Source organism: Trichosurus vulpecula, chromosome 4, assembly GCF_011100635.1.
Source record: "Trichosurus vulpecula isolate mTriVul1 chromosome 4, mTriVul1.pri, whole genome shotgun sequence".
NCBI lineage: Eukaryota > Metazoa > Chordata > Mammalia > Diprotodontia > Phalangeridae > Trichosurus > Trichosurus vulpecula.
The window spans coordinates 158,744,915-158,807,984 of NC_050576.1; the positions used below are offsets into that span (position 1 = coordinate 158,744,915).

The window sequence follows — 63,070 nt, forward strand, 5'->3', positions numbered from 1 at the left end:
TTCCAATTCAGGCCTTTAGACACCAAGTTCAATGGTCTTTCCACTGATTTTCATTGTCACTAAGAATAGTAACAAAGCATCTCAGAAGAGAGTCTATCTAAATTTTTCACATGCAGCACTTCAAATTATAGACCCTAAGAACAATTTCAACAAGTTGTGGGATTTTGTTGTTGTTGTTGTGGTTGTGGTTGTGGTTGTTGTTCTTTTGTTATGGGGAGGGGTTGAAGTTGAGCTGTGTCCAGCACTTTGTGATAACTCTGGAAGATACAAGTGGTTCTTGCTTTCAGGTCCCTTAGATGGTGTTTGATGATGCAAGCTAAAACACAAGAAACATAACGTCAAATGCAAGGGCTATATAATGTAGTGGATAGTAAAAGGCTGGATCATCCCAGAGAAATGAGACAGAAAATGATACAGTAGTCAGAAATAATTTCATAGAAGAGGAGAAATGACAGGGCGGGATGGAGTTGCATATGTCTGAAAAAAAAGGAGGGTTATCCATACAAAGTTGGTAATAGCAAAAATATAGAGGAAGAAAGGAAAATTGCACATTCATGAAACCAAAAAGACTAGCTGGACAAGAGGAAAGATGTAAGGGAATAGATAATGGTTTGAAATTCTAGCTGGCTCACGTAAAAGATGCTAAAGTGAAAAATCCAGTGCAACTTAGACTGCCAACAAAAAATATTGATACTATGAATGTCCTCTAAAACTACATAAGGAAAGGAAAATGGTCCAAAAAAAAAACAAAGAGGAAATGAACAAAATGCATAAACTGACAGAAATCTATAGCTTGGTCATATTCAATTTAAAAAAAACAACAAAAAGGCTAAAAATCAAAATATCACTTCACAAGGTAGTCTGGGGACTATGCCCTGGGCCCATTCATAAGAAGCAATTGTGATGCCACTAAAATAACAGTGAGCCTTTGGATGAAGTGTCATTTCAACAGTAACTTCGAGAATTCCAGAACTAAATGGTATTAAAAAGAGGACTCTACTAAGAGATAAAAGTATTTCCAGTAATTAATAGTTGTGAAAATGTGCCTACTCTCTCCACAGACTATAGGTGCATTTCTGAGTGAGTTGACTCCAGACATTTGATGAGATTTCTTTTAGCACTGCTATTTTTGCTAGACCATTGCCTTTAGAACTTTGATAGGAAGGTGATTATCTGATTGATTTTTAGTAGGAAGCACACCACAGTACCAGAAACCCTAGGAAACTGAGAGTAGTAATAGCGCATGCCCTGTGGAAAACCAGCATGACAATGTAAGTAGGTACTGGGGAAGTAATTTTAGAGAGAGAGATTACAATTTAATATAATATAAAGAAAAAATCTAACAATTATAATTATGACTCTGAATGGAATGAACAAGAGGATGGCAAAATTGATGAGAAAAGAAAAAATCGTTCTTTTCAAAAATGCCCATAAGCATTTTAAAGCCATTCATAAATTAGCCCTCTCCTGGCCTTCACATATTGTTACACATTTCTCTCTGCCTCATACTTTTTTACTCTCCTTTGGTCTACTTTGATCCTTTGGCCTCCTTGCTATTTCATAAACAAGACCATCCATCTTTCAGCTTCCAGTAGTTTTTCTGTCTGTGGCTCCACATCTTTCCCTAACAGCTTCTCTGGCTTGCTTTAAGTCCCAATAAACATCTCATCTTCTATAGAAAGCCTTTCCCAGCCTTTCCTAATTCTTCTGCCTTCTTCTTTCAAATTATTCCTATTTATCCCATAAATATTTGCAAACATTTGTTTTCTTATTATCTCTTCCATTAGATTGTTTGCTTCTTGAGGGCAGGGGCTATCTTTTACCTTTATTTGTATTCCTAGGATTTAGCACAGTGCCTGGAACATAGTAAATACATAATATATACTTATTAGCTTTGAATGACATGAAACTTATTTTAAAATTAAATTAATGAGTTAAAATAGATTTTTCTGATGTTTCAATAGAATTTTAAAAAGCAAGAGTACAATCATTATCTGAGATAAAGTAACAGTAAATCTGGGGGACAGGGGGAGTCAGGGACCTGGAAGCTTCACACCTCTATATATTGAACATATTTTTTAAGAAAAAAAAATTGGGACTTATATCACATAAAAGGAAAATGATAAATGTTGGAGAAAATGTCAGAAAATAAGAACACTAATGCATTGTTGGTGGAGTTGTGAACTGATCCAAATATTCTGGAAAGCAATTTGGAACTATGTCCAAAGGGCAACCAAACTGTGCATATCCTTTGATCCAGTGATGCCATTACTAGGTCTGTATACCAAAGAGATAATACAAGAGGCGAAATGACTCAAATATACAAAAATATTTGTAGCAGCTCTTTTTGTGGAAAAGAATTGGAAATTGAGGGGATACCCACCAGCTCGGGAATGACTGAACAATTTGTGGTATATGAATGTAATGGAATACTATTGTGCTATAAGAAATGATAAGCAGGCAAATCTCAGAAAAACCTGGAAAGACTTACATGAACTGATGCTGAGTGAACTGAGCAGATCCAAAAGAACACTGTATGAAGCAACAGCAAGATTGTGTGATGATTAATTATGATAGACTTAGCTCTTCTCAGCAATACAATGACCCAACACAATTACAAAAGACTTGTGATGGAAAATTCTTAGCACATGAAGAGAAATAATTGTGGAATCTGAATGCAGATTGAAGCATACTATTTTCATTTTTTTCTTTTTCATTTTTTTTCTTTCTTGTGGTTTTCCCCTTTTGTTCAGATTCTTCTTTCACAACATGACTAATGTGGAAACATATTTAACATGATTTTACATGTATAACCTGTATCAGATTGGTTATTGTCTTGGGGAATGGAGAGGAAAGGGAGGAGGGAGAAAAATTTGAAAATTAAAATTTTACAAAAATGAATTTTGAAAACTATCTTTACATGTAATTGGAAAAAAATTAAATACTATTAAGGGGAAAAAAGAACTACCATCTAAACTGGGTTTTGCCTCATCACATTTTCATCCAGACGCATGTTATATAAAAGATCCAAATTTTATCTTCACAAGGAGGAGTTCAATTGTCACCACTTGGAATCTTCAAAATCTAATAAGAAGAATATCTTACCCTCTGTTTGGGAGCAACAGAAAATCATAGAAAAATATTGGGAATTACTGAACAATATATATTACACACAATCACAGGAAAATTTGATCATATTTTGATTGACATAAGATAATTCATTACTGATGTGGAAATCTTACCTGCATATATGCATAACATATATAAAACAAAATAGAATAGAATGAGGACCTGTACCAGGATGGAAGCTCTATGAGTTAATAAAGGGGAATTTGGGGGGCAGAGGTAAGATGGCACTGGGAAGGGAAGGAACTACTGGAGCTCTCTCACAAATTCTGCCAGATACGTCTAAAAAGAGACTCTGAGCAGATTTGAGAGAGTTAGAAGCCACTAGCAGACCGAGGGGGTAGGAGCACCAGGCACATGGAATGACCTGAGACCAAACCAACAGGGAACAGCAGAGGAATCCAGCCAGTGCTGGTCTGGGAGAGTGCTGGGCGAGTAAAATGCTGGAGCAGGAACAGGCCCAGGGCAGAAGTATCGGCTATGGCCACGATAAAGCCCCAGGCTTCTCAGCCCAGAAACAGAGGGTAAAATACTCATCGAAAGAATCCACCCAGGGAGGGTTCTGGGAGAAGAGGTAAGGAGGTAGTAGAAAAGGGTAAATTACATCAAATGAAGAGGCACAAAATATATTATAGTACAGGGAAAGAAGGGAGAGAGAAGAGCAGTATTTGAGCTTTACTCTCATCAGATTTGGTTCAAGAAGGGAATAACATACACGGAGAAGTATAGAAATCTAACTTGTCCTACAGGCAGTAGGCCATTAGTTTAAGTGCCGTAAATGCTGCAAAATGGACCAAGGAAGGTTATGTCATCAGGAGGTAGCCAGGGGTCACTGAATGCAAGCAGAATAGAAGGGAAAGGGTTTAGGATGAAATCTATTTCAAAGTAAATGAACAAAGAGTTATTAAAAGAATTTGCTATTTGCAACTATATAAAATGCTCCAAATCACCAATAATAAAATAAATCAAATCAAAACAATTCTGCAGTTGCACCACATACCCTGCAAAATAGCAAATATAACAAAAGATTAGAATATCTTATATTGGAAGGGTTGTGAGAAAATAGTGAAAGATAATAAACATTCCACCTTCCACAACATAAAGAAGTGAGGTGAGGTTGAGGGGCTGAGCCATTAGAAAGGGAGAAACAAAAGCATAATGGGGGGAAATAGGATGATGAAAAAGACACAAATAGCAATCATAACTTTGAATGTGAATGGGATGAACTCTCCCATAAAATGGAAGTGGATAGCAGAATGGATTAAAAATCATAGTGCTACAATACACTGTTTACAAGAAATACATTTGAAACAGGGGTATATACACAGGGTAAAGGCAAAAGGCTGGGATAGAATATATTGTGCTTCAGCTAAAGTAAAAAAAAAAAGCAGGGGTAGCAATCCTAATCTCAGGCAAAGCAAAAGCAAATATAGATCTAATTAAAAGAGATAAGGAAGGACACTACATACTGCTAAAAGTCGCCATAAACAATGAAGTGATATCATTATTTCACATATATTCACCAAGTGGTATAGCAGGCAAATTCCTAGAGGAGAAGTTAAGGGAGATACAGGAAGAAATAGACAGCAAAACCATACTAGTGGGGGACCTCAACCTCCCCCTCTCTGAACTTGATAAATTCAACCTCAAAATAAATAACAAAGAAGTTAAGGAGGTGAATAGAACTTTAAAGGCAGATATGATAGACCTCTGGAGAAAACTGAATGGGGACAAAAAGGAACATACTTTTTTTCTCAGCGGTACATGGCACATACTCAAAAATTGTCCATGTACTAAGGCATAAAAACCTCACAATCCAGTGCAGAAAGGCAGAAGTAGTCGAAGCATACTTTTCAGATCATGATGCAATAAAAATTATTTGTAACACAGAACCATGGAAAAATAAGCTAAAAATTAATTGGAAACTAAATAATCTAATTCTAAAGAATGAGTGGGCCAAAGAACAAATCAGAGAAACAATTAATAACTTCATTCAAGAGAATGACAATAATGAGACAGCATGCCAAAACTTATGGGATGCAGCAAAAGCAGTTCTTAGGGGAAGTTTTATATCTCTAAATGCTTACATGAATAAAATAGAGAAAAAGGAGATCAACAAATTGGGTATGCAACTGAAAAACCTAGAGAAAAGAACAAATTGAAAATCCCCAATTAAATACCAAATTAGAAATACTGACAACCAAGGAGAGATTAATAAAATTGAAATCAAGAAAACTATTAAACTAATAAATAAAACCTAGAGCTTGTTTAATGAAAAAAAACAATAAAATTGATAAACCTTTGGTCAGTTTGATTTAAAAAAAGAAAGAAGAAAACCGAATTACTAGTACCAAAAATGAAAAGAATGAATTCACCTCCAATGAAGAGGAAATCAAAACAATAATTGGGAATTGTTTTGCCCAATTGTACACCCATAAATTTGAGAACCTTAGGGATATGGATGAATATCTACAAAAATATAAATTGCCCAGGTTAACAGAAGTGGAAATAAAATACCATAATAAGCCCATCTCAGAAAAAGAAATTGAGCAAGCCATCAATGAACTCCCTAGGAAAAAATCTCCAGGGCCACATGGTTTTACGTGTGAATTTTATCAAGTATTCAAAGAACAATTAATTCCTATACTTTATAGACTATTTAGGAAAATAGATAAAGAAGGAGTCCTACCAAATTTTTATTATGACACAAATATGGTATTAATGCCTAAACCAGGAAGAGTCAAAACAGAGAAAGAAAATTATAGAACAATTTCCCTAATGAATATTGATGCAAAAAATTTTAAATAAAATATTAGCAAAGACATTGCAGCAACTTATCATGAGAATAATACACTATGACCAGGTAAGATTTATTCCAGGAATGCAAGACTGGTTCAATATTAGGAAAACGATCAGCATAATCGATCATATCAACAACAAAGCTAGCAGAAACCATATGATCATCTCAATAGATGCAGAAAAAGCCTTTGACAAAATGTAACACCCATTCCTATTAGAAACACTAGAAAGCATAGGAATAAATGGAGCCTCCCTTAAAATTATAAATACGATCTACCTAAAACCTTCAACAAGCATTATTTGTAACGGGGATAAGCTAGATGCATTCCCAATAAGATCAGGGGTGAAACAAGGATGTCCATTATCACCCCTATTATTCAATTTGGTACTAGAAATGTTAGCTGTAGCTATAAGAGAAGAAAAAGAAATTGAAGGAATTAGAATAGGCAAAGAAGAAACTAAATTATCACTTTTTGCAGATGATATGATGATTTGCTTAGAGAATCCTAGAGAATCAAGTAAAAACTACTTGAAATAATGAACAACTTTAGCAAATTTACACGATACAAAATAAACCTACATAAATCCTTGGCATTCCTATACATTACTAACAAAGCCCAATAGCAAGATATAGAAAGAGAGATTCCATTCAAAGTTACTGTAGACTCTATAAAATATTTGGGAGTCTGTCTGCCAAGACAAACCCAGGGCCTATATGAACATAATTATGAAACACTTTTCACACAAATAAAGTCAGATCTAAATAAATGGAAAAATATCAGTTGCTCATGGTTAGGCTGAGCTAATATAATAAAAATGACAGTTTTACCTAAATTAATTTATTTATTCAGCACCATACCCATCAAACTATCAAAAAAAATTATTTTACAGAGCTGGATAAAATAATAACAAAATTCATATGAAAGAAAAAGAGGTCTAGAATATCTAGGGAATTAATGAAAAGAAATGCTAGGGAAGGTGGCCTAGACATACCAGATATTAAACTGTACTATATAAAGCAGCAGTCATCAAAACTACCTGGTACTGGCTAAGAAACAGAGTCATGGATCAGTGGAATAGGTTAGGTATACAACATACAGTAGTCAATGCCTATACCAATCTACTCTTAGATGAATCCAAAGAATCCAGCTTCAGGGCTTAGAATTCACTATTTCACAAAAACTGCTGGGAAAATTAGAAAATGGTAGGGCAGAAACTGGGCATAGGCGAATATCTTACAACATACACCAAAATAAAGTCAAAATGGATTCATGATTTAGGAATAAAGGCTGACACTATATGTGATTTGGGAGAATAAGGAATAGTTTACCTATCAGATTTATGGAAAAGCAAAGAATTCATGACACAACAAGAGGTAGAGAGAATTATGAAATGCAAAATGGATAATTTTGATTAAGTTAAATTGAAAAGTTTTGTATAAAATAGCCAATGCAACAAAGAGTAGGAGGGAAGCAGAAAATTGGGAGAAAATCTTTATAACTAGTGTCTCTGATATTGGCCTCATCTCTAAAATATGAGCTGAACTGGGCCAAATTTATAGGAATAAAAGCCATTCCCCAACTGAGAAGTGGTCAAAGGATATGAACAGGCAGTTTTCAGAGGAAGAAATTAAAGATATCTCTAGGCATATGAAAAAATGCTTGAAATCACTACTGATTAGAGAAATGCAAGTCAAAACAACCCTTAAGTACCACATATCTCCTGCCAGATTGGCTAAAATGACAAAACAGGAAAGTGATAAATGCTGGAGAGGATGTGGGAAAATTGGAAGACTGCTACAATGCTGGTGGAGTTGTGAATGGATCCAGTCATTCTGGAGAGCAAATTGGAACTATGCCCAAAGGGCTGTAAAAATGTTCATACCCTTTGACCCAGCAATACCATTTCTAGGGGTGTATCCCAAAGAGATCACGCAAGTGGGAAAAGGACCTGTATGTACAAAAATATTTATAATGGCTCTTTTTGTAGTAGCAAAGAATTGGAAATCAAGGGGATGCCCATCAATTGGGGAATGATTGAACAAGTTGTGGTATATGAATGTAATGGAATACTATTGTGCTATAAGAAATGGGGAAGATACGGATTTATTAATAACCTGGAAAAGCCTACACGATATAATGCTGAGTGAACAGAGCAGAACTAGGAGAACATTATACACAACCACAGATATATGGATTCTGTGATGACTAACCTTGATAGACTTAGCTCTTCTCAGCAAGACAAGGTTCAAAGACAACTCCAAAGAACCTATGAAGGAGAGAGATATCTACATCCAGAGAAAGAACCATGGAGACTGAATGCAGATTGAGGCAAACTGTTTGCTCTTCTTTTTTGTTCTTTTGGGTTTTTTTCTCTCTTTTGTTTTGGTTTTTGGTTTTTGTTTTTTTTTTTGGTTCTGTTCCTTCTATCTCATGATTCATTCCATTTTAAATAATTCTTTACAACTTGACTATTGTGTAAATAAGTTCAATGTGAAGTTATATGTAGAAGATATATCAGATTCTATGCCATCTTGGGGAAGGAGAGCGTGGGGGGAAAGAATATCTGGAACTCAAGATCATGTGGAACTGAGTGTTGTAATCTAAAAATAAAAAAATCTTAATAAAAAAAAAGAAAACTGGGGAAGGAAAAGGTTAAGTGACTTGCCCCAAGGTTATTTAGCTAATAAATACCTGAGGTAAGATTTGAATTCAGATCTGATCTTCCTGGCTCTAGGCCCAGCACCTAGCTGGCCCAGAAGTATGCTACTACCATCTGTGGGTCCAGCCTTCAGCAAATCTAACATAGTAAAAACCCTTGTTTCAGTCATTGAATTTTCCTGGGGATTGATGGTTAATATCGGGAAGCACCAAAACTATTTTTATTTTATCCACAGAATCACAGTTTCTCAGAGGTGAGTAGGCCTTCAAAAGACTTCCCATCCAACCTTTCCCCCTAGGCTAAGAAGCAGTGTGGTGTAGTAAGAAGAGCCCTGGATTTGGAGACCAGAAGCTCTGATCTACTCTACTGCTCTCTTGCTTACAACTTGTATGACCTTGGGTAAATCCTTTCCCTTTGCTGAATCTAAAATAGAGGGGTGACATTTATGGTCCAAATAGCTCTAAATACTATGGCTTTGAAGAACTGTCTTCTAGAAGGAACATTAAATATGTATGTATGTATATATGTATGTAAATATATATACATGTATACACACAGAAAAACTATATATGCTAGACTAAATAGCAAGGCTTATTCCACTTGTCCCCTGAGGGCAGCAACTAGGACCAAAGAGAAAGAATCACAAGGAGACAGATTTCAGCTTTATATAAGGAAGGCCACCTAATAATCAGAGTGATTCCATAATTAAATGGGTTGCCTTGGGAGGAAGTGAACTCCCTCTCACTATTCGATGGGGAGAAGGAATGAATGCCTGTTGGTGATGTTCAAGGTTTTAACAACCAGCCCTGTGGGGAAAATATGCACATGATCTACTTTTAATTTTAATATGGATTATTAACATTTTGTCCTGTACTTTCTTAAGTCTAGGCAATCAATAAAATAACTTGAGCCCTGAAAAGGGGGGAATTTATGGGAGTTGTTGTGAAGGTAATAACAGTAAGACAAGGCAACAGATTGGATGTATATGATAAACATGACTAGTTGAGGATGACACATAGGTTTTGAGGCTGATTGACTGGGAATGGTGGTTCCCATGATATTTATAGAGAAGTTTGGGAGAGGGAGAGTATGGGGAGGAAAGATGATGAGCTATGTTTCAGGACATGATAGGTTTGAGATGTCTATGGGGCATCCAGTTTTAAATGTTCAAGAAGCAGTTGGTAATACAAGAGTGGAGGTCAAGATATAGATATATATGTATATATATATATATATATATATATATATATATATATATATATATATATGTGTGTGTGTGTGTGTGTGTGTGTGTGTGTGTGTGTGTGTGTGCATGAATTATCTTAAAGGATGATCATTGAACTTAAGGAAATGATGAAATCACTAAGTAAAATAGTAAAGACAGAGAAGAAAAAAAGGTCCAGGACAGAGCCTCAAGAGGCACCCATGGTTAGTGGGCATGACCTAGATGAAGATCTGAAGATTGAATAAAGGAGACTGAGAACAAGAGACCTGGCAGAGAGGGGAGAACCAGAAGATAATAGTGTCATGAAAACCTAAAGAAGAGAGATTAACTAAGAAGAGGGTAAGAGTAACTAAGAGAAGAGGGTAAGTGACTATGTCAGTGGCTACAGGGAGATCAAGAAGGATCAAGATTAACAAAAGACCATTTGTCAATTAAGAAAATATCAGTAACTTTAACAATAGTGGTTTCTTTTGAATGATGAGATAGGAAACCAGATTGCAAAAAGTTTGGAAGACAGTGAGAGGAGAGGAAGTGTAAGCAATGAATGGAGAATAAGTAGCTTTCTCAACAAGTTTCAAAGAGAAGAGGAAATACATGTGGATAATTATCAAGTAAGCAGAGTTTGAGTGGGTTTTTTTGTTTATGGTTCATTTTATGCTTTGTTTTGGAAGGTTTTTTTTAGAATTAGGGCAAGATTGCATGTCTGTAGATATCAGGAAAGGAGCTAATAAGGACAGATTAAGGATAAGAAAGTGGGGCTGATAGAGATGTCAGGTAGTCACTCACCAGGTTACTCTGTTGCCCTGGCATAGAATGGGACTGTGGCAGTCAGCATGTGGGTGGGAGAGCAGATTGAAGAAAGAATTATAAAGAAAAAAACAGCCTGAGCTCATCTCTCTTTAGAATTGTGATTATCATATCACCTGTCAGAGAAGTGACATTGTCTGCAATGGGATTTTGTGATATCTCTGAGGATGGAACAAACTTGTTCCAGGTGCAGATCATTAGCAGTATTAATCATTAAATAATTAGAACATCCAAAAAGATAAGAATAACAAGATGGAAAATAAAACTTTCCATATGTGCTCTGAAAAAGATTCTAAGCCACCTTCGATATTAATCCCCAGATCAGCTAAAATATTGTGGTACTCTTTGTTTGCTGGGACTCAGAGATCAGTTGTTGAGTGCCTTTGTCTCATATGGGTAGTATACTACATGTGCCTCAAGTGTGGACTATTTGAGATGAAGACCCTGGTCAAGTATGTATGATCAACCCAGGTCTCAGGAACCTAATTACTATCTCATTCTTCTTCAACATCTCAGGTCTTTGATCTATGAGGTTCTATCTCTGAGAGTAAGTCAGTCACCAAAGAACCACAAAACAGTAAGGGCTAATGTCTTCCATTACTTGCTCGTATTTCATCCTCTGATGAGCAAATTCTCAGTCTATTCTCCCTAATACCTGTATGTTAGAAGACCATCAACTTCTAGGCAGAAATATTCTTCCTATGTCTCCCTATGTCTCTCTCTTTTGTTTAATTTTAAAAATATTTATTAATTCATTTAAAATAAAAGTAATAAACCCATTATGTGTTAACATTGATAAATATTTGTGAAAATATAACTGTATTTTCCACAATTAGTGAGAAGTGTCATTGTTTTACAAATTTTTGCAAAATTCTTTAATGTCTGGCTTAATAGAAGACAGTTGGATCCTCATAACTGCTTCTGAATTCAATCTGTTGTGATGTGTTGTTTTGGTTGAAGCATATGAAGAAAATGAAACATCATAGAATTGAAAATAATTGGAAAAGGGAGTATTTCATTAGGCAAATAACATTTTAGGATTATTATTATGAAAATAGTTTTAACCTCACAAAGCTCCCGTGAAAGGGTCTGGAAGTCCTCGAATAATACTTTGTGAGCCATTTGTCTAGGACAGGTTGATGTCTAAGGTTCTTTGATCTTCTGACCTTACTAAAATCTTATGGCTGCTAGAGTCTCCAACCCATGGAGGCTTTAGTCTTTATTTCATTTAGAGCATCACCAGAATCTCTACTTGTGTCCACACCAAATACAACAGGGTCCTCAGAAACTTGATGTTGGGGTCATTGTAGTTCTTTTTATCAGTTCTTTCAATACAGATAGAGTCTTCCTTCATAAGTCCCTTGTGGTTTACTTAGGGATTTATAATAGTCAAAATTTCTTAGTGGCTCAAAGTTGTTCTTAAAACAATATTGCTCTTATATACAACATTTCTTTTGTTTCTGCTCATTTTGTTCTTCATTATTTCGTGCAATTTTATCCATTTTTTTTTCTAAAATTATCTAGCTCACCATTTTTTATGGCACAGTAGTATTCCATCAAAATCATATGCCACAACTTTTTCACTGTATTCCTTCTTATGTCTCTCAATATTCTCATTGTTATACCCTTAAGCTTAATACCTCCATAATCCACATAATCCTTGGCTGTTCCACCCTACTGCCTCATCTATAATTTTTCATCTCTTCTATACCCTCTCTTCTTCATCCTAGCTCCCTTCACAATCTTCCATTTTATTGTACTATCAGAAATCTAGGTCTACATAGAAGACAATCCATCCCTCATCACCTTCCAGTTGTGGGTGTTCTCTCATACCATTTAAGAAGAGTAGGCACAGTCCCAGTCCTTTATATTCATTATCATCTTTGCCACCATTACTTAGAAACCTCCCCTCCTTTGAGATTCTCTCTATCCTTCCCTATTATATAGTCCAATTCTTTTTATTACAGTCAACTATTAAACACAATTTGGGGTTCTTTTGGCAAAGATACTGGAGTGGTTTGCTATTTCCCTCTGTAGCTTGTTTTAGAAATGAGGAAACCAAGGCAAACAGGGTTAAGTGACTTGCCCAGGGTCACAAAGCTAGGAAGTGATTTCAGATTTGAACTCAGATCTTCCTCACTAATGGACCAGCACTCTATCCATAGCTCCATCTAGCTGTCATCATTAAGTGATAATATTACATCATTCCCTTGTCTTCCATCTACTATCTCATCCTTCACCCAATCTCACACAAAGAAGTGGCCTTTCTTCTTGTCAGAGCCAACCTCTCTACATGCCTTCATGATCTTATTCCATACTGTTTTCTCCAGAAGATTGGCTCCTCCATGATCTAGCACTTAACAGAGTACTTGGCACATAGTAGCATTTAATAAGTGCTTATTGACTGACTGACTACTTCCATTAATCTTCAATCTCTCCCTGTCTACTAGCTGCCTCCCTACTGCCTAAAAAAAGAAAATAAATATACCTTTATCTCCCTATACTTAAAAAGGTTTACTTGATCACAAAAGCCCCTCTACCTACCATACTATATCTCTCCTCCATTTTTTCATTAAAGTCATAAAGAAAGCCATCTATAATCAAGACTTCTACTTCCTTCCTACTCTCTTCTTAACTCTTTATAATCTGGCTTCTAACATGATGATTCAACTAAAAAAATTTTCCTCCAAAGTTACCAGTGATCTATTAATTGCCAAATGTAATGTCCTTTTCTCAATAGTCATTCTTCTAGAGCTCTTTACAGCCTTTCCTGTTGTTGATCACCCTCTTCTCCTTGATACTCCCTTTACTCTAGATTTTCATGATAATGTTCTCTCTTGGTTATACTTCGATCTATCTGACCACTCTTTCTCAGTCTTCTTTGCTATATCTTCATCAAGGTCATGACTACTAACCATGTTTGTCTCCAAAAGCTCTGTTGTAGGTCCTCTTTTCTCCTTTCTCTATATTATTCATTTGATGATCTCATCAGTTCCCTTGTATTCGGTTATCATCTCTATTCAGATGATTCTCGGATCAATTTATCCAGTGCTAACTTTTCTGTTTCTTCAGTCTCAAATTATCAACTCCCTTTTGGACATCTTGAACTGGGTGTCCCATACATATCTTAAATTAAAAATGTTCCAAACTTAACTATATTTTCACCAAAACTCTCCTCTCTAACTTTCCTGACTCTGTTGAGGGGAGAACCATCTTCCCAGTGATTCAGACTCACAAAAGAAGTATCATCCTTGATTTCTCATTCTCTCTCACCTCCCACATATCTGATCTGTTGCCAAATCCAATAAATTTTACATTGAAAATCTCTCTCCTCTACACCACCTATGCCCCATGTCTAGAATAATCTTCTTCCTAATTTCTGCCTCCAACCTACCTTGCTTCCTTTTAGAGGCAACTAAAATCACACCTTCTATAATTAGTCTTTCCTAGTACCCTCAATCAATTTGTTTTTTCTGTGTTAAGTCTTTACCTCAAACAATGCCTGGCACATAACAAGTTCCTAATAAATATCTATTGATTGATGACCGGATCTTTCAATCCCTATGTTCTACCATTTCTATCCATCCTCTATTTCATTCTTGGAATATTTCTCATTATGAATATACATAGTCATGCCACACTCATGTCCCAAAATCTTTAGTCTTTTATTATCACCTACAAATTATAATTCAGGCTCCTCTGCATGCATTCAAAGTCCTCCAGGTCCTGGCAACACTTTACCATTTCAGCCTTATTTCCTATTACTCCTCTTCATGAATTCCATGCTCCAGCCACATTGGACTATTGTAAATATATATTGTGCTCTCTGTCTTCTGTAGCTTTGCTCACACTTTTCCCTGTGCCTAGAATGACCTGCCTTCTCCTCTTCTCCTATTTAATTAGTTCAAATGCCAAATGTACACTTGCCAAAAAGTCTACTTTGTGGAGAAATCACATAGGGAAGCTGCTCACAGAAAAAGAATACAAGGACACTCTCAAGTTCTTTCTTAAGAACTTTGGAATTTATTGTGTGACATGGGGGACACTGACACAGGACTGACTGCCCAGCTGCCATCATCAGAGAAGGTGTGGTGCTCTATGAACAAAGCAGAATTGAAGTATTTCAAAAGAAAGGTGAGATGCACAAATTTAGAGAATTCACCCCAAATGTTCACATGAACTATTTTTGCCTGATCTGTAGCAGAGCATTCTGAGCTCATATTAGTCTGATCAGTCACAGTCAGACTCACTGTGACTTGACTTTAACATAGTGATGTCATTTTGGTCCTCTTTGGGAGTAAAGGACAACAACCTACCAAATAACTTAATCAGTATCCATACTTTCATAATTATGCCCTCCATCAAGCCTCTTCTGATCTTCCCATTCCCTGATGCATTTATGTAACTGTGTATTTTATTATTACCTATATGTTTCTCTTATCCCCAACCAAACTGTGAGAATCATCAGGATAGGGGTGATGTCTTACCTAAAAAGAATGGAGGTGTGAGAAGACTGCTTCTATCAACTATATTACATCTTATAAAGAGTAGCCATGAAGAAGGAAGAAGGATAACTACGTAAACATTTAGAAACTCACAGAAGGCAAAATATAAGAAATGAGCCAGTAAGAAAACCCCAAGCCTCAGGAGTATCTAAACAAATGCCCAAACTTTAGACAGCAATCTGAGAAGACAGTGGAGTAGGTCAGAAAATTCCAAGATCTCAAAACTTTCTTCTCATAAAAGAGATGAAATAGTACCTCATGGTGAATATTGAATGGCAAAAATAAATGAGTAGGGGCAGAATAGGGATCCTCTTGGAACAACTGGAGAAGATCTGAGGAAAGTCCCAGAATAAGGTTTGGTCTCTTTGAAGAGTAAACACCTCCAGGTTTTGTCCTAGATCAGCTTAAACAAGCAGCAAGCTGGGGTTAGCTGTGTTAAGAGGCTGCCCTGGCACCAGACACAGGACCTTTTACACCTAGGACAGTGAGGGATGTTGGGCATCTGAGAGGGGGAAGATTGAGGGAACCTCTGCTGACAAGGAATGCCAGACCCAGCTGTGCTGCAGAGACTTGGTGGACGTGGGTGCAGAAGCAGTGGGACGTGGATGCCACTGGCTGTGGGCACTTACAGAAGGCTAGAAGCATTGGTTTCTCTTCCAGGCCAGAGGGGAGAAGTGAAGGAAAATCTGAGGCCAAAGGCACCATCCCCTATATCTCAGGACTAGAGGGGATTATAAAAACTGAGCTACTACAATTTTAAAAAAAAATGCACAGGCAAAGGAGACAGAATCCAACCATAGAGAATTACTATGGAAATAAAGAATACTAGGGTTTATCTTCAGGGGTGGATACTGAAGCAAAGAAACCCTCTTCTGTCCCAAAGAGTAATGTCAAATGGTCACTTGCTCAAAAAGAACTCATAGAAAAACTTTAAAAAGACTTTAAAAATCAAATGAGAGAGACTGAGAAAAAAACTAAAAAAAATAAGAATGATCTAAGAAAAACAAGAAGATTATGAAAAGAAAGTCAACCAATTAGAAAAGGAAATCCAGAATCTTAAGGAAGAAAATGTTTTCTTGAAAACCAGAATTTGGCAAGGAGAAGCCAGCAAAGTTATAAGAGATCAAAAAATAATAAAATATAAAGAATGAAAAAAAGAAGAGAATGCGAAATCTCATAAGAAAAACAACTGATCTGGAGAACACATCAAGAAGAGAAAACATAAGAATAATTGGACTACCTGAAAGCTATGATAAAAAAAAGAATCTTGATACAGTAATACAAGAATTAATTAGGTTGTCCTGAAGCATTAGAATAAGAGAGGAGAGTAGAAATAGAAAAAAATCTACCAATCACCACATGAAAGAGATCCTATGTGGAAAACCCATAGGAATATTATAGTCAAATTCTAAAACCCCAAGCTCATGGATAAAATATTATGAGCAACAAGAAAAAAAAACAAGTTAAATTTGGAGCTGCCACAATTAGAATTACACAAGACCTAGCAGCACTGACAATGAAAGACCACAGGTCTTATAACACTATATATTGAAAAGTAAAAGAACTGAGTTCTGGCCAAAAATATCATATCCAACAAAGCTAAGCATAATCCTGAATGGAAAAAATGGACATTTAATGTCAGCCTTTCAGGGCTTTGTTTAAAAAAAACTACTTAATAGGAGATTTTACATAAAAGATCCAAGGGAAATATAAGGTACATACCAAAGACTATTTATAAGGCATTCAATAAGGACAGACTGTTTACCTTTTATATGTGTAAATGTAAAACGTATGTCTAAGATTGTTATTAGTAATTGGGTAGCTTATAAGAAAGACTGCGGTAGACTTGAGTATGGTATAACTTTAAAAAGTAAAATGGTGGGGCAGAGCCAAGATGGGGGCTGGAAAGCAGGGACTTGCTTAAGCTATCCCCCAGGTCCCTCCAAACACCTATAAGAAAAGGCTCTGAACAAATTCTAGAACTGTAGAACCCACAAAAAGCAGAAGGAAGCAGGGCTCCAGCCCAGGACATCCTGGATAGTCATTGGGTAAGGTCTATCGCACCGTGCTGGGAGCAGAGCAGAGCCCAGGGTGGGCTGGTCTGGACCAACCAGACCGGGAGCCAGGCAGAACAGGCCTTGGTGCCCTGAATCAGTGAGCTGTGGCAGTTACCAGACTTCTCAAGCCACAAACACCAAAGACAACAGAGAAGGTTAGTGGTAAAAACTGCGGGGACAGAGTGAAAGGAGTTGGCGGTCAGCCACCGCTCCGGGGACTGCAGAGATGGTGCAGCTCTTAGGCTGCTTCCAAAGTTACAGCTGCAGTTACTTCTGGCCCAGGCCCACCTGGTGGGAGGAATTAAGAAGCAGACTAGAGTGGGAGTGCAAAGCCTTCTATACCCTGCCTGGACCTGGGCTGCAATCCTGGTTGGAGGTTCTTGGGAGAGAAAAGGACCACTGGTGTGGCAGAGTTTGCTGGGTAGAAGTAGCTCTGAAAACAGCAGCACAGCCCCTCAAGCATGGGACAAAGTACTCTCTACTCTACAAGCAGTCATATCCTGAAAAAAAAAAAAAGCTCAAGGGTCAAGTAGTTGGCTGGGAACATGGCCAGACAGCGAAAATGGACTCAGATTCAGACTCAGACTTTGGAATCTTTTTTTGGTGACAAAGGAGACCAAAACATACAGAAAGAAGAAGTCAACAAAGTCAAAGAGCCTACATCAAAAGCCTCCAAGAAAAATATGAATTGGGCTCAGGCCATGGAAGAGCTAAAAAAGGATTTGGAAAAGCAAGCTAGAGAAGTAGAGGAAAAATTGGGAAGAGAAATGAGAATGATGCAAGAAAGCCATGAAAAACAATCAATGACTTGCTCAAGCAGACCAAAAAAATACTGAAGAAAATAACACCTTAAAAAATACACTAATTCAAATGGCAAAAGAGCTCCAAAAAGCCAATGAGGAGAAGAATGCCTTGAAAGGCAGAATGAGCCAAATGGAAAAGGATGTCCAAAAGACCACTGAAGAAAATACTACCTCAAAAACTAGATTGGAGCAAGTGGAAGCTACTGACTTTATGAAAAATCAAGATATTATAAAACAGAACCAAAGGAATGAAAAAGTGGAAGACAATGTGAACTATCTCATTGGAAAAACTACTGACCTGGAAAATAGATCCAGGTGGGATAATTTAAAAATTATTGGCCTACCTGAAAGCCATGATCAAAAAAAGAGCCAAGATATCATCTTTCAAGAAATTATCAAGGAGAACTGCCCTGATATTCTAGAGCCAGAGGGTAAAAGAGAAATTGAAAGAATCAACCAATCACCTCCTGAAAAAAGATCCCTAAAAGAAAACTCCTAGGAATATTGTTGCCAAATTCCAGAGCTCCCAGATCAAGGAGAACATACTGCAAGCAGCCAGAAAGAAACAATTTGAGTATTGTGGAAACATAATCAGGATAACACAAGATCTAGCAGCTTCTACATTAAGGGATCAATGGAGCTAGGATTAAGAAGAAGAATCACCTACCCAGCAAAACTGAGTATAATGCTCCAAGGCAAAATATGGATTTTCAATAAAATTGAGGACTTTCAAGCTTTCTCAGTGAAAAGACCAGAGCTGAATAGAAAATTTGACTTTCAAACACAAGAATCAAGAGAAGCATGAAAAGGTAAACAAGAAAGAGAAATCACAAGAGACTTACTAAAGTTGAACTGTTTTGTTTACATTCCTACATGGAAAGATGATGTGTGTAATTCATGAGACCTCAGTATTAGGGTAGATATATATATACATATATATATGTGTGTGTGTGTGTGTGTGTGTGTATACATGGAAGGCACAGGGTGAGTTGAATATGAAGGGATGATATGTAAAAAAGTAGAATCAAATTAAGGGACGAGAGAGGAGTGTTTTGAGAAAGGGAGAGATAGAATGGAGTAAAGTATCTCACATAAAAGTGGCAAGAAAAAGCAGTTCTTTGGAAGGGAAGAGGGGTGGGTGAGGGGGAAAGAGTGAATCTTGCTCTCATCAGATTTGACTTGAGAAGAGAATAACATACACACTCAATTGGGTATCTTACCCCACAGGAAAGAAGAGGGAGGGGATAAAAAATGGGAGACTATAGAAGTGAGGGCAGATGGGGGAGGAGGTAATCAAAAGCAAACAGGGACAGGGTCAAGGGAAAAAATAGAATTAAGGGGGACAGGATAGAAGGGAACAAAATATAGTTAGTCTTTCACAACATGAGTATTATGGAAGGGTTTTGCATAATGATACATGTGTGGCCTATGTTGAATTGCTTGCCTTCTTAGGGAGGGTGGGAGGGAAGGGAAGAGGGGAGAGAATTTGGAACTCAAAGTTATAAAAGCAGATGTTAAAAAAAAGTTTTTGCATGCAAGTGGGAAATAAGATATACAGGCAATGGGGCATAGAAATCTATCTTGCCCTACAAGAAAATAAGGAAAAAGGGGATGGGGGGGAGGGACTGGGGTGACAGAAGGGAGGGCTGACTGGGGAACGGGGCAATCAGAATATATGCCATCTTGGAGTGGGCAGAGGGTAGAAATGGGGAGAAAATTTGCAACTCAGAATCTTGCGGAAATCAATGCTGAAAACTAAAAATATTAAATTAAAACAAAAAAAGGAAAACAATTGGCAGAGCTGCAGCCTGATGGTGGCCAGAGGCAGCAATCCTTGTATAGGCAATGTGGAGGAAGATGCCTCGCAGCTCATCTTCCTCAAAGAGTTTGAAACAGCAGAAACTCTTCTAAGAAAATTCTCAAGTCCACATGCTTCTAGAGCTTCGAAAACAACAGAATGAAAGTGCAGAGGATGAAGAAGAACGTTCAGAGGTTTTCATGAAAACTCTAAATTGCACTGCACAGTTTAGTCATTTTAAAAACAGGAAAACCATTAGTAGTGTTGGGAGTTTGTTACTCCAGAAAAAACTCCATAAGTTTGAGTTGGCCTGTTTAGCAAACCTTTGCTCTGAGAGAGCAGAAGAGGCTAAGGCTCTGATTCCAAGTCTGGAGGGTCAATTTGAAGATGAGGAATTGCAACATATTCTTGATGATATCCAGACCAAGAGGAGATTGCAGCCTTTCAGTGAAGACAGAAGAAAAATTTCCCAAAATGCCTCTGCAGCTGAGAAGAACTCATACTCCCTTCAGAGACCATACAGAAATTTAATCACAAAAGTTGGTCAAGCTTCCCATGGACAAGGCAATGCAAAGTCTTGCATCAACAAGTAATTCGAACTTGTGAACAGTTGTGATTCTGATTGGCTCTTTGAATATTTGAGATGTGGCTAAGGCCAGGAATGCCATCTTAAAGGGCCTTTGGGGTGATTTTCTTTAATGAAGCATTTTTAAATGAGGTACTGGACAAGTACCTACATCCTTGCATCGTCTTCTCCATCCCTTCTCTTAAAGGGAAATGTTTAAGGAGAAAGAGTGAAGTGGGAGAATTTAGCCAGTAAATACATATGGCATGTTATTGAGTACCTCATGTCACTGAATTTAGCACTACATTTATATTCACATTTCTGGTTTGAATTTCATGCTATTGCAAAATATTATTGACCCAGATTCAAATGTGTAAAAGTTGCTTGACTAAAAAAAGAGTTGTGCCTCATATAAATGATAGAAGGAATGAACCTATACCTGAATGTTTGAAATTCTTAAAAAACAGAAAAACTGAAACCTCACAATCTTGAAGTAACATACAGTCAATTTGGCCAAAGCTCAGAGGGAAAAAGATAGAGAAATTACTGGCAGTCTTAGGGTATCACTGTCTATAAGTTCAAAAGAACCTTGATTGAGGAGTCTCAGTTTGGCCTCTCACATATCCTCAAGGCTTCAAGGTTTTGGAGCAGGAAGGAATTTGTAGGATTTACACTTATGTGACAGTTGCTCTGGGAAACAGTACTTTCTGAATTTAAGCTAGTCCTTGATCCTGATTTTAAATGCCATTCAATTCAATATAGGATTGGTATATCACTGGAAAGTATTGGGGAGGAATGGAGAGAAAGAGATTTGATTCTCGTTGGGTCATCACAATGAACTAACTTTGGGACAGTTTTCTAGCTCTAAATTTCAACATTGATTTCTGAAAGGTCATACAATTTTGTTTTGTAATTGCTTTTCTCCCACCCTGAAATCTGTTAGTGTAATTTGATCTAATAATAAAAAGTGGGATTCCCTATCAGATATCCAGTTAATTGTTAAGTTCCTAAGAAGTAAATTTGCTCTAGGAAATAAAATTACTTTTCAATAAAAAAAAGTAAAACCATTTAGGAATAGCTAAAATGAGTATTTTATACAAATGAGGTGCGCAAGGAAGAACCAACACAGAGTAATTAGATGGGGGAAGAGCTTTTATCATATAAATGTGTGTGTGTATACATATACATGTATATATACATATATGTACATATATGTATACATATATATATACATATGTGTATATATATGAGTATAAAAGTCTTCTAAATTCAGAAAGAAATAAAATGCTAAAGGCATAGGTATTTATTGTATAGGCCTTCTTGAAATAGAAATCTATTTCTATATATTTTGAATTCTCACTCATGTTCTGCTGTGCACGTGACATGCTTTTTTAATTTTGTATTTGTTTCAGTATTTAAGCTTATAATATGTTTCTTTTTCTTACTGTGTATTAAATTTCAGTAATTAAAAAAGCAAAAAAATTAGACAGCAACAAGAGAAACTAGAAATTCTAATTCAGGGGAGCAAATATGATGACATGTCTATCACTGAGATTTGGTGTAATAAAGGCTGTGATTGAACTTTACTGGGTGGTTATATGTCATTCAAAAAAAGGATAGGTAAAAGGAAGTGAAGGGATAAGATTGAATATTAAGAAGATATGTTCCTATCTAAGAAAACCTATGAAACAAAGGGTGAATCATGAGAAAGAACACGGGGGTGAAGATCAAAGAAGGTAGAAACAGAAGCAATTTTTATTGGAGTATACTTCTGGCATGCCAGACAGAAAGAGAAAAGAGATAGGGAGTTTGGGAAATAGATCACAAACCTCAAAGGCATGGAATTGTAACAATGGGTGACTACAATTAACTCTCTCTCTCTCTCTCTCTCTCTCTCTCTGTGTGTGTGTGTGTCTCCCCCTCCCTCCCTCTCTCTCTTTCCTCTTCCTCTGCTCTTTGCATTTTTTTACAAGACAGCAAATAACTTCTTGACTTGTATTATTAACAATTTTATACTTCTAAGTGCAGAAGTAACAACATGGTCTTATTCTATTCTAGAGCTGGTTCTTACTAGCAAGGAGGAGTAGGTTGCTTGGGGGGGAAGCGGTGGAGAGGGGAAATGATGGGAGCATCAGGTAGAAGCAGTCACTTTTATTCTAGAATTTGTGATAAAGTAGAAGAGGCAATCTGGACACAGTTTTATATGCACTCTAAATTTTGGAAAAATGAATGTTCAGAGGAAAGATAAATAGGATTGCATGGTCTAAAATTACTTTCAGAGAAGTCAATCCAAGAAATATGATAGACACTCAAGAATGACATTATGTAGACACAGACAAAAAAAAATACCTCCAAGGAAAAAGAAATATAGAATTTGTCTGAAGTAGATGCATAGGGAATTCACTCAACAAATTAGATTTTTAAAATAAATATGCTGGGTTAGCCAGGTGGCTCAGTGGATAGAGCACCAGCCCTGGGGTAGGAGGACCTGAGTTCAAATCAGGCCTCAGACACTTGACATTTACTAGCTCTGTGACTTTGGTAAGTCACTTACTCCTGATTGCCTCAAAATTAATTAATTAATTGATTGATTTATGTGCTTCAGATGGAAATAAGGTGAAGAAACAGACACACCTACATACCAAGGTTGTTGTGAGGATATAGTAGGATATACAGAGATTGTATAGATGTATAAAATAAGATATATAAAATAAGCATTTTGCATACTTTAAAGTGCTAAAGAGATGTTTATTATAACTGTTACTATTATTATCATAATGAAAATTAATATGAGAACATGGCAAAGTTCTATTAAATCAGGAATACCAAAGCTTGAAATAAGGTTAGACCAGAGAGACAAAACCAGGACAAAAAAATATGTATATGTTTTCGGGAGGTAAAATGGAGGCATGGAAAAGGAATATGACCTTTGCTTCGAAAGGGAAATGGTTCAAAAACAACTGACATAAGTAAGAGGGCAGAGATATTCAATTCTTTTTGCTCTGTTTTTTTTCTCAAAGGAGAATGGTTATTATATAGGAAGTGACAGAAAACACATTAACAACGGGGAGTTGATATACAAAATAAGTAAAGCGATAGTGAGCATGTAAGTAGCACTGATGAATTCAAGTCACCTGACCAAGATGAACTACATGCTTGGGACCTAAAAGACCTGGAAGGTATGACTGCTAAGCTACCATCACTGATAACTGAAAGTTCATGGAAAAGTGCAAAAGCATCACCATGTGTAATAAGGACAAACGTTGCTCTGATTTTCAACAAAGGAAAGAGAATAGTGTCTGTAAACAGTGGACCATGGAGCATGAATCTGATTCCTGGGGAAATTCTTGAGGGGATCCTTTAAGAGATCATTGAAGACTATCCAAAATGTGAAGTTGTGGTCACAAAGAGCTAACATGGTTTCTTCAAGAAAGATTGTGTCAGACTAAACTGATGTCCATTTTAGAGCCGATTATTATACTAGTAACTGATGGGAATGCTATGGATATAGTTTCTCTATATTTTGGAAAAGCTTTTAATAAAGTATTTCATACTCTTCTTCTGGAGAAGATGGAGAAAAATAAATTAGATGATAATTCAATCAGGATTCAGAATGATTAGATAGTCAGACTCAAAGAGTAAGTGTTAATGGCTCAATGTCAATGTGGCAGAAGGTATCCAATAAGGAGATCTGAACTTGGCCTTGTGCTATTTAACATTTTCATCAATGTCTTAGATACAGGCATAAATAGCATACTCATCAAAGTTTCAGATGACATAATAATGAGAGGATCACCAACAAAATGGATGGCAGAGTCTAGATAAAAATATATCTTGTCAGACTTGAGAACTGAGCTGAATCCAGCAAGGGGAAAATCAATAGAGGTAAGTGTAAAAGTCTTATACTTGAAGATAAACGATCAATTCCATAAACGTAAGTTGGAGATAACATTGATCTTAGTTGTTTTCGGAAAATGATCTGTGTATTTAACTGGGTTGTGAGCTGAAAATGCTACAGCTGGGTAATGTGGTGGCTAAAAAATGGTGACTGTAAACTTGTTGCGCATTAAGAGGAGCATATTGTCCAGGAATCGTGTCACATGTGAGGTAAGCTAAGGCAAGTTTCTCTAAGCAAGATAATATTTTATTTAAATGTAATGAATCCTTGGAATAAGATAGTCAATGGCTGCCTCAATTACAGTCAAAGATCCTGAGCAATAGGACAGCTTCCCTTTTACAGGTTTTTGAAGAGTGCAGAACAAAGGACAGGACATGATAGCTGACATCATAGGGTTGGGGGAAACATGATTGGTTACATAGCTGAAGCATGGGGAACAATATGGCTGGTCAGAAGTCAGAAATGAGGGCTAGCAATAACATCCCTCCTTTCCTCCTGTGATTAAAAACTGTTCATTTTTGGAGTCCATCTGCAAGATAATGACCCAGACTTCTTTGGATAACACACCAGACTTCTTTGAAGTATAGCTTGTTGGTATAACGATATTAGGCCCAACTCCCTTATGGCATGCCACATCCCCCAATGTTAGCAGAATTCCTTGAGATAAGAATAGCACAGTGATTAGTCAAAGAACTGGATGTCTAAACATAACCCATTACAGGCCAGCTGAATTTTGAACTAAGTCACATACAGAAAACCATGATGTAAGCAGTTATAAGACACAATCAATTAACTGTGACTAGGATCAATAAGAAAATTATACAAGATCAGTTTTAATCTTCTCAATTCCTTCCTTTGATCACTTATCTATTATCCTATTCTATAATATCTCTAACATATCACTACTCACTGGGTGCAATCTTGAGGACAGGTCAGAATAGGCTTTAACACAACAACTAATGCCAAGGCTAAAAAAGATAGAAAGATAGAGGGCAACAAGGGCCCATACACCAAGGGTAGAAAACAGGTTGTTTCCCTGCTAAGTGAACCAAGAGGGACTCCACCAGGGATTACCCAAGGGAGGTAGTTGTGTACAATTTTCCTGACCAGTTAATAAAAATTAAAAGATAGAAATGTAAGAACAACAAGATAGATTAAATATAGCACAAGTCATAGTAAGAATATCTAAAAGCATGGACTAAATTTAGAAGGGAGCTTTACATGTTTCAAGGTAACTAAGAAAACTCAGCAAACATAAATACACTGTAATAAAAGTCAAAGTAATACAATAATTATCATCAACAACAACTAACATCAAGTATCCTAGTAACCCATTCCCAACGTCCATTTAATCATCTCATTTCATCATCTCATTTCATCTTAGAGGTTCCATGTAATTGTCTGGTCTTCCATTCCATCTTTACTTGGACATTCTAGAATAGGTTTCTTTCTCAAGACAGTTCTGAAGGGGGCTTCTCTTCAGTAGATTTGCTTCTCTTGTTCCATTTCACTTGTACATTTTTAGACATTCCCACTAAAATCTTTTACAAAACAGATCTCAATACAATTGAGCACCTCTTCATAAACATATCCGTTTTCTAATAACTAAGTTCATGTGATGAAAACCAGATAATTTTAGTTCTGATCTTGTTAACCACCACGCTATAGGAAGAGCATCAAACTAGGAACCCATAGCTCACTTGGAACCTTAGAAAATTTAAGTTCTTACATTCCCCTTTCTGTTTCTATGCTTATCCAAGCCCTGTACCTGATATAAATACCACAAACAAAAGGCTGAAATATCTATAAAAATCTCTGAGGATCTGACTTGTAAAAAAACTGCTGTGTAAAATGAGCCTTTCTGGTTAAAGATCTAATATTTAATAAAATAGATATGCAAGCTAGGGTTAAGAGTGCCTATCTAAATTGGCATTGACTCCATTACCATTTACCTTTCTGCAGTATAAGTTGGAAAAATTGTTGTGTTGATATATTTAGGAAATTCAAATACCAACAGAAAAATAAAAAATAAAATTTGAAAATGCCATAGAAGGCAAAACCTTTCAAATTACATATATAATCATTTGATCTTGTTGTTTTCTTCAAAAATTATCTCAATTTTCCACTCTAATTTTTAGCACTGCAACTAATTCTGAATCCTCCCTTGGTAGTAAAGACTGATGAGGATCTAATGCATATATAAAAACATAGATAATAATGATCTTTGTGAGTAGATGACCTCTAGTACACAAATGGATTTACTTAAAAATTTAAAAATGTCACTCCAATTATAGCAAAATGTCTGGGGATAGGGTGTGTAAATATATTAAGTAATGAATTTCAAATAGTATACCAAGAACAGTGCATATTAAATGAGCTGTCATAGTAAAATATGTTTGCAATCGGGACACACTCTACAAAATGGTGTTCATGTCACCTTAAATAATAAATATTTTTAAAAATATCTTGAACTGACCTAACAATCTCAGTTGTGAATTTACACTGTTAGACCCTTCTGTGTATTTCCTCATAATCTTAATATAGGATTCATTTTTCTTATGTCAATTCATTAACAGCTTAATATATTTTCCAGTTGGTGTAATTAGTCAGAACTTATTTTCAATTCCTGTTACCTCTGTTTCTCTGTCTAAAGGGATATGTAGTAACATCCAAACCCCAGGTGTGTCCCATATATTATGTTTTGCTTCTTTACTGGTTGGGTCTTTGACGAAATGTGTTTCGTATTAATGCCTTTCAAACTATGAAGACTATGTTTCTAAAAGAAAGCTACTTGTGATGGAACATACTCTTTTCTATGTAAAACAATTTGGAAATGCATTTGACTAAATTAATATCATCTTATTAGTCATTTAAATTCATGATATTTTGAATGTTATTCTTATGTTTCTAAATTTTCTTGTATTATAACTTCTGAGAAATCATTGTTAGAGACATGCTGTTTAAGAGGATGTTAAATTAAGTCATTGTTTGAACAATCCGGCTGGCAGCTTCTGTGGGGGTATAAGATTCACCCACAGCCAGCACCCAGAAAGCTGCCAAAAGCACAGGTTCTTCTGATCTGCTTAATTAAGGAAAGCAAGGTGAAGGGGTTGACAAGCTTACTTTTAATTCAGCATTCAAATATCATTCAGTTAATTCAGGGGAAAAAACCAGCACCCTGAACTTCAAAACAAAATGCAAACAAATTACAAACACCAACAGACTTTGTCTGACTAAATCCCAACACATAGTTACCAGAGTTCAACAAGGTCTCAGCATCCAGGTTTACAAGCTGGAGGCCTCCTTAGCTACAGCTGCCTGGAGCCTGCTCATCAATACCATCTCCAGAGCCCCACACAAATGGCTCTGTCCTCCCTTCTTATAGGGCTTCAGACATCAAACATCATCTGAATCACCAGAGCTCAGGCTCTGGTGATTGGTTCTTGAGTTGGCCCCTCCCCTTGGGACCCTGGGAGGTTCACATCCACATGGATTACATTAACACCTAATGGGGTTTGGGCCTGGGGCTTAGCACCTAGTAAAGCTCACTGAGATAAATTGAGTCACTCAAAGAAAACAAAGGCCATTCTGGTTACAGTCATTAAGAAATTTAACTCTTTTTAATGGGCTACTGTGAAATTGTTGATTGAATTATTAGAGATTTTTGTTATACTGTTAAAATTACTGAGCATTTAACTGGCAAAAGGGAAGAATAACACTTGTTTTATGGAAGAAAAAAGTAAAGAAAGAGACCTTGTAAAAAATTTTCGTATATACAATTTGCCAAGTTTCTTAAGAAAGGTCATGAGACACTATCAGTCCTGTGAAAGGATTTGTGCATTGGCTTATTTAGGGAATAGGATCCCCTCCTTTATTACAAACACTTCACGACAAAAAGGGGAAGAACCTAAGAGCCCTTTTATAGTATAGAAGTTATTTATGTGATGAACTCAAAAAATTATGAGTTATGCTTAAAATAGAATAGTCATCCCTCAACATTTTTGATTTTCCCATTCACAGTTTTGCTTACTTATGGAGTGCCCATTGATAATTAAATAGGAAACTTTGGAAATTTGCAGAGTACTGTAGAAAATCACAGTTGATGTGCATATGTAATGAAAACTAAAAATATCAGTACAAAAATATTGTATATTATTAATCTATTTAATAATTTTACTACCATAAGCATACATAGATAAAGTTACTATAAACAGTGAATTTTGTTAAAAGTTTAAGTGTGCTAAAGAAAGAACTATAGGCTTCAAACTTTCTTTGGGAATGCCTCTTCTTTGCTTCCCAACCATGCAGAATCAGTCATATAATTTTCTCCCACAATAATCTTTGTATCTTGCAATTTTCATAGAAGAAAATTTGTGAAGCAGTTGCTGCAAGTACTCCAGTGGCTATGAAGACTCTGCATAATGTGTGAGATATTAATCAATCTCTCTCATGGAGAAATGCAACTTTCTAATGGGTGCAGTATGTTGTTTTACTTGTTTTTTGTGTTAAATAAATATGATCGAAAGTGTATTAAAATGAAGCATTAATGTGGGGCGTAGAGTTACTTAGTCTTTTTTTTTTTGCTTTCATGGTGATCCTGCACCCCTAACTGCCATGAATGTTGTGGGATGGTTGCATTTCAAAGTTACATCTTGAAACAGCTTAGTATTAACAGGCTTCAGTCTTAAGGGTTTAATTTTGTTCAAAGGGTTAATATGCAATACCTTAAGAAATGAATATCTGTCGGCCTGTTAACTACTGTCATGTTTCCAAGGGATTCTATTTGAGTAAAAACTATCCTATATTTACTATCTGTGCAAGATTAAAGGATATGATTATTTTATTGCTTGATTTTATACCAGGATGAATTTAAACTGGAGAAGTGGAATGAGTAAAAGAAAATAATGTTGAGTGATTTTTGGAAGTTCTGCAACATTTTTAGTGCTAGGTAATTTATTGCAACAACATGAGAGTAATAACCACTGTATCCAGTCCTAAGTGTGATTAGTCAAACTTGCTACTTGAGTAGCAAGTCTTGTGGGACTGTAATCTGATATTATTCTAAACTTTTATTTCAATTAGGATTATCTGATTCATCATTTTATTGAGTCAGTATTCTGCCATTGGAAGGAAACGCCGTGACCTGCTCAAAGGGAGTATAATCTAAGACTTTGAGGGGAGAAGTAGATCTTCCAGAATTAGCAAGTGTCACATAAAAGAACAATCAACTAGCAGGTACAGCACACTCCTGGAAAAGATGACATCCATCCATTCATTCATTCACTCACAGTATCACAGAACAAAACATCTAAAAGGGACTTCATTAATATAATATGTGCATATACAAGTATATCTTATATATAACATCTTCAGCAAATGGTCATCTAGCTTCTGCCTGAATATCCCTAGCAAGAGGAAAACTCATCACTTGCCAAAGAAGTTCTACCATTTTTGTATATGGAACCCAACAAGAAAAAAAAGGTTTTCATGTATATAGGCAATTCTGCTCAGCAACTTCCAACCATACTCCTATTTCACCTTTTGGGAGCAAAAAGAAAAAGTCTAATCACTTCCAAGTTTCAGTCCTTCAAATAGTTGAAGACAGCTATCCCAGCTTCTCTGTGCCCTTCCTTAATTACTCGAACAATCCCAAAGTCTGACAATGAACCTTGTAATGACATGTTTTTTGATATTTTCATGGTCCTGATCACCCAGTGCTAAATGTGTTAGAGACTGTAAATTTCAACCTGGAGTAGTGGAAAATGCATAGAAAGTATATAGGATCACAGTGTTTCTACTGTTTATGCACACTGTCTTTACTTCTGTGAACTCAGCATTCAATTTGAAACACAAATTTTTGTGAGATTGCATAAAATTTTAATGTGAATAGAATAAACTTCTCTGATAAATAAAGAATATCAAAATGATTTAGAAACCACAATTCAAGATTGTGTTGCTTATAAGAAATATACTAGAAACTTGAAGATTTTTACAGAGTTAAAATGAGTGTATTGCACTGAATTTATTATGCATCTAGTGAATTCAGAAAGGCAGAGATGGCAATGATGATCTCAAAAAAGATATCAGTAAAAATGGTAAAAAGAGAAAAATAATGTAAAAAACATAGAATCATCAGAGATAATGAAATGATAATAGCACTTAACATATATTTTTGAACCAGCATAAGCTTGCTGAGTTGCAGAGAAAAATAGACAGTAAAACTAAAAGCATGGGTGACATTAATATCACCCTGTCAAACCTAAACAATCTAACAAAAAGGTAAAAAATAAAGTTAAAGGCATGAATAGAATTTTACAAATAGTACACATGATGGATCTCTGACAATTATTGAATTAAAATAAAAAAGAAAAAATATTACTCAGCTTTGCAAAGTAACTTTAGAAAAACCATCCATGAGGCGGTGGTGGTGTGTGTGATCGGCGATCATGGCAAAAATCAAGGCCAGGGATCTTCGTGGGAAGAAGAAGGAGGAACTCCTCAAACAGTTGGATGATTTAAAGGTGGAACTTTCCCAGTTGAGAGTGGCCAAGGTCACTGGAGGAGCTGCATCCAAGCTATCTAAGATCCGAGTTGTCCGAAAATCTATTGCCCGAGTCCTAACTGTCATCAATCAGACACAGAAAGAGAACCTCAGGAAATTCTATAAGGGCAAGAAATACAAGCCTCTGGACCTTAGGCCCAAGAAGACCCGTGCCATGTGCCGCAGGCTTAATAAGCACGAGGAAAGCCTGAAGACCAAAAAACAGCAGAGGAAGGAACGCCTGTACCCCCTTCGGAAATTTGCTGTTAAGGCATGATTTGTTAAGGTGCTCAATAAAAAGATAAATTATTATTAAAAAAAAAAGAAAAAGAAAGAAAAACCATCCATGTATTAGTGTATAAAACATCATTAACAAATACAGAAAAGCAAAAATGTTAAATCTGTTACACTCATGTTACAATAAATGTGCGATTAATAAGGGACATTTAAAGAAAGGCTTTGAATATAAATTGAGACTAGAGTGATGTACATAGGTAGTAATAGAAAAGTGGCAGGTTTGGGATCAGGAAGCCCAGAGTTCAAATTCTGGCACAAAAAAACTTATTATGTCTGTGACACTAAGGAAATCATTTAAGCCCTTTTACCCTTAGTTTCTTCATTTGTACAACTGAGGTAATAATAACATTTAATTTAAAGGGGTTTTGTGAGGATCCAGTGAGAAAATATGTGTAAAGTACTTTGAAAACATTAAAAGGTTATATGTTAGTTATTACAAAATAATTAAATATTGAAGAATATGTGGATCAAAGGACAAATCATAAAAATAAGTGATTATATCATCAAAGAAAATGACAACAATGAATAAATAGAGCAAAACTTTTGGAATTCTCCCAAAGCAGTCTTTATGGAAAAATTTATGTCTCCAAACATTTTCACCTAACAAAGACAGACATAAGTTGGGCATGCAGCTAAAAATAAAAAACACTGAAAGCAGTTTTAGACCTACTAAATATCAAAAAACAGAAAATTTTTAAAAGAAACAAACAAATTTGAAAAGATCCTATTTGAACTCTAGAGAGATAGAACTTTAACCACTGAGACAATACTTGAAACATTAAATGAAAGAAATGGAAATCATGACAAAACTCAAGTCACCAATTTTCAGCCCTGTAATACAAACATCTGTATGGAGGCCAGTGAATTTTGTAGAGAAGTAAGAGTCTTTCAATCTAGTATTTTGCAGTCCACCAGCGTCACATGACCATTTAGGTGGTCAAGATTGGAATCTTCACAGGGAATTCTTTGCTACAACTAAAATTGTTTAGAATGGGGATCAAGCCAAGGAGGAAGAATCCGGCAAATTCTTGCCTATCAATGTAATCTATGGAGATGGATTTTTTTCCCAGTGTTGAGAAAAATAGGTCCTAGAGACCCTGGTGATACTGTTGATCAGCACAAAGGGGCATAAAGCTGGAAAACACCCAGACATTAAAGCAGAGATATGCATCATCCAAGGTCTATTTACTTTGGAATACATGTATATATATATATATATATATATATATATATATATATATATATATATACATACACACAGATATATGTTATATATATACAGATATATGTTATATATATATATATATAAAGATGGAGCTGACTAAATGTAAAGAGATAAAACTGCTCACAAGAATAAGGATAATATTGGAGGCTCTGATCTCAGGGGACATTCTAGGGGAGAAGCTGGTCCTACAAATATGAAGGAATTGCTGGTGGTGTTTTTGCATGACAAATATGATATATATATATATATATATATATATATATATATATATATATATATATATATATATATATATATATATATATATATATATATATACTGTTACATGTTGTGAGATCACACCACATAGCATCATAAGGGATTTCCATACTATAAAGTCATAGGTATTTGTGGCATAAATCCTGAAAACACAATAGCCTACATCCCAATTATTCATAAAACATGAGCTATTTAGAAGTGTAGTCATATATATAGAAATAGCTCCTTCTGTCAGTAAACTGAGAATCCAACAGAGGATAAAGGAAGGGATGATGCACTTCAGAGTCCTTACATTGAGCACTACACACACGGGGCTGTTTGTACTGATAATGATGGCTTGGAAACTACTCAAAAGGCCTGTGCTGCAGAGAGACAGGACCGGAAATACTCTGTCCAGGTAAACTACAATTTTACAACCAATATCACCAAAGAAATTTCTTATTCCTAAAAGTGCAACTGTCTGAAGAATTCCTTTAGAAAGTAGTAACAAGACATTGATAAGGGATGAAAATATTTTGAGATATAATGATCAGGGAACACTCCTGTGCTCCACTGGTATTATCAAGAATACGTAAAGAATATTCTCTATGGTAAATAGAATCATATGGAATTGGCATATATGAATAACTTACAATATGAATCATTAGAGGAAATCCTCATATTGAGGAAACTACCAATCCATTCGAATATCTTCATATTTTAGTATAAAATACTCCCAGAAAGAAGTTGAAAGACTAAATTACTCAATCTCCAAAATAGAAACTACAATGCAAAAAAAAAATTCCAAAAAGGGAAAGGAGGTACTCTTGGCCTAGACAAACCTCAAAGAAAATTCTATGACCATATTATCTGCAAAAAAATTATCTGCAAAAATAGAGGTGGAGGTAGGCTCCTTGGAAGAACACAGAATAATTTTTTAAAAATAATACTAACCAATAGTTTATCTAATTTCTTGTTTTGTTTTTTCTAAAATCAAATTCTAGTCTTATTTATTAATTCAGTGTTTTTCTTACATTCAATTTTATTCCTCTCACCTTTTATTTTTAGTATTTTCAATTTGGTGCTTATTTTTAAAAAAAAATTGTTCTTGTTCTAGCTTTTTAAAGTGAATACTCAATTCATTGTTCTGCTCTTTATTTTATAGATGTAAGCATTTAGGAATATAAATTTTCTTCTGATTACTGCTTTTGTTTCATCCCATAAGTTTTGGTAGTTTCCTCACTCTCATTCTCTTTGATAAAATTATTGTTTCTATGACTTGTTCTTCAACTCACTCATTCTTTAAGATTAAGTTATTTAATCTCCAATTAATTTTTAATCTATTTTTTCCATGGTCCCTTATCATACATAATTTTTATTGCATTATGATCTGAAAAGGATGAATTTAGTACTTTTCTTTTTCTGTATTTAGATATAAAGTTTTTATGCCCTAATATGTGGTCAGTCTTTGCAAAGGAACAACACGCCACTGAGAAAAATGTGTATTCCTTTCTATTCCCATTCAATTCTCTGCAGCTATCTATCATATCTAGCTTATCTAAGATTTTCTTCATCTCCTTGACTTCTGTCTTATTTTTGTTTGTTAAATTCATCTAATTCTGAGAGAAGAATGTGGGAGAGCCAGGTAATTTCCTGCTTTATTCTGCATACTATTAGATTGGCATTAAGGACAGAAAAAGTAAATGACAAATGTTGGAATGAAAGTGGGGAAAAATGAGACTTTAATGCATTGTTGGTGGAGTTGTGAACTAATTCAACTATTCTGGAGAGTAATTTGGAACTATGCCCAAAAGGCTGTAAGGAAGATGAGTGTTCCTGACTTCAGCTCCAGCACTCTATCCACTGCACCACCTATCTGCTCTACATAGTGCACATCATCCTTAGCCCTCGCCTTCCATCCTCTCCTCTCAAATACTCCCATTTAACCCTCCATAAAATAACCAATATTTATATAGAGTGACCCATGAGTCTTAGTGCAGTTTTAAGCTACTAAATCTTTTGGAATCAACATTTTATTTATTTATTTATTTATTTATTTGTTTGTTTGTTTGTTTATTATAAGTCAACATTTTAAAACAAGTGAAAAGCCACTTTAGCACCCTCATTATATCATATGAAGATTACTTAGTTGACAGGCTCAGTTCTATTCTTAACCATTTATCATTAGTACCCATTCCCATATTTGGTTACTTGGTTACTTTTAAGCTACTAAATCTTAAATGTTATTTCATTAAACTACTAAAGCTTAAAACTGCATTAAGATTTTGGGGCCATCTTGTACAGCCCTTTGAAGTTTTCTAAGTACTTTACATATATTATCTCATTTGAGTCTTAAAACAACCATATGAAGTAAACAATAGAGTACTAGGATCTCCACTTTCTATATGAAGAAATTGAGGCTCATGGAGTTTACATGATATCTCCATGATTATATAGTAAATAATGGTCTTTGAACCCAGATCTTCCTGATTCTAAATCTATCACTCTATACATTATGCTAGTGGTCTTAAAAGTAGGGATCCCCACCCTGTGGAGTTCTGTGGCACAATCCAAGGGTTGTACAGACAATGGTTTTGGTACAGCCTTGGAATGTGAAAAGGAAAAAAATTAGTAAAAATTACCATCTTCAAATCTTCAGTCCTTAACTCTAGATTTCTATCATCATGCCCATGACAAATGTTGTGGGGTTTTTTTGGTTTTGTTTTTCTTGATAAGTGCTGTTACAGGCTATTTTTTTATTCTCTCTGTTTTTCCAACTTCAGGAAGCCTTTATCATGCTACAAATGAATCTCAACAATCGTTCCCCTGGTCATGTTCTTCTGAAGATCTTTGCATATTTTCTACAGAATATAAGGTTGTTTTGTAGAAAACAATTTGTCAATTCTTAACGTTTTTCATTACCCATGGCATTTCTCTTTGCATTTTAATATGACTGATCTTATTTCATTATGATCTTGATTATTCAAACACTTGACCCCCGTACACCAACAGCTGCTATAATATCTCTAACATCCATTGAGGTGTGCTCTTTAAGAGCTACCACTTTATGTATTTCCTTGAAATATTATCCATTATTTAACACAATAGAATTTTTTAAAATGACATAAGAGAACAATAAAACACATGTGTGTAGCATGAAGTCTAGCACTCAACTTACAAAGAACTAAATAAAGATGGGGAAATCAGCTCAGTCTGTTCTATGTCATATGTTCTGAGTCAATATAGTTTCAGCAGAAGCATACATTCATGAACAACATTTTCATAAAATGAAATCTAATCAAAATTATTGTTTGTTTTGGATAATTGCTATTGAGATCTTCATCATCCTTCCAGTCACCCAGTGTCATCTTTGACTCATATTTCACCCATATCTTCCAAGTAGTGACCAGATCTTGGTTGTAACTCTCTAACACCTCTGACTTCAATCCCTTTCTCTGCACCACCAGCACTGCCACCATCCTAGTTGAGGCCCTCAATACATCTTCCTTGAACTATTACACCATACTCCTAATTCATCTGCCTGTATCAAATCTCTCCCCACTTTAGTCTATTCTCCCCATTTCTCATAAGATGATTTTACGAAAGCACAAGGCTGTCCATATCACCTCCGGTTTGTTAAACTCCAGTGGCTCCAAAATCAGTCTAGAGTCAAATATAAACTCTTCTATTTGACATTTAAAGGACTTTATGACCTGGTTGCAACCTACATTTCAAGTCTTAGTATAAATTATACTATTTCCTGTACTTATAATTCAGCCAAGTTGACTTTCTTCCAGTTCTTCCCACTCATGTAAAAACACAAGTAAAACATTCAAGTATGAATAGGAGTATGACAGCATCCATTAAGCAGAACTTTGTAAAGAAAGAGAAACAGATTTATATTGAAAACAAATTTACTGAAGTGAAATCATAAACAATTCATATTTCCTTATTGTTTTCATATTGCATATAGTGAATTTTTACACCAAGAAATGTAACTCCTGCTGAAAATCTGTTATTTTAGCTGACTGATATGATTTATTATTTTATTATTATGTTGTATATATTTAAAATCTTAATATAAAAATATTCACCTGTTTGGCTAAGTAGATTGGTAAAAATTATCAGAATTTTTTTTAAATCTCTACCCAAGTTTAAAAGGTATTCATCCCTGGGAGAAGCATTAAACTCCCATCTCTGTCAAAACAAGGAATACCTCTAGTACAACTATTTGTCCATAATTGTGAGAGTTTCAAATTATATGGTTTTAAGGGGAAATCTTCCCCAGCTGATCACTTTCCGGATGGCTATTTGGACATCTTTGTTCCTTAGGCTATAAACCATGGGATTCAACAAGGGAGTGATAATGGTATAGCTCACTGTCACTAGTTGGTCTTTACTTGATGTGATCTTGGAGGGCCTTAGGTAAACAAAGGATGCACATCCATAGTGGACTACAACCACTGTGAGGTGGGAGGCACAGGTGGAAAAGGCCTTCCGCTTCCCCTCAGCAGATGGAATCTTTAAGATGGTACTAACAATGAAACCATAGGAGATGCAGATGAAGGTGAGAGGGAAAACAAGCACCAGGACACCACAGATGAATATGACAAACTCATTAATATAAGAATCACCACAAGCAAGGTGAATAACAGGTGAAATGTCACAGAAGTAGTGTTCAACCTTGTTGGAGTTGCAGAAGGGTAGAACGAAGACCAAGGTTGTGCCTATCAATGAAATTAGGAAGCCACTCACACCACAAGTGGCTGCTAACAATCTGCAGACCCTCCAGTTCATGAGGATTGGGTAGCGCAAAGGGTGGCAGATGGCAGCATAACGGTCATAACCCATTACACCAAGCAGCAGGCAATTGGTTACACCAAAGCCAAGGAAGAAGAACATCTGGACAGCACAACTGGTGAAGGAAATGGTCCTGAGCACAGAGAACAAGTTGATAAGCATCTTGGGCAGGACAACAAATGTATAACAGGTTTCAGAGACAGAGAGGACTCCTAGGAAAAAGTACATGGGGATGTGAAGACTGTGCTCCAGGCAGATGACAGTGACAATCGTGATATTCCCACTGAGGATGACTAGGTAGAGACAAAGGAAGATAGGAAAAAGCACAAGCTGCTTTTCTTGGAGATTGGAGAAGCCTAGCAACAGGAATTCAGTGATCGTTGTTAGGTTCTCTGGAGGAAGTTGTTCCCAGGGAATGATCTGCAGTGAGGAGTGAGGGAAGAAAAGGATGCTCAATTCTGTAGACTAATGAAACTGAAGGCCTTTATTATGAATTTTATAGATAATTGTCTGTGCTCTGGCTTATTTTAATGACTACTTAAGGATAAGGAAGAAGAGGAGAAGGAAGTCAGATTTCCTAGAAACAGGGACTCTAGCTGCAATATACATACAACATCAGAAATACAAGATGGTGAAACATCAATAAATAGCTGTTCTCTGAAAAAGGTATGGACATTTTAAGGTACTTCAAATGCAATAGGAGCCAATAATGTAATATGACAATCAAAAAAACCAACTCAATCTTAGATGTATTAAAAGTAGAAGAGGATTCAGAATGAGAGACTTTTTAGTTCTAGGAGCTTTATTCTTCCTGATCAGACTTCATCTGGAATTTAGGGTTTAACTCTTGGTGTCATATATTGGAAAGGACAGGAACAACATGGAGAGTGTCCAAAGAACAACTAGAGTGACCTGGAGAAGGGACTGGAGAACATTGCATATAAAGATCACCCAAGGAAACTGAGGAGATTAAGGGAAGTATTGGCCAATGTCTTCAAACATTTGAGGTGATGCATTTGGAAAGGATCTTAGAGTACATCAAGTCCAGCCTCCCTCCAAATTTAGGAAGCCTATCTACATTCTACCGAAGGCAGCTCATGGCACAGTTGAAAGTGTAGTCAAGAACTAGAGTTCAAATCTAGTCTCAGATACTTACTAGCTTTGCAACTCTGGTCAAGTCACTTAACTTTTCTTTACCTCAGATTCTTCAACTATAAAATCAGGATAATAATAGTATCTACCTTGTGGAGTTGTGAGGATGAAATGAGATATTTGTGGAGAGTACTTAGTGTGGCACCTGGCATACAGCAGGTGCTATATAAATGCTTATTCCCTTCCTCCTTCCTTAAGTGTCACTTAAGGTCACATAGTCTTTCCTTGGAGATGGCTAGTGATATCCTTTCCTCTATCCACATCACTTATTCCAGCATCGGCATCTTGATTCCATAGGTAAAGCTGATCTAATTGTCTATTCTGTTTTTCATTTTATTATTTCTTTTACCTGTGACTCATTTTATCATATATGTATATATATATACATTTATACATAACTTTGAAAAGTTTAAAGAGCTGTATAAACACTACTTATTATTACTTTTATAATTGTTATTATTATTAATTATTCTATTGCTCTAAAAAGTTGGTGGTTTGATGATATATATAGTTGTATGATTCAGGAATGACTCCTATATCATTAACAAATCATTTCCTGTCTGTTAAAGCATTTTCCTTTTTGTTCACCATATTCATAGTCTTTTGATTCATTTTTCACAGGAAATATTTATGATGCATAGGCCTTAGGATTTTTTTGATCTGTGCATCTTTGGCCACCATCATTACTCATTTTCCAACATATTTTTTAATGTTCTTCCCAATGTTAACCTTTGCTTTGAAGTCAATGAATATCAAAGCATGTGTTTATTTAACAAGTTTATCGAATTCTTTGAGACATTTCTCTATTTGGGGAGGGAGTGAGGCAATTGATTGGGGGAGGGTTAAATCTGACTGATGAGCTAAGAATGTTTTTTCTTATATTTTCAATACATTAATATGTTATCATAAAATGTAAGAATCATTTTTAGCTGAGAGCCATACCAAAAAATGGCAGTGGGTGGAATTTGGTAGTACAAACCAAACTTTACTGACCTGGTCTAATTTTTTATACATTGCAATGAATTTTGGTGCATAAGAAAAAGAAAGAATGGAGCCAAGATGTTTGAATAGAGGCAGTAACCCAACAGAACTCTGCCAACATTCCCCTCCAAATAAATTTAGAATAATGCCTCGAATAAAATTTTGGAATGGCAAAGTCAACAAAAGGTCATGGTGAGACATTTCCCAGTCTAAGACAAATTAGGAAGGTGGCATCTAGACATCATATTTCAAGAAATTATCATGGAAAACTGCCCTGATATCCTAGAACCAGAGAACAAAATAGAATTGAAAGAATCCCCTGATCACTTCCTGAAAGAGAGCCCAAAATGAAAACTCCCAGGAATACCATAGCAAAATTCCAGAGCACTCACATCAAGGAGAAAATATTGCAAGAAGTCAGAAAGTAAGCATTCAAATATCATGGAGCCACAGTCAGGATCACACAAGATTTAGCAGTTTCCACATTAAAGGAGGGGAGAACTTTGAATATGACATTCCAAAAGGCAAAGGATCTAGGATTACAAGCAGGAATGACCTATTCAGCAAAATTGAATATGTTCCTTCAGATGGGAAATGAATATTTAATGAAATAGAGGACTTTCAAGCATTTCTGATTAAAATACCAGAGCTGAATATAAAAACTAACATTCAAACACAACACTCAAATGAAGCATAGAAAGGTGAACATGAAAGAGAAATCATGAGGGATTCAATAAGGTTAAACTGTTTACATTCCAATATGGGAAGATGGTACATGTGACTCCTAAGAACTTTATCATCATTAAGGCAGTTGGGAGGAGTCTACATAGACAGAGAGCATTGATGTGTGATTATGTTGTGATGATCTCAAAAAATAAATGAAAGGGTAAGAAAGGGGTATGCACTGGGACAAGGGGGAAGGGAGACATAGAACGGGAAAAATTTTCTCACATAAAAGAGGCACTCAAGGAAGATCTTTTACTGTGGAGGGGAAAACTGTGGAGCTATGCTTGAACTTCACTCTCATCAGAATTGATTCAAAGAGGGAAGAATATATTATACAAACACAGTTGGTTATAGAAATCTATCTTATCCAATAGGGATAGAACAGAGGAAGGGGGAAAGAAAAGGGGGGATGATGATAAAAGAGAGGGAGCATTAAGGAAGGCAGTGATCAGATTAAAAACAAACTTTTGAGGAGGAACAGGGTAAAAGGGAGAGAGAAGGATAAACAGAAGAAATTAGGATAGATGAAAATACATAGCTAGTAATCATATCTGTGAGTGTGAATAGGAGGAACTCACCCATAAAACAGAATCAGATAGCAGAGTGGATTAGAAACTAGAATATGTTGTTTACAAGAGACACATTCATGGAGTTAAAATAAGAGGCTGAAGCAGAATCAATTATGCTTCAGCTCAAGTAAAAATGCAGGGGTAGCAATGATGATCTCAGATACAGCAAAAGTAAAAATAGACCTAGTTAAAAGAGATAATCAGGGAAACTACATTTTGCCATACATGAAGTATAGCAAAAAAAAAAAAATACAGCAAGTTTCTTTGAAAAAGGTCTCAAATATGTAAAGAACTGCATCGAAATTTTAAAAAAAAAAAAGAGCCATTCCCCAATTGACAAATGGCCAAAGGATATGGATGGGCAGTTTTCGAAAGAAGAGATCAAAGCTATTTATAGTCATATGAAAAAACGCTCCAAGTCACTATTACTTAGAGAAATGCAAATTAAAACAACTTTGAGGTACCACCTCACACCTTTCAGAAATGACAAATGCTGGAGGGGATGAGGGAAAATAGGTAAACTAATAAACTGTTTGTGAAGTTGTGAACTAGTCCAACCATTCTGGAGAAGCTCTTTTTGTGGTGGAAAAAAATATTGGAAGCTGAGGGGATGCCCATCAGGTCAGGAATGGCTGAAAAAAAATAGTGATATATGATTGTGATGGAATAGTAGTATGTTATAAGAAATGACAAAGAGAATGGTTTCAGAAAAACCCGGGAATACCTCTATGAAGTGATGCAAAGCGAAGTGAGCAGAACCAGAAGATCATTGTATGCAGCTGTGAAAGACTTAGTTACTAATTGATACAATGATTCAAGAAAATTGCAAAGGACTTGTGATAAGAAATGTCCTCCACATCCAGAGAGAGAACCAATGAAATCTAGTGCAAAATGAAGTATACTTTTCTCTCTTAATTTTTCTTGATTTTTTTATTGGCATGGCTAATATGGAAATATGTTTTGCATTATTCCCCATACATAATTGATGCCCTATTCCTTGCCTTCTCAGTGAGTTGGGGGAAAAATGGGAAGGATGGAATTTAGAACTCAAAATTTTCAAGAGAATGTTAAAAACAACTAAATAATATTTTTAAAAAGATAATAAAAGTGAAAAAAAATGTACACAATGAAAATACCTGCAACCTGCCCTATTTCAGCTAAGGGCCAATGAAAAAAGATAGAAAATAAAAGGGCTGTTACAATAGCCTTCTAATTAGTCTCTCTCTCTCACGTGCCTCCCTAGTCCAGGCTATCCTCCTCATATCTGCCAAAAAAGATTTTCCTAGAGCATAGATTTGACCATCTCAGCCCCCTCCCCCTTCTCAATAAACTGCTATGGCTCCTTATCTCTTCTAAGCTAAAATAGAAAATCCTCAATTGACATTTAAGGCCCTTACAGCCTGACTCTTTCTTTCTTTACCTCTCTAGTACTCTCATACTTCACTCTCTATACCCTCCAGTGATACTTATTACTTTACATCCTACCTTCCCTCTCTCATCATCATGCAACTTCAAAGACTATTGGCCAAGCCGGGAGTGATCTGCTCCTCATCTCCACTTTGTAACTTCTTTCAAGGCAGGAGGGCTTTCTCAAGTCCCCATGCACTTGCAGCTTCTCATCTTCAAAAATTTCTTTCCTTATACCCTGTATGTATCTTATACACACTCATTCATTCATTCATTCATTCATCTATCTAGTTAGCTATTTTGTGTATTTATTTATTTATACTGTGTATTCTTTTTTAGTATATAAACTTGAGGGTAAGAACAGTTTTTTTCTTGTATTTTGATCTTTCTTTTTATCCCCAGAGATTATAACAATACCTGGCATTGTGTAAACACTTCATATATGTTTGTTGATTCATTGAATGACTGTTTGATTGAAATAGGATTGTTTGGGGTCTAATGTCTTATTTCCATCTCTGATCATCATGAAGTCACTACTAATTAGTTACCTGGTTTTGAATTTATGGCTTTATTTAAAGAACATCAAACTTTTGGCATATGAGTATCTTGGAAGAGACTTTAAAACAAATCTTCCTGTTGTCAGAATTTCAGTAGGTCTAGGCAAGCTCTCAGAAAATTATGAAAATCAATCTTCCCTCTTCAATGTTTTCACCTTATAAGCTACACACACACACACACACACACACACACACACACACACACACACACACACACTATGAATCCCCCAATCCCTTCTAAAAATCAAAGAATCTGGGAAGCTAGGGGCCACAGTGGATAGAAGACCATTTCTGGAATCAGATGGATCTCTGGCCTCAGACACTTACAAGACATGTGACCCTGGGCAAGGCACTTGTCCCCAATTGCCTCCAACAAATCAAATCACGGTTGGAAGAGACTTTGGAGATCACCTGCAACAACCCCATAAATCCCCACTGCTTTCATCTTCAACAAATGATCATACCAACCTCAGCTTGAACACCCAGTGTCAATGGACTCACTCCCTCACAAAGCAATCCTCCTATATTTAGAAAATTCTGTTGGAAGGAAAATCTTCCTTATAATGAACTGAAAACTATCTTTCAGGAATTTTTCTCTTTGGGTCTTAATTCTGCCTTCAAGTTCCATGTAGAAGAAATCTAATCTGTCTTCCACTTGGAAGGTTTCAAATACTTCAAGACTGACATCATTTCCATCTAAATGTTTATGTCCTACATCTATTTTGGCTTTGATCCATCTATACCACCAAGCCAGGTTGACTTCTTAGTATGCTGAAGTACAATAGGGCAGTAGAAAGAGAGAAAGTTGGTCATTAAGTCAAAAGGCCAGAGCTCAAGCCCCAACTCATTTCATCATTTACAGGTTCGTGAGACCTTGTACAAGTCCTAAGGCTTTCTGAACCTCAGTTTCCTCATTTGTAAAATAAGTAAATAAAATTTATACTACAAATACCAGATTATTTTAATTTGTTTCATGAAACATAGAATACTGAGTTGGAGAGGATTTATAGAATGTACCTAGTCCTTTTGCATCTGAAGAAGAAAATGTTATGTGATACCTCTTTCACAAAACAATCAAGCATCTGTTTGAAGACATCCTCCAAGGAAGAGTACACCCTCACCCAAGACAGCACATTCAAATTCTGAAGAACTCAAATAGTAGGGAGGTTTGCCTTGTATCAAAACTAAATAAGCTTTCCTGCAAATTCCATTCCCTGGTCTCAGTTAATGCCCTCTTGGACAAACCGTAACAATATTAATCCATCTTCCATGTAATAGCCCTTTAAATATTTAAAGATAGTTATCAGGTCGCAATATAAGTCAAGTTAACTATTTATTAAATATCTACTATGTGCAACAAGTAATTACCATGTGACATGGTTTCCAAAGCCCTCAATCTCTAGACATGCTACAGCCTGTCACTAAAAAAAAAACACTTTGGTAAATTTACTTATTTTTAAGCATTAAGGACCATCTCTCCTAAGGACTCAATATGCTACTTCTCAGTCCATTATCTTTCTAAATATGACCTTTGTTTCATGCCAGTTCCTTCTTCCTGTGATGCCTCCATCCTCCTTTCCATTTATGAACCTATATCCCCTTCCTCCTAGTTCAAATTTCACCTTCTCCATGAAACCTTCCTTGACCTTCTAATAAGTGATTTCTCCCTCCTATAGATACATATAACCTCTTGGGGTTTTTTGTTTTCATTTTTTTATAAATAAAAGAAATTTTTAAAAAATATTTGTAATAATGACCAACTATGAAAGTAAGCTACTCTGATTAATAAAAATGATTCAAGACAATTCTGAAGGAAGAAGAGAATATTTATATAACAATTTAAGGTTTGTAAAGTGCTTTTACATTATATTATGCTTTTATATTATCTCATTTGATCCTCACAACATCCCTAGGAGCAATTATTTTCCCCATGTTACAGATAAGGAAACTGAGTCTGAATAAAGTTAAGTGATTTTTCTAGGGTCCCAAAGCTAATAAGTGTCTAAGGTAGGATTAGAACTCAGATTCCAGGCTCTACATTCTATCCACTGTGTCATTTAGCTGCCTTTATATCACTTCCAATGTAGTACTTTGTATATGGGTCTCTGTGCATCTAAATAGCCCATAAGGTCCATAAGGGCAAGTAATATGTCTTATATACGTGTATCCTCAATGGCTGAGAGAGTACTTGGCATTAAGTGGATTTCCAAAAAAATTTGTTGGATGAATAAATGAATGTTTGCTAGTTTAACTCTAGGTTCAAATCCTACCATCTCTCCTTACTAAATACATGAGCTCTGGAAGCCTCAGGTTCTATATTACATGTACTATAATGAGGAATACATGATCTCTAATGTCAATTCACATCTGAATCCTATGACACTTTGCCTTGCTGTCTAGTCCCCAGGCTAATGACTCTAGAGTAGATGGGAGAGAAGTCAGGGCTCCCTCTCCCAGGACTGCTGTTTTGTAAATGTGCCACCTGATATTTTACAGAAATATCCTGTCTCTTCAAAAAGAGAGCAGACTTCCCAAGGACAGAGATGAGAGCTTCTATATCTGCTGTTATCTTCTAACCCAATTCCTATACTAAATTGTAAGAATAATTTATACTTAAGTAGCACTTTGAAGTTTTTAGACAGGACTTTCAAATCCATCATCTCAGTTTGTTGTTTCAACAATCCGATAAAGGTGGTATTAGAATTCTTTTCTAGGTATTAGTTGGACTAAGTGGCTGCTGCATTCCCTTCCAACTCTAAAATTATTTGATTCCATCTTTCTATAATTCTGTGATGTCCATTTTAAAGATAAAGTAACTGAGGTGGCCCAGAGAGAGTGAGTGACTTGCTAATGATTAGACTCCTGGTAAGTGATAGAGTCAGTACAGAAACATGAGTTTTCTCAATCCTAGTCCCAGATTCTCTCTATTCTATCCAAGGCCCCGGGAACAAAGCTGCTTATTCAGTAAATATAATCTCCCTAGGTTCTGAGATTAGGGAGGGTACAGTCCATTTTGCTGATGACTGAAAGCCCCAGTGGGTGATTACTGGCAAATGGGCTAATCTAACAAGTACCCCCAAGACCTTCCTTAGCCCACTGGGCCCCCTTACCTTATCACAGCTCTGGTTCTTTATCCCTGATGTTGGTGCCATGGTAAAATCATATGCAGAGTAAGACAGGAAGGTGAGATCCAAGGAGAGAAAGTTTTTCTAGATGGGAACAGAGTCATGTTATAAACGCAATCTTCACTAATTCTTTCCCTTTTGTATCTACCTTGGGGTCCTGTGACTTCTCTGTGGCTTTTGAATGCAATGGGGCAAGGGATATGGGATGCCATTAGTGGACACTTCAGGTCAGGGGCTAGGAGGAAGCATCTCCATTCAAATCAACCTAGGATGGCTAGAAGAAGGATGCAGATTTGGGGAGGGAGAAAAGATGGGGGAGAGAGGCATGTGGGGGAGAGAAGTGCAGACCTGAGACAGAGAGACTTTTGTATACAGAAATGAAGGTGGTGTAAGTATACAGGTAGTTTGGAAGAAAGGGTGTTGTGAGAGGGGGTGATGAAAAAGAGGTTAATAAAGCAACTTACCTAAAAGATGAAAGGAGAGACTGAGACAAAGGAAGGAAAAAAGACACAGTATCCTCTGGGTCCAGAAGACGTTCAAAGAGTGGCACAGTGTCAGGGTTGACTTGGTCCCTAGCCAACCTCTGTGACCTCTTCAACAGCAGTATTGCCATTCTTAACCTTTCTGCTTTCCCCCCAACTTGGCTCCATAATTTTCCATAATGCTCATTTGCTCCCGCCTCCCCTTGCCAACCCTCCAGCTTCCTTTAAGCACTTTATGCTTGTCTCCCCCACTCGTCATTTTATAATGGTCTCCTCTTATTTGCCCAATGACTATGGAAAAGCAGAGTACAACTCAGAGAAAACTTGAGGCCAACCCTAAAATGAACAGACCAGTGCTCAGAGTAAGTGTTGCTGTCCTGCTCCTCATGGCCAAGAGTCATGGTCCACTCCCTTACGAAGGTTCTCTCCTTTCCCGCATAAGGAACTCCCAAACCTTGTCTCTGGTCCCACATTAAGTAGAAGTGCTCAGGCCCATTCGCATTAGTGTCCTATTTCTCAATTTCTGCTCCAGCTATTGCTGGGATATCCCAACTGACCCTTCCCATAAGAATCTGCACTTGCCATAGGCTCCGAGGGTACCTCCATATTCCTTAGATACTAAAGTGAAAGAGACCATGATCATTTCAGATGTACTCACATCCTACTAGCCTCACCTTACTTCCTTTTGTATAGTCCCCTCAGCCTCCTCTCCATGGACATTCCTCCAAACTCTTATCCCAATGAGCATTATTAATGGACTTTTCTTTTATCTCTCTCACAGATGTGGTCCCAGAGCCTTTATCAGAAATTCTGCTCCCATGACCCTAGAGGATCATTACTACACTACATTTAACATGGGTCCTTCCACCCCCTTCCACCTACTTAATAGAATCCAGTGATGACAACCAGGTCTGAGAGAGTAAGCTTAGAGATCTACGACCAAGATAAAGAAATTGGGACATTCATAGGGAGAATTTTCTGATCTCCTCTCCATGATTCCCTGTGGACTCATTAAAAAACTAGAAGCTAGTAATGACCTTCAACAGAAACAACAAATCCTTCCCCTCAGGTTTCCTGACCCATTATGAAAGCTAGACATAGAGCTCCCTGGGTCAGTCCCTGACACCCTTATCCCTTCCCCTATTTCTTGTCTCTGCATCCAAGGAAGGGTAAATTGTGAGGATTCAGAGAGAGACAACTTGGACTAGTAAATACAGAATGGACCCTACAATTATAGAAATGATGGACAACATAGAAAAGAAAAAGAAGTAAGAGTATATCTAGATGCTAGCCACAAAAGAACCCCCCAAAATGTTAGTAAATGCCTTCCTTGAGTCAGAGAGCTAAAGAGTTCTTTGACCTGGGAACTCTTCATTGGTATTTAGCTGAGGGAGAACCTCAAATGGGTCTACCTTCTAAGATCAGAAAGGCTTCCATCACTCCTCCTATTCCCATAGAGACCAAGCCAAAGGTTATGTCATAAGAGCAGCTAGGATAGATTGTAGGAACAAAGGCCTCAGTTCTATTTAAAAAATAATGGTTAGTATAGCTAGTACCCTAGTCACAGAGAGCCACTAAAACTAAAGTCATTCCTCACTGGTGCTTTCTTGTCTGAACAGATAAAGACCTAGGGCTTTGTGTGTTCCCTATTCTATGGAGGTTCAAAAAGTGCAACATTACATTCATTTTTTGAACCTCCATAGAGTCAGGCTGTTCAATAGTCTGCTGGAATACCAAAGTTCAGTAAAAAGAACACTGGTCATTAAAACCAAAGAGCACAGCTCAAGTCCTAGTTCATTTGCTCAAATTATTATATGACCCCAGACAAGGCACTAAAATATGTGGAAACTATATTTTTTCATCTGAAAAGTTGGAGTAATAAAATAATACTTAAGTTACCTACATCACAGGGTGGTGGTGAGTGTTTTGTAAAGCTGTTATTAAAAAATGTGAGTCATTATCAACTAAATTCATAATGCCTTCCAACTGTGGGTATCCAAGCAATAACTACTTAGGTAGGCCACTTCAGAAGAATTCCTCAAAGCAAATCTGCTGTAGTGAATTCAAAGTTCAGTTTTATTGGTCAGAATCTGCTGACCTGTATACTCTGCAATATGGATCTTATGTATGCTTGCTACGTGTGTACTAGTTGACAACCACACCAACCTTGGGTCATTTTCTTTCTTGGTCCTCAGTCATTTTCTTCATAGTTCATATCTTGGATCCTAAGGCAATCTTCAATACACTCTGCTGTTGCAATTTTTCTCACAGCCAAAGTTTTTCAGTCCTCAAAAATAATCATTCATTGCATATCAAATTCACATGAATAAATAAGCAATATAACAATGGAAAATACCACTTGACAGACTATTTCAATAGCTTAATATCTAAAACATAAACAGAACATAATAGATATGTACTTCAGAATAGTATATTCAAAGAGAAAAAAGTGCCATTAGTAATAATGATACATTAATGCTAGGTTAAGAATATATATAGTATATACATGTGTATAGTAGTAATGCTATATTCATACTATATATGGTAATACATTTGACACTATAGTTACATATATACATACACATAAAAGACATATAACAATATAACATTAAAAAGTAACTACAACCCATTATGTAGGATAACATGAAAATCATAAAATATATAACATATTATAGGTTGAAATTACAACATGATAGTATATATAAATAATCAGGTACTATATATGATTGAATTAATAAATATTTCTAGTACATCATCTTATCTTCCCAACTATGATGTGGATAGAAATTAATATGTATCATATATTTATATGTGTGTGCTATGTATATGTATATGTACAAGTTATATATTACATCTGTGTATACATGTATGTGTACATATACATACATGAATATATACACATATGTGCATTGTATATACAGGGTTTCAAAAAGCATCTCCTATAGAGATTATAAAGAGATTATTTTCTCTTTAATAACAGAGAACCAAAAGGAATGTTGAGAAATGAGGTTGGTTTTGATAATATGGAATTCAGTTGAAAAAATGACTTATGATGGAAGTGTGTAACAATAATGTTGCTAGCAGCTACTGTGGCTATGTAAGACAAACAACAACAGCACCCAGGAAGGGCTGCCAACACAGGTTCTTTGATCTGCTTTTCTAAGGTAAGCAACTTTAAGGAGTTAAAAATCTCAGTTTAATTAAAGATACATATATCATTCACTTAGTTCAGGGGGAAAAGATGAGCCCCCTGAACTTCAGAGCAAATGCAAACAGAAATTACAAGCACATATTATTAACAGAGCAAATAACACAAATATGTCTATCCATAGTAATACATAGTTACCAGAGAAGCACGAACATCTGTCTGGGTTTGAAAGCCAGGGGAGCTTTTTCAACGGCTTGCCCAGAGTCTTGACTCTCTTTCAATGACTGTACCCCCCAAAGTGAAACACTAACCTTCCAGCACACATACTCTGCTCAGGGACCTGGGGGCTTGAGGCTCACCATCCCGGGTGGGTAAACCAGGTGGGGGAAAGCACCACATCATGTACAAATCAATGACTCTCCACCACCTCAGCTGAGAAGTATTCTAAGAGAAAAGATCCCACTTTACCTGCCTCACTCAAACAAAGGCCAGACTCATCAAAGGCACTTGACAGCCCTAGCATCCCAAAAGAGAAGAACAGCAAAAAATCCTGCCCTGGTTACCATTACAAAGTGCTTCTTATAGAGTTAAGGAGAAAGTCTATGCTTTATCACTTTTCCAAGATGAGCTATAAAGAATCTGTGCAGAAGACAAATAAGAAGGCAAGGAGAAAAGTCTCCCTTGTCAGAACTACTTTCACTGTGGTGTTATAAAGAAATGTTACAAAAAGTGTATAATAATGAGTTGGTGAGGAGCTGGAAAATACAATATATTTTTGAAAAGACTTTTTGCTGTGTTTACTGAAGAGAAGTCAAAGAAAAAAGATTAGTTTATTTTCTTAAGAAGTTGGAACGTTGAGGGGAAATATAAAGAACATTCTTAAAAGACTTTAATCTGTAATTAGAATTAGCTGAGTTGTGTGAAACCATGTTTCCAAAGGAGTAAGGAAAAGTCATCTACTTTTATATTGAGGGTTTGAGAGGTCTTTAGTGTGATCTTTGTCATAATGAAAACATCACAAATATATTCATTTGTATTACCAGTTCCATATGTAAATTAATTACGTATTTATCTATTTTAATGTTTAATTCTAAAGAAACAAAAGTATGAACTAACAGGAAAGGAAGCATCTCTAGGTCATCAAAATTAACTTTTAATAAACTGACATGGAAGTTTATCTAATTAATTAATGAAAATAATATTACAAGTCTGTTCATGATGAAAAATTTAATCATTCAATCAGTGAGTCAGCAAGTACTTATTAGGAATCTGCCATGTTCAGGAACCATATGATTTACTGAGGACACAAAGAGAGGCAAAAGGCAAATCCTGCTCTCAAGAAGCTCACAAGATAATGGACAAGATAATAGACACACAGCTATGTACAAACTGTATGTCTTACATATGCATATGCAGATATAGATATATGCAAAAATATGTATATATGCCAACATATGTATGATATTTTGGAGGAAATCAACAAAGGGAAGGCATTATGATTGAGGGGAAACAGAAGAGCTTTCTTTAAAGGTGAGATTTTAGTTGAGACTTGAAGGAAACCAAGGAATCCAAGGAGCAGAAATGAGGAGAGAGCAAATTCCAGACATGGGATAATGTAAGGAGTTGGGAGATGGGTTGTCTTGGGCAAGGAATAGCAAGGAAGCCACTGTCACAGAGTATGTGAAAGTATATAAAGTGTAAGAAGAATGGAAAGTTTGAAAAGGGGCAGATTATGAACACTCTCAACCACCAATTTTTGTTTATAGTTGATTCTTGAGGCAGTAGGGAGTTTACTGAATAAGATGGTGACAATGTCAAACAATTGCTTTAGGAAGAATAATTTGACAACTGAGTGGAAGGATAGAATGGACTGGAGGTCAGGAAAGAGGTTGGGATGTATAAGCAGATTTGAGAATTATCACCATAGAGATAATGTCATAGGTGCTAATGAGATTACCAAGTGAAAGAGAATTGAGGGACAAGAAAAAAGGGCCAGGATGGCACTGAGAGACATTCACAGTTAACAGGCACCACCTGGCTGAAGATCCATGAAAGGAATTCAGAAGGAGAGGTCAGATAGAGAAGAGAACAACCAGGATGGTCACAGAAACCTAGAAAGAAGACTGTATAAAGTGGAAGACCAACAGTGTCAAAGGCAGCATGTAAAGAGGTAAAGAAGGATGCAACCTGAGAAAAGACCAGTAGATCTGGCAATTAAGGGATCCTTGATTTCCTCACTCACTTTACACCCCCCATATTCTAAGCTACTCCTAAGACCTGTTAATTTTACCTTTGTAACATCTTTCAAATATGCCCCATTTCTCTTCTCTGACACTGTCATAACCCCAGTGCTGCACCTCATTACCTCACCCCTGGACTGCTGAAAAAAGTTTAATGGTTGGTCTCTTTGCCATAAGTCTCTCCTCAAATACATCTATCTTCCACTGGAATGATTTTACTAAAGCACACGTGTGACATTGCTACCCCCTACTCATTAAACTCCAATGATCAAATCCAGGATCAAATATAAAACCTTCTCTTTGGAATTTAAAACCCTTCATAAACTATTCCCCTCTCCCTTTCCAGTCTTTTTACACCATACATCTCACCACATTCTCTGTGATCCAGTGTCACTGGCCTCTTTTCTATTTCTCAAGCAAAATACTCTATCCCACTACCAACCATTTTCACTGGCTATCCCTTATGCATGGAATGCTCACTCTCCTCCGCTCCAGCTACTGACCTCCCCGAAGTCCTTCAAATCCCACCTAAAATCCCAACTTCTACAGGAAGCTTTTCCCTATCCCTTTTGATTCTATTGCCCTTCTTCTGTGTGTCATCTCCTATTTATAACTGATTTGTACATAGCTATCTACATGTCATCTAACTCATTAGATTTTCAGCTTCTCAAAGGCAGGAGCTATCTTTTAATATTCTTTATATCCCCAGTGCTCAACTGAGTACTTGACTGATAATATATGCTTTAAAAATGTCTATTGGGGCAGCTAGGTGGCACAGTGAGTAGAGCACTGGCCCTGGAGTCAGAAGGACCTGAGTTCAAATCCGGCCTCAGACACTTGACACACTTACTAGCTGTGTGACCTTGGGTGAGTCACTGTTTTAACAACCCAGCTAGCAGCTTCTGTGGGGGCATAAGATCCCCCCCCCCCACAGCCAGCACCCAGGAGGCTGCCGGGATGCCGGGAAAGCACAGGTTCTTTTTATCTGCTTAAACAAGGAAAGCACAGTGAAGGGGTTGACCAGCTTACTTTAATCCAGCATTCAATTAGCATACAGACAACATTCATTTAGTTCAGGGGAAAAATGCCAGCATTCAGTTAGCATTCAGTTAGTTCAGGGGAGCATACAGAAAAGCATCAAGAGATATACCAAATACAGATTCATTCACTTACTTCAGGGGAAAAAGCCAGCACCCTGAGGTTCAGAACATTCATTTAGTTCGGGGGAAACAAACCAGCATCCCAAACCTCGAAACCAAAATACAAACAAATTACAAATATCAACAGACAGACCCAATACAACTCATAGTTACCAACATCTGGGCGGCCCGAGAGCAAGGGCTGGCCCAGAGTCACACTTGCCGCTGCTCCCACACCAACTGGAAAAGGAAAGAGGGCTCTTCAAGCTGTCCTCTCCCCTCTTATAGAGTTTTTGACATCATCAAGCGCCACCTGAATGACCAGGGCCTATTGGTTCTTGAGTTGGCCCCTTCCCCTAGGTTAACACCCGATAGGGCATGGCTCTGGAGTCAACACCTCCCCTCAGCCAGCCCCATGACTCATCACACAGGAAGTTCTCTGCTTCCAGGCATGGTCTCTGGGCTTTCTGCCCCGGAAGAGAAGCCCCAGCACCCCACAAGGCTCAATGAGGTAAGCTGAGTCATTCAAAGAAAACAAAGGCCATTCTGGTCTCACAGTCCTTAACCCTGATTGCCCTGCCTTCCCCCCCTCAAAAAAAAATGTCTATTGACTGAGTGACTTGGTAGAGAACAATTTCAGTTGAATGATGAGGTCAGAAGCCAGAATGTAGAAAGTTAAAGAGAGTAAGAGAAAAGGAAATAGACGCAGCAGTTGTAGGTATCCTTTTCAATGAGTTTGGTCATAAATGGGAGTTGAGAATATGAATGATAGCTAGCAGGGATGGTTGGATCAAGTGACTGTTTTTGAGGATGGGAGAAATTTGGTTATATTTGCAGACAGTAAGGAAGGAGCAAGTTGGGAAAGAGCCATTAAAGAAAATTGAGACAGTGGGATAATACAGGCAGTAATATGATAGAGAAGTCAGGCTAGAATTCAATCACCTGTAAAGGTAAGTGATTTGCTTGGCAAAGAGAAGGCCCCACCTTCATCTGAGGTAGAGTGAAAGCAGTCATAATTGTAGAAGCCATCTGGATGATATGAGATAAGGAGGAGGGGAGAAAGGGGAGTTCACCTTGAATGCGAGAGTCAAGGGACATAGGAATAAGGGAATGGATAGTGAGTGGAAGAACAAAGTTTGAATATTGATAAACAGGGGATCAGAATCACTGTGATGATAAGTGTATGATTGGGTGGGAATGTGTTATTCATTTAAGAATGTTCAGACGTTATTAAATTCCCAGGGGTCTCAGGGCAGCCTTAGGGTGGAGTGCTCTCAAGGCAGGGAAGGGAAGGAAGAGAATAAGCCTTTGTTAAGTTTCTACTATGTGCCAGTCATTGAGCTCAATACTTTATAAATTTCATCTCTTTTGATCTTTACAATAATCCTGTGAAAATGGGAAAGGAATAACCATTTATATAGTATCTACTACATACTAGGTATGGTACAAAGCACTTTACAAATTTTATCTTCACAATTACTCCCAACGAACTAGGCAGGAAGTACAAGTCATATTCTGGGTACAATCCTCAGTCAGACTAGACTAATTGAAAGGGAAGGGTAAATGTGGTCTTCAGGAACAACTTTTATTAAAGGGAAGTAATGGTGAATAAGTTTTTGGAAAAGAAGGCTAGGGAAAGACTATGGTGTTGTGTCAATGTCAGAAAAAGTAATCTGGAATTTATCTTATAGGCCATGGAGAACATGAGGAACTTTTTTAAATGGATGCTATAACAGTGGTATTTTAGTAAAATTAATCTGATAAACACATGAACGACTGATCGTATGGGGGAAAGAATGCAAGCCCAGGAATCAATCAAGAGACTTTAATAATTTTCCCACCATGTCATGATGAGAGTTAGATCATTAGAATAGTAAAAATAATGTTGGAAAGGAGGGATTCATTCAAAAGACACAGAGAAAATGAATAAATAAATCTTGGTAACTTATGGAAGTGAGGCAGTGAAACAGATGTAGAAAAGGATGTCTCAGAGACTAGATACTGGGAGAGTGATGGTGTCACTGACAGAAACACAGGTGAACTTCAGCTGATATTTTGTTTCATCTCAGGCTTAATTCATTATCCTTCCCCAGCCAAGTCCCCAAAAAAATGCTTTCCCTCATTATTCTAGGTCATCTTTCTTGTGACCTTGTCTTGTCCCAAGTCCCTGCCAAGAGGAATTTCTCTGGCTCCAATATGCCTATATCTCCATGATCTTTTTAATATTGTCCATAATTCCAGGTTCCCAAAAGAAATTCATTTCCACATGTCAACACTAACAAAAAAAAATCTTTCAGTTAGTATTTGTCAATAGTAGAAAATGGTATAGTTACAAGCATAATTTGGGAGAATATTCAGCACCAAAGCTGAATTATCAAAGAAACCAATCAAATTGTGTCATTTCAGGTAAAATTCCCTGCTCAGTAGTTTCCTTATGGCCAGTTGTACATCTTTATTCCTGAGGCTATACACCATGGGATTCAACAGAGGTGTGATGATGGTATATGTCACTGTGACCAAGCGGTCCTTGTTGGAAATATAGCTGGCTGTGGGTCTCAGGTAGATGAAGGAAGCACAGCCATAGTGAATGATTACCACGGTGAGATGAGAAGCACAGGTAGAGAAGGCCTTTTTCTTCCCCTCAGTTGAGGGGATATTCAGGATGGTTCTCAAGATAGAGAAATAGGAAATGCAAATGAAGAAAAAGGGGGCCACAAGCACAAGAGCTCCAAGGATGAAGATGATGAATTCACGAGTGTCTGAATCTGTGCAGGCAAGCCGAATGACAGGTGAAATGTCACAGAAGTAGTGATTGACTTTGTTGGAATTACAAAAGGGGAGATTAAAGACCAAGTTAACCAAAATTAGTGAGATCATGAAACCTAAAATGCCGCAAGTGACTGACAGCTGCCCACACACCTGCCAGCTCATGAGGATTGGGTAGCGCAGAGGGTGGCAGATAGCAGCATAGCGGTCATAACCCATCACCCCAAGCAGCAGGCAGTTATTGATAGCAAAGCCAAGGAAGAAGAACATCTGGACAGCACAACTGGTGAAGGAGATGGTCCTGAGCACAGAAAGAAGGTTGAGGAGCATCTTAGGCAGGATGACAATGGTATAAAAGATCTCAGAAACAGAAAGAACACTCAGGAAGTAGTACATTGGGGTGTGGAGTCTCTGTTCCAGGCGGATGGCAGTCACTGTGGTGATGTTCCCACTCAGAATGAGCAGATAAAGGCAGAGGAACAGTGGGAAAAGCAGAAGCTGCTTTTCCTGTAGGTAAGAGAAGCCCAGCAACAGGAACTCATTAACCATAGTAAGGTTGGCTGGAGGAATCATTTTGCTGGGAATGTCCTAGGGGGAAAAAGAGAGAGAGAAAAATATTCAGTTCTGTGGACCTTGGAAGTCAGAGTATTCATTCTGAATGATTCAGGTAATTGGACCTACCCTGAATTGTTTGCAGGGAGAAACAATGAAAAGCTAATGATGTAATATAGCTACAAATAAACCAACCTAGGATATGTCTCTTATTGTCAGCTGAATCAGCAGTTCTTGGGACATAGTTGGATTGATCAGCCAGTTTCTGAATCATCATTGAAATCCACCATGCAGTTAATCTCATCCAAATTAAAGACCCATATGGACTATTTTTCTTTATTTTACTTATCTCCTTCACTATCCTTGCTATTAATATGAATAGAGTTTGGGTCTTGGAGCTTTTCAGATCTGAGTATGATCCTCACTGTGACCTTTACATGTACAGTAAGACGAAGAGGAAGAGAAACAACCTTGTGGGGGAAAAAGGGATAGAAAGAAGACAAACTTCCAGACTTTTCTAATTTGGAGAACATTGGTTCCAACTTAGCCCAGTATGAGAAGAAGTATTTATCAATTTTATAACTATGCCAAATAGATCTTTCCTCCAATCTATCCCTGCTGATGTTCCAATGGAAAGGTCCATTCCTCAGATATGGTGAACATAGCCTGTGGTGACCTTATTCGTCACAGCCTGGGAATTGCTTAAGAACTGAGCTGATCACATCTTCCACAAAGCTGACACAAGGTATTCCTAATAAAGATAGAGCTGTTAGAAACTTCAGAGTCCATCAAGTCCAAGCATCTCATTTTACAAACGAGGAACTGAAGCTGAGAGAGGTGATATGACTTCCCGAGGTAATACAGATAGAAAATGGCAGAGCTAGGATTGAAACTCATGCCCTCTGACTCTAAATCAATACAATACTATTATCTATATATAGCATATATATCCTCACACCACCTCCATGACTTAGAATTGTCTCCCACAGTTTGTACCCACGAAGTTCCAAACACTCCAAATGCTGCAAAAAAAAAAATTAAAATTAGTAAAACACCACTTCATCTCCCCTAGGATCTCTTTTATTTACTCAACCAACTTAATTACTTTTCATCCTTAGTCATAAATACACATACACACACACATACATACACATATGTGTGTATGTATATATATATGTGTGTGTGCATAAATATGTGTGCATGTATATATATAGAAATATATGTATATATACATTGTTTAGGACATATATTTTCTATCACTTCATGTGTATATCCTGTCTTTTTAATTAGATGGTAAGGTCCTTGAGGGCAATAACTATGTCTTTCTGTTTACTCATTTCCCGTACTCTGTTGGCCAAGTTTCTTCAAATAGTCAGTACAGAACATTTATTCATTAACTTAGAAAATGAATGAATGAATGAATGGTGAAACAGTGGCTACCAAAAGTGTCATTATGAGGCTGTTGCTGTCTCCTTTCCACTCCTACTACTACCTAGCTAGTTAAGGTCCTCATTATCTTCAACTACTATTAAACAGGTGCCTTGGTGTTCAAAGTAGCAAATATAGTTCTGTCCAAAGTGAAATTGTCCAAAAATAATGATCTGTTTAAACTGATATATGATTCCTCTTTCCATCTGCCTTCTGTTTATTAATGGGAAATAATTTATGATAATTTCCTTTTTTGTGTGTTGAGGGTACCACTATCCTTCCAAACACCTAGGTTTGTAACCTTGGAGTCATCTTCAACTGTCTACTCCTCAGTATTAAATTCTGTCAAGTCTACCTCCATGATATATCATTCATCCATCACTTTCTTTCTACCTATATAGCTGCCATCCTAGTTCAGGCTCTTATCACCTGTCTCCTGGACTATTACTATAATGTCCAAACTGACCTTTCAGCCTCCAGTCTCACCCATCTTTAACCCATTCTACACAGAGCTTTCAATGTGCCATTCCTAAAGCATAGGTCTTCACCATGTCATTTTCCTCCTATGAGAGAGAGAGAAAGAGAGAGAGAGAGAAGAGAGAGAGAGAGAGAGAGAAGAGAGAGAGAGAGAGAGAGAGAGAGAGAGAGAGAGAGAGAGAGAGAGAGCTGGTTGGTTTTTTGGTTTTTAGTTTGTTAGTTTAATTTTATGGACCACGAAGAGAGATAGCTTATTGACTGAGTCTATCCTCCTGAGTCTCAACCAGCTAATCATTCAAATTTGCTTGTACTCTATCGGCAAAGTGCTACTAGGCATCTTCATACTCCTTGAGGAGCTGAGCCTCATATGCTTCTTAGTAGTGGCTCGCATCCTGTTTCATCAGCTTGATTGAAGAACTCATTAAATTGGTCAGTTTATTTTCTGATAATTTCCACTTATGTTTGCACATTTAAAAACTACAAATAACTTCAAAGAATTCATAGTGAAAAATAGGCACTTGAGTTCTTATTGTCCTTAGTTGGAGGAATACTCTGAAGTATTGATGTGCTGAAAGTAACTGCCGCTGTTCAACTGTACTTGACCATTTAAATATGAGTTCCTCCATAATGAGACTTTTAAAAAAGCATAGTGGAGAATTAGAAAAATTACCAAAAGAAGGAATTGCCCTTGGAAAGGGAAAAAAGAGAGTGGAGGTGACAGCAACCGAGCTCAACTCTCACAACATTCTTCTCCAAACAATATTAAAATAACACCTCAAAATGAATTTTGGAGCAGCAAAGTCCATAAAAAGTCAAAGTGAGACATTTTTTCCATCCCAAGACAATTTAGGAGGTCAGCTTGAGAAATCTGTGAAATGGAGTAGATGCCTATCCAGAACACAAAGGTGGGAAAGATCAGCAGTGGGGTGACACCAGTAGTGGGCTTTGGAGACAGCAGCAACAGAACAGCTATTAATTCTCTTTTTCAGCAGCAGCTTCAGAAGCTCTCATTCCAGAGATGGTAAGGGGGATGAAAAACTGGTCAGAAAGAGATTACAAGGGACTTTGCTGGCACTAGGTGCAGAACCTGGCAGTGACTGGCATACCCACATAGAGTTCTGGGTCATAGTTCCAAGGTAGTTAGGAGTACTTGTGCTTGATCACAAGGGAGTAAAGGTCCTGGTCGCAGTTTCAAAGCAGAGGGGACCACTAGTACATGCAACTGGAAGAAACAGAAAACCTGGTCACAGTTCCAGGGCCAAGAGGAGCACTAGCACTTGTGGCTGAAAGGAAGTAGAGGAGTAGGAACCCTTCCTGGATAAAGACCAAAGTGCAGACCAGCAACACATACCACATCTCTCCACAAATCACAGCACCTTGGAAGCACCAAAAATTCACAGATACTCAGAACTAGTTCTGAAAAGAGCAATGTAAAAAAGACTGAAGATTGGGATGGTGCCTCCTTACTCCAAGTTAAGCAGAGCCAAACTTTAACATAAGGTTCAAAGTTAAGACATATGCCAAAATAGGCTAGAAAAATTGAGCAAACAACAAAAAAGAACCTGACCACGAAAAGCTACTAGAGTATCGAGGAAGACCAAGACACAAACACAGAAGACATGCGAAAACAGCTACATGTAAAGACCTCTGGAGAAAACTGAATGGGCATAAAAAGGAATGTACCTTTTTCTCAGCAGTACATGGCACATACTCAAAAAATGACCATGTACAGGGGCATAAAACCTCACATTCCAGTGCGGAAAAGTAGAAATAGTTATATATTATTTGTAATAAAGGACCATGGAAAAATAAACTAAAAATTTATTGGAAAAAAAAAGAAAAATTAGATTGGAGCAAGTGGAAGCTAGTGACTTTATGAGAAATCAAGATATTATAAAACAGAACCAAAGGAATGAAAAACTGGAAGACAATGTCAAATATCTCCTTGGAAAAACCACTGACCTGGAAAATAGATCCAGGAGAGATAATTTAAAAATTATTGGACTACCTGAAAGCCATGATCAAAAAAAGAGCCTAGATATCATCTTTCAAGAAATTAACAAGGAGAACTGCCCTGATATTCTAGAGCCACAGGGCACAATAGAAATTGAAAGAATCCATCGATCACCTCCTCAAATAGATCCCAAAAAGATATCTCCCAGGAATATTGTCGCCAAATTCCAGAGCTCCCAGGTCAAGGAGAAAATACTGCAAGCAGCCAGAAAGAAACAATTTGAGTATTGTGGAAACCCAATCAGAATAACCCAAGATCTGGCAGCCTCTACATTAAGAGATTGAAGGGCTTGGAATACGATATTCCGGAGGTCAATGGAGCTAGGATTAAAACCTAGAATCACCTACCCAGCAAAACTGAGTATCATGCTCCAAGGCAAAATATGGATTTTCAATAAAATAGAGGACTTTCAAGCTTTCTCAGTTAAAAGACCAGAACTGAATAGAAAATTTGACTTTCAAACACAAGAATCAAGAGAAGCATGAAAAGGCCGACCTCAAGAATGCCAATGTTACATGTACTGTGAGCGCTTAAAATCCTATCTTAATACTTTATGGTGTTGCATTTGGATTCTCAAAAGGGAAAAAATATTCAAAAGGATTCTCAATATTCTCAAATTGGGAGCAATATAAATTCCAACAGCTACTAAGCTGGAAAGGTTTTGAGATTGTATCCCAGGTAAATGTTCTTTGTGTCTGTTGCCCAAGGACTAGCACAGAGGCTCATCACCAGAAGGCTGACACCTCAGTTGAATATTTTCTGTTAAAGCATCAATTGGTGACTGCTTCAGAAGAGGAGCACTGCTACAAGCCATATAAGGACATCTACTCCAATGAAATCCTGGATCCTTGGAATATTTCCATAGGTTTAATATACATTAAAAATTACCTTGAGTGATATGGTTATATGTTTGAGATGATAAAGGTTAGATTTATTTCAGTTTCTCTTATCTGCAAATAAAATCAAACCATAAAAAAGAAATTCAAAGAATCTATCAATCACCTCCTAAAAGATTTTAAAATGAAAACTCCCAGGAATATTATAACCAAGTTCCAGAATTCCCAGGTCCAGGAGAAAACATTGCAAGGAAGCAGAAATAAACAATTCAAATATTCTGGAAGCATAGTCACAGTATTCCAGGATTTAGCAGCTTCCACATTAAAGAAGTGGAGGATTCAAAATATGATATTCCAGAAGGCTAAGGAGCTAGTATTACAACCATGAATAACCTACTTAGCAAAACTTAGTATAATCCTTCAGCAGGAAAATGGATATTTAATGAAACAGAGGATTTTCAAGCATTCCTGATAAAAAGACCAGAGCTGAAAAGAAAATATGACTTCCAAGTAGGACTCAAGAGAAGAGAAGCATATGAAGGTAAAATAAGAGTTAATAAGGTTTAACTATTTACATTCTTCTAAGGGAAGATGATACATGTAACTCCTAATAACTTTATCATTATTAGGGCAGTTAGAAGGAGACTACATAGACAGAGGGCATCAATCTAAGTTGATTATATTGGAATGATTTCCAAAAAAATGAATGGATGAGAAAGAGGAATATGCTGGGGAAAGGAGAGGAAGAGTGGGAAAAATTATCTCACATGAAAGAAGTGCACAAGGAAGAGTTTTTTACAGTGGAGAGGAAAATAGGTTTAGTGGTAGTAGGCAATTCTTTAACCTCATTCTCATCAGAAATGGTTCAAAGAGAGAAGAATATATACACATATATGTAGATATGTATGTATGTGCATATATATATATATATATATATATATATATATTCAGTTAGGTATGGAAATCTCTTACCCAACAGGGAAGTAGGAGGGGAAGAGGATAACAGAATGAAGGGGGATGATAAAAGGGAAATTTTGAGGAGGGACAGGATAAAAAGAGAGAGAGAGAAGGATAAACAGAGGAAAATAGGATGGAGGGAAATACAAAGTAATCACAACTGTAAATGTAAATGGGATGTACTTACCCATAAAACAGAAGCAAATAGCAGAACGGATTAGAAATAAGAATCCAACAATATGTTATTTACAAGAGGCAACCTTGAAATGGAAAGACACACAGAGAATAAAATACAGGAGTGGAATAAAATCTATTATGCTTCAGCTGAAATAAAAAAGACAGGGGTAGCAATCATGTTCTCATACAAAGCAAAAATAGACCTAATTAAAAGAGATAATCAGGGAACTACATTCTGTTAAAGGTACCATAGATAACGAATTAATATCAAAAAAATTGAGTAGTAGTATAGTATATTTTTTTTTCAGTTTTTAACATTTTTATTTGAAGTTTTGAGTTCCAAATGCTCTCCTTCCCTCCTCCCTCTCTCCCCTCCTTGAGATGGTAAACAATCAGATTTAGGTTATACATGTACAATTATGTAAAACATTTCCATATTAGTCATTTTGCACAAGATGATTTGAATAAAAGAAAAAATGAAAGAAAGAAAGTGAAAAATAGCATGCTTCAGTCTGTACTCAATCAGTATCAGTTCTTTCCCTGGAGGTAGATAGTATACTTTATCATTAGTTCTTTGGGGTTGTCTTGGATCATTGCATTGCTGAGAATAGCTAAGTCATTCCCAATTCTTCAACCAATACTGTTGTTACTGTGTACAACATTGTCCTGGTTCTGTTCACTTCACTATGCATCAGTTCATGTAAGTCTTTCCAGGTTTTTCTGAAACCATCCTGCTTGTCATTTCTTATAGCAAAATAATATCCCACTACAATTATATACTACAGCTTGTTTGGCCATTTCCCAATTGATGGGCATCCCTTTAGTTTCCAATTCTTAGCCACCACAAAAAGAACTTCTATAAATATTTCTGTATAAATATTTCCTTTTCCCTTTTTTGAAGGTCTTTGGGATATAGACCTAGGAGAGGTATTGCTAGATCAAAGAGTATGCACAGCTTTATAGCCCTTTGAGCATAGTTCCAAATTGCTCTCC

The 63,070-nt window shown here is 36.7% G+C and overlaps 3 protein-coding genes and 2 pseudogenes across 3 annotated transcripts; 2 read left to right on the top strand and 3 right to left on the bottom strand.

The window, feature by feature from the left end:
* Positions 1–19,794: 19,794 nt before the first annotated feature.
* On the top strand, positions 19,795–20,374 carry LOC118846887 (annotated as a pseudogene).
* Positions 20,375–30,684: 10,310 nt separating this feature from the next.
* LOC118848323 (60S ribosomal protein L35-like) lies at positions 30,685–31,081 on the top strand. Its single transcript, XM_036757168.1, has one exon. It carries the CDS (start codon positions 30,691–30,693, stop codon positions 31,060–31,062), a length of 372 nt encoding a protein of 123 aa, XP_036613063.1. The 5' UTR covers positions 30,685–30,690; the 3' UTR covers positions 31,063–31,081.
* A 1,046-nt stretch (positions 31,082–32,127) lies between these two features.
* On the bottom strand, positions 32,128–33,067 carry LOC118846889 (annotated as a pseudogene).
* A 3,734-nt stretch (positions 33,068–36,801) lies between these two features.
* Positions 36,802–45,965, bottom strand: LOC118846890 (olfactory receptor 10R2-like). The gene is made up of 3 exons (XM_036755572.1): positions 45,914–45,965; positions 41,909–41,929; positions 36,802–37,802 (listed from the first exon to the last, which is right to left on the bottom strand). Exons 1-3 carry the CDS (start codon positions 45,963–45,965, stop codon positions 36,802–36,804), a joined length of 1,074 nt encoding a protein of 357 aa, XP_036611467.1.
* A 9,235-nt stretch (positions 45,966–55,200) lies between these two features.
* LOC118846891 (olfactory receptor 10R2-like) lies at positions 55,201–56,209 on the bottom strand. Its single transcript, XM_036755573.1, has one exon. It carries the CDS (start codon positions 56,207–56,209, stop codon positions 55,268–55,270), a length of 942 nt encoding a protein of 313 aa, XP_036611468.1. The 3' UTR covers positions 55,201–55,267.
* Between the last annotated feature and the right edge of the window lie 6,861 nt (positions 56,210–63,070).

Bases quoted from the DNA above. Each gene is read 5' to 3' on its own strand.
- LOC118846890 (XM_036755572.1), bottom strand. From the start codon at position 45,965: ATGACTCTGTTCCCATCTAGAAAAACTTTCTCTCCTTGGATCTCACCT. The intron at 41,930-45,913 runs GTCTTACTCTGC...ATTGGCCCTTAG, and splicing joins TCCTTGGATCTCACCTTCCT to CTGAAATAGGGCAGGTTGCA. The intron at 37,803-41,908 runs GTATTTTCATTG...ATTAGTCTACAG, and splicing joins TGAAATAGGGCAGGTTGCAG to AATTGAGCATCCTTTTCTTC.
- LOC118846891 (XM_036755573.1), bottom strand. From the start codon at position 56,209: ATGATTCCTCCAGCCAACCTTACTATGGTTAATGAGTTCCTGTTGCTG.
- LOC118848323 (XM_036757168.1), top strand. From the start codon at position 30,691: ATGGCAAAAATCAAGGCCAGGGATCTTCGTGGGAAGAAGAAGGAGGAA.